The following is a 72,089-nucleotide window of genomic DNA, read 5'->3' on the forward strand; positions in this document are numbered from 1 at the left end:
CACGATGCAACAAGTGATAACTCCTGTGAGGGAATGTGGCTCAGAGACAGAGACATGTGGTCAACACCTGTGCACCGCTGTCCATCGTCCAGCCCTGGTCCACTACCTCCCTGCATGGTCAAAACCTTGCGCAGTCCAATCCCAGCAAGGACAATGCTTATTCATGAAAACTGAGAAAAGTTCACAGCTGATGTGACAAAAAACAAAACAAGTAACAAACAAAAATAAAACCAAAAAAGTTGTACCTTTCTCCTTCCACCAAATACAATGTACACATTAGTTAGGTTCACACGCTGTTCCTAAACTTTAAGGTTAGGTCGAAAACTAAACTCTTGATGATTAGCTTGTAGTTTAGCACCTTGTGGACGCATTCAAAAGTTAACAATATTAAAGTTTAGTCGATGATTAGAACCACAAGGCATCTTCAGGTTTACGCTCTCTCCATAAGCCACAGGAGTCCCCATTCGTAGTTTCGCTCTGTGTGGACACAATACTCGCATCTCGTTTGCTGTGCTATTTTGTATGGGCACAAGGTTGTTTAGCAAAGACTCTGCACTACCGTTGTAATCATCGAGTGGGGCTCGCTCGTAAATTGTAACTTAAAGTTTAGGTGTGTGAACCTGCATACTGAATTCACGAGTGGAGCTAATCATTGACATAAAGCTTTTGACCTAAACTTCAAGTTTGTCAACTGCATGTGAACGTAACTATTATTACTTCATGTAACAGCTCATCAAAATAATGATAAACCTGCTGATGGTTTGGTATAGCTATTGATGCACTTTAATGCACTACACCAATTCTTAGGTTTACTCATGATTCTTTACAGGATTCCTTCTTTCTTGTCTTAGCCTGTCTTGGTCCTACACAAACATTTCAGGGAAGTACAGCTCACCTGGAAATTCACCCCACTCAATGCTAGTTGGCGCACTCCTTTCAAATCCCACAATGCCAAGTGGCAGCGTTTTAAGTTTTGACTGAGAGTTGACCATCATGGTAGTGTGTAGGATCTTTGGTTGTAGCAAAATCAAACCATCCTCAACGGGTAATAGTGCTTCCCGATTATTGAACATGCATGCTCTAGTGTAGCAGTAAGCTACCATTCATATGTTGTTAATCAGTAATTAGTAAGTATATCAGCATTATGTGACATTCATGACCATTTGAATCATGTAGGTTGTTTACCTCATACGACCTACATAAATACATTACATGTGGAATTAGTCAAGTTTTTCAGGGTTTCAAATTATTAATTCAAGAAACAATTTTATTAGTTTCACATGAGTAATGTCTGCCACACAATGCGACAGTTTTGTTATGGTTTTCATAAGATAAAGATTACCTACTGGTATTCAAACATACACATATAGCCATGAATTCTCTCATCATTTGTGCAATTCTATTTTGATACATGTGTTGTTGTGGGTTTTTTTTTTTTAGTGTGTGTGGAGCAGTTCTATTTACCATGATCAGTCCTTGCCTTGTTTCATCTTATTGTATATAAATCTATGGCAATGTTCACTGCATGCATTAGAATAGGTTGAACAAATTAGCACTGAACAAGCTTGAAAGCTGTCTAAAGACAACCAACCTGTGCAGCATATACCACTTTTTTAATCATTCATTTGAATATTTCATGGTTATAGTGAGCATTTTTTTTTTCTTTTTTCCCCTCATTATTCAAACCTTGTGTTCAGTTTGCCATACAGTGCATGAATTCAAAATTTTGCTTTCATTACCCCCTGGCATGAAGCAATAATCATGCAATGTCTTTGTGTAGATTGTCCATGGAACATTGCTGTGACACACAATGGGGTTTCACGGGTGTGGTTGGTATAACAGAGAAGTCAAAGAACAGACTAGGGCTTGGGAATATACGATTGTATGAAAGGAATATTCTACACAAAAGAGATTACCGCATAGTTTGCATTATGAAAAACCTGAACTTTGATCCTCGAATGTAAATGTTCTGAGACATGAAATTTTTCAAGATCGCAGAAGAGAGTGAGAATTTTGGATATAATGCATTTAACTCTTATGTTTGAAAGGCAGTTGAAGATGACCTGAAAAATAGCTGCACACATCACAATGCAGGCTTTGTGTGAATGCTCTTTCTTTGCAATTCATGTTAAATACATGTCTATAACCAGCACAAATTTGCTACCAGAAGACCAGTAGCCCACATCTGATGCGGGGCCAGTTGCAAATCCATGCAAACAGTCCATGGCACATATAATAATTAACAAACACTGTATTCGAGATTTTTACACTAGGTTGTAGGTATGTGTGGGCCTATATCATTTTCCTAGCCCTAATACCAGCTTCTACCAACAACATTCTAGGTGTTGGGAATAGTTTTCCATCTTTCCTTTTCCCTTTTTCATCAATCTTTCCCATCATCTCATACCCCTTTCAGGTAATCGCGGTTCAATTATCCGCATCCAAATAATGCGGATGAAATAATCAAAATCGCGTTCATATATCCCATGGAGTGCGCACTACTTTTACGAGCGCCCGTTCATATAACGGTGCGAAAGACGGGAGTATTTGTCATGGTTACTGCGCACGCTTCTATAATGACGTAATGTTTCCGGTGATATATACTCACGCGTATGCACAGCTCTCGCTCAAGCTCAGCAATCAGCGGTTGTGCGGGAAATCGAGTGACCTTTGACCAAACTGTGGAATGTTAGTGCGCATAAGTCGTAAAACGCGTTCATGTATTCGCGATCAACTCCTCATGCTGCAATAATGCGCATAATAGCAGCATCAAAATAATGCGCACTTTTTTACTCCTCTCCCGTTCATGTAATCAAATTTTACGACTTATTGCTCCTATTATCCGCATCCACGATTACCTGAAAGGGGTATCAGTCTTTTCTCCCTGCACTGAGGTAGTTTTCTGCTCAATCTGTCCAGGGAGGTGGTCCCACCTCCCTGATCTGTCCATCCTTTTCTTTCTCCTTCCTCCACGCATCTGTGATCCTGTTCCCTTTTCAATCGTTTTGTCCTTCTTCTTTCTTTTTTCCAGGGCTTGTGTGACCTTGACCTGGGAGGCTTTTGAGATCTGGCCTGGTCAGTTCCCTCCGCCCAACTCCCTCCCTCTCTCCATGTTGAGCGTCCACCCCCATTCTCTCTATTTCTTTTGGGTAACAGATATCCACAAAACATGGCAGGTGCTGGCAAAAAGCCTTTACCTTGTAGTACTGCTGCCAGGGTGCAGGTGGTTGATTGACTCATTTTCATTGATATGATCATGACCACTGTATTCTACACCTCTGGGCCTGGGGTGTGTGTAAGCATACTTTGAGTACTTCAAGTTCATGATGACCTCGGCATGATGGACTACTAATATGGAATTTGTATCAAAACTGCAGACCCACCAGTGTTTCATCATACACCCTGTATCCTCCATTTTTTTTTTTTTTATTATCCATGTCATCTATGTATATCATTATCAAAGTATAACAATTTCAGTAAATTCATATTTCAATCTTTTGTCTTCATTAGTGATAAATGTGCAAGTTTGAAATTTAATGGAATATTAAATTTGGGAGAATGTGTTTACAATTTTTCTCCCAAGATGAGGACCACTAACATCAACAATGATTGCAACGGTAAGATATATAGAAATAGAGGGTTTAGGTGTAATTTCACACCATATTCAAGTTTTCTTTACCAACAATGACGTAAAAATCAGATTCAAACAGAATGGTACAATTTCAATTCAAATTGCGCAAAACCTATGGAAGTTTGTATTACAGAATTTTACACTTAAAATGTTTTCTGTGGTACAGATCTTGATCATCACAACACAAAGAAAGTAGAAGAGGCAATGTATGACATCATCATTGCACAACTCTCCCACTGGCTTGTGCACAAAACATTATTAAAATTCATCATTTAGAACAGCACTTTTACAACTTCAACCCCTTCTCCCTTATGAGTCATTGTCAATACATAGATATTGCAGGACTAAAATAATTTGATGTAAAACGACACAATTTATGCTCTTTTTATTTTATGTCAAAATGGGAAATAAGGTCAATAGCACACTTGTGATGTGATGACATTATCAAATCCTGCAGTTGCATACAAGTGTATACATGTAGTGGTTGTGACAGTGTAGCTTACATCACTGATTCATGAAAACAAGTGCAATTTTAAAATATGAGATCAGGGGCGGATCTAGCTTTTTATAAAGGGGGGCGAGGGTGTGGGAGGGGGGTGTGGGAGGGAGAATTTTTGAAAATCTGTGTGTGAAAATGGCATTTTCTTGCATCTAAAACACCACTGTTTTTGGTATAGAGGTCATTGCCATAAATAGAAAAAAATAATTACAAGTTTAAAAAAAAGATACGATAAAAAAAATGGTCCCCGGATTTTTTTTTTTTTTTTTTTTTTTTTTGGGGGGGGGGTTGCAACTCCCCCCCCCCCCCCACCCCCTCTAGATCCGCTTCTGGAGATTTCAGATCTGATTTTGATGAAACTTCTACCATTCTTTTTGTCTGACTTTTTTCATTTAAGCCAACTCTAATACCGTACATATGTTGTAGGAATGAGAATAGAAATTCTACAATTCTGATCAATTACACTTGTACTAACTTGAAATAGGGTAAGTGGTATTTATAAATCAACATGCACACCAAATAGAAGAGCACTGTAACCTTTAAAAGTTTTTATCATCGTTCAAGGCTTGTACACCATATGGACAACGGAAAGGTACTGCCATTTAGATAAGTAACATTTACACTGAACAAGCTGGAAGCCTTCAAGGCAACAAATATTGACAGGTAAATGTGAGACAAGGTGCTATGAGTACAAAACAGCTACTCATCTACAATGTAAAGTGGAATACAGTCATAACCTAAAACTTGGTAAGCTACCAGTTTGGTATTGATATGGCACACTGTAACCCAGGGTACTGTCACACCCCACATTAGGCCCGTTCACAAACAACGAAAATCGAAATTTCAATCGCCATCCAAATTTCGATTTTTTTTTTTCGACCGTTCATACACAGGGAAAAATCGCACTTCGCAGCAAGGAAAGAACGATCAGTGGCCAAACTGCGCATGCGCGAATCTTGCATGACCGAAGACTGACCCCGCAGTCCCAATAGAGTTTCGCACGCGCTGCGAACAATACTGATTTCCGAATCTCGATCGCGCTCACACACACGACGCTTGGCAAAATAATCGCGATTATTCTGAAAAATCGCACTAATAGTGCGAGTTGGATCGCGATAAGGATCGCGGTAATTAGTGAGATTTTTCTGTCCACACTGGAAAAAATTTCGAAATTTTGATCGCGATAAGAAAATCGATTTTTAAATCGCACTTTTTCCCTTGTGTGTGAACGGGCCTAGTGTGACACTGTGTAGCACTACCTTGTTTTCTTATTGTCTTAATGATTTACACACTGCTTTCATACATGTAGCTGCCAAATTTTAGCAATCACTTGTACTGCGTGAGATTTATACCTCATTTCAAACAAAGTAGCATACTATGTCAGGATACCTTTGACTGACTTATTTTGGTGGAATGTGCTTACGTGAAGCATAAAAAAAACACACACACAAAAAAAAACACAACACCCCCCCCCCCCCCAGCAAATAATCTTCACATGATATACACATACATCACCTTCAGTTATTTCACAGCCATGCAAGTTACAATGTGCATACAAAGAACGAGTTTCCTTATTGTAGCATGAATAGTTCAAGATTCTCTAGGACAAATGCCTCACAAAAAGTTACTGAACTCGCTGCTCTGTTTTCATTTCCATCCATTGTCATCTTGCAATGCCTAAAATAGAACTTTGCTGTTATGTCACACCAACTCTGAGATTGTTGGGTTTCTCACTTTACAGGGTTTTTTGCTTTTTCTTTTTCTTTTTTTTTTTACCAAAAGCTGTCTGAGGTCATAGTGAGCTGAAACCAATGTGAAAGGAGTGACCTTAAAGGGACTGTACAGTACTTGTTGAGGTAAGGGATTCATGTTTTGAACATTTCTAAGTGAGATAATGAGAAACCTCTTATGAACTTTGAAAGAGCATGTAATTCTAAAAAGGATTCAACATTTATTTCATGAAAATTGGTTTTGAAATGGCTGAGATATCCCAAAAAGTGATAATAATAAAAGGCGACAGGCCACAACTTTATTAGGATCTCTTTGTTTCACCTTGTTTTTGGATATCTCAGCCATTTCAAAACCAATTTTCATCAAAAAAAAACTTTTGATACCCTTTAGAATTGCATGCTCTTTGACATCGCATAGAGTGGTTTCTGAATATCTCGCAAAACGTTAAAAGCTAAATCCTCACCTCGACCAGAACTAATAATAGGAAACAAGTCTCCGAGGCTTTCGTGGTGATGTAAATTGACTTGATGTCAGTGGTAGGCCTACCTGGTATTATTAACAACCATTTCCAATCTCCATCCAGATAGTTACCACACAGGAAAGTTTGCATACACCTGAAGACGGCAAGATTTCACATTAATACACAACCTTCAAACTATCAGGACAGTTATCATCTGGTTATGGGGACTAGATATCTATTTTGTTATCTAAAACCAGAAACATTTGCAGCATGAAACTTTCATGAAATGCTACTGGCATTCAATGCACTGTGTATACAAACACTTATGTGTGGATTTCATTTTCATAAATCTTGACAGATTCCCGAGAGTGACATGCATGTGAAAATTTCTAGTGTTACAGTATGTCTTTAAAATCTTTCATGTAGGCCCTATTAGAATGTAGTGACTTAGGCTATACACTATAAACACTTTTACATTGTAGTGCTTAATACTGACATTTCTAAGCACATTAATACAGAAAAAATATCAAATTAAAATACAGCATTATGTTACAGTTATAGTTTATATAATTCATCTTCTTTTCCTTTTCTTTTTACTGGTCACCATTTATGGTAGTTTGTTGATTAATTTTAAGGGAAACAAACAAAATGTAACAAACGTGACAAATATCATATCATAAAGGTAGCAGTTTAACTAATTAAATGCCAGGGCACTCAGACAAGCTTTACATCAAGATTCAGTAATCCACTAAAGTTTGTCCTCGTAGACTTAACAAGCCCATTCAGGTGTAGCAATGTGCCTCAATCCAACACAACAGGAAGGTCACTGTGACACAATAAGAATTAGGGAGACTACATGTAGGTAATCTCGTCATTGACAAGTACTTTCCCAGACATCCGTGTCAATCAGCAAAGAGAGAACCAAACCAAAGACAACTTTTTTTTTGGGGGGGGGGGGGTGGGGGTGAGTCTGTAGTTCATCTCACAGATCTTTAATACATGTACCCACAAACTTTTTCTTTCGAGCATGTTGACAAATGCTAGATGACATTCATTAAAAATGCAAGTGTATCACTTTATTTGACTATGATGGGATTTTTTTTTTTTGAGAAGACAGATATTTGATGATTTTCATGATAATAATTATAATAATAATAATGTTAATAATACTGAAAAAATGATTGATAATGATAACAATATATTATTAATCAGAGGATGATCCAGGAATTCCATAATGGGGAGGTACCTTCGCAAAATTATTCTATTTTTTTTATCATTTTTTTCTTTTTATTCATCAATATTCCGATGATAATAATAATAATAATAATAATAATAATAATAATAATGATAATAGCAACTTATAAAGCACATTTTCCATAAATGTATGTTTCAATCTACTCATTCCGACATTATCATTGAATTCTGGGCATCTTTTAACAAAAACTGTAGTAGATCTGTAAGATTATAATATGTGCTTGCAATATAAACACACGTAATCTATAGACCAGGGCAGGGATTAGGGAGGTGTGAGGAGAATCTCAAACACCTCAATGGTTAGGCATCACGACACTGACCCTAACTAGAGTGTAGTGCTCTTTCGTTTGATGTGACATGGTGGCTATTTATACCATGATAATTGCATATTTTAATTCCCGACTTTGTGACTTGATATCACAAGTCTACATAATAAAATTGGAGTGAATGCAGTTAAAAACATGAGGTAAATGACTCACACATACAGGAAAGATTAGACGGTATACGTCTGTCAAGTAGGCCGGAGTGCAGGGGTACGTGGTCCGCGCCCATTCACACGCTCATTAGCTCCGCAGCACTGCCCCGCTCATCCCAGCGACTTCACCGGGGAGCATGAAGACGTAGCGAAACGTGATGCACTGCCTGGAACTGGTAGGCCTGTGTACCTGATGAGCAAATGCAAGTTACCGAGAAATGAGCTTGAAACCACGGGTCTAGACGTCATGAATGTGAGAAATGACAAGGAATGAACAAGACCGCAAAACCAAATATGACCTCATCTGACCTTTCCAGCCTCTTGACATCTTTAACGTTAGGTTTCCGCTCACAACAGTCAGTGGGTGTAGTGGTATCGGTGCACCGTTTCTTCTCTGATGACCAGTGTTGAGTCATACACGTTTACTGTGTGAAACATGTTTACCGTAGTAAATTTACCCCGCATACCTGTACGATCCGGGTGCACACACCGTGCCAATATATCGCGCACACTCTGTGCATGCTTCTTTGAATGTTGGCGGATTTTAATTTTCCCCTTTCAACAACGATCTACGCAGACTCCTAGGATTCAAGAACATCGTTGTAATTGCAGGTGGGTGAAAAACCCAAACAAGACGCACACCCCTTATTATGCGAAACTCCTCGCTGAGCCATCTGCGTGATGCTGGAGTGGGCGAGGCGTTGCTATAGTAACGATTTCCGCATCACTTGTACACGACTGTTTCGCGATTGCATCTACCGTGCGGGTTTTTTTTTTTTTTTTCATCCTGCTTTCATCAGAGATTCTTGGAATCTCCTATTGTCTCCATTAGTAGGCATACTATGAGACAAACAATACCCGAAAATGCAAGTACACTTTAACTGTTCCACCATCGCCTTGCATAATCTGATAGCAATGTGGACGAGAAAGACTAAAGAATACGAATAGTATTTGGGGGAAAAAAAACAAAAACAGAGTAATCCTTGGAACTCAACTCTCGTGAAAGTTCCCACACAAAGGACGCAGCCGGAACCAACGACGGACGAGTATGGATTACTATACTCTGCACAGTTCAGCTTCGTGACATGAAAAGGGAAAATGCACAAAGTCTTTGTAAGAGTTGTCAGTCGGTGATGAAAAGACGTCTGAGGGAAAGCACCCCCGCTCCCACTTATTGTTAAGAAGTTTCCAGGAGTCATTCAGTGTTTATCTGGTATTGTTGGGGGGGTTCAGTTCAATTACTCCCCCCCCCCTGTTCTTTCTTTTTCTGTCTATTGTAACCACGATCTCATTCCAATGGCTCACCTCACAAACGGAAGTGATGGAATTACTTCAAACATCACCGAGATACTATTCTGCCGTAACTACTGGAGGGGGTTCCGCACATGACTCATATAACATGTGATCATATATATTTTTTAATATGTAGACAAAGATAAAATGTAAACGAAATATTTTTCTCTTAAGAAATCACCTACGGATGTTGCAAACTGCGTATGTTGTTTTTAAGAATCAATACTGAAGATAAGATCTCTATCTGTGGTTGCAAGTATTTTATGGTTTAAATACGAAACAATGATTTTGAAACTATTTCACATATCATTCACATCTCTCCCTGAATTTCTGTATAATGTTCACATTGTATGGTTGTCAGATTTCATGAGTGTGTTTTTGGCAAGCGAAGGGCAAATCCACAATAGTGACATTTGGACGTTATTGTGTTGATATTGCTAAAGTCCACTGTAGATTCACACTGCAGTGGTATAATTCGTGATAAACTTTGCACGATAGACAAAATCTGTCTGGATTCTAATTTATATCCCATAAGTTCAAGGTAAACACGTTTGGGCTTATGCAGATAATATGTCCTAATAATGTAACGGCGCAAGCTTCGCCTATGCGTCTTAACTCATTTCATACTGGACCCTGATGGCCTGTGCACTATTTCTATGGGGATTTCAGAATTCAGTATGGAATGGGTTAAGTAGTTTGTGGTTTCAATTTGCAGTCTTTGACACGTGAAGTGAAGTGAAGTGACTCAGCGCGGATCATCAACGGGAGATGCTTTAACCTGTCACACACGAAATGATACTATCGGCTGCCGAGCGCTCCGAGAGTCTTAAAGGTCAGATAAGGTCATTTTATGCAGTCCCAAGAGGAATAGTGTCACCTTTGTAAAGTCATACCTTGTGTACAACCACAGATCGCATGGGAATAACAACATAATACATGAAATATGAATGGAGAGAATTTGTAATTTCATTAAGATGTGCACTTCCGCTGATAAAATGAATGGACACGCATATTTTCTTTTGTCTTTTTTTTTTTTTTTTTTTGCAGAAATGTCAACATTATCATTTACGGAAGTAATACATGTGCATTTGTGATCCGACGTAAAATCAAAATGTGAAGCCATATTCTGATGACAGCAACATCGGCGGATGGAGGATGTAGCAAACTTTATTGCATTGACAGAAGCCAGTTCTATCCGTGAGCTTGCCCTATAGGCTGGAAACGTGTTTTATTAATCAAACGCTCGCCTTTTGAAATTATACCGTGTCGTTAATCATTAGCATGACAATGAGCGACTGAGAAAATAATCATTTCGTGGCTTGTAAGAAAATGCCCTCTGGCGAATCGGAAGCGGACGGAGAATAGATTTACGAGAAGATGAAGTTTAGTCACCCTATCCTGCCCCTTGTCACTGTCTCTGGAAAGAAAATGATGCTTTAGAAGACACCAAGCTGAGAAAAAGCGACCTCAAGAGAGAAGGAATATTAATTCTACGTCAAGCCCTTGACCTCAGTTTGGTGGGCAACCGGTAAATCGAATTTTAACACGTAGAGTCTATATAGAAGATCCTGCCTTATATTTATAGCTCGAAGTCGTATAAAATTTGCTCGAAGCGTATAATATCATCTCAGATAATAGACAATTATTTGTAAGAGCCCACATCTCATCCGTATTATACATTATAGCACTCGAGTCCGGGCTATCCAGACTATATGCTTAAATTAACTCGGGGAGTGAAATCGAGCAAATAAAAGTAAATGTTTCCTTCAAATCCTAAGCACAATTATTAAGAATATAATGGAATTTCTGCACATTGCTATGAATCGGTAACAAAGTCATATATGCAAATTAGATCAGAGATGATGTAATTTATCTCCGAAGTTTCATTGTGGCCCGTAGGCGTTATATTATGCTCATTATCATAAATAGTATAAACTACAACTTTTTAAACAAGTTTTTTTTTTCTTAAGATTAATTCAAGGAATCAAAATGGCTTTGCATTTTCAATATGTCAAGAGTTTTTTGATTAGGAAATGGGGTATAGTGTTTGCTAAATCGACTACACACATGACTTTTAAAACATTATCACTGTGCACAAATCAAAGGGGTAAGTTTTTTTTTAAGGTGATGGCACCGTCGCTATACATGAACACAAGTCTGCATGCTGATCTGCGACCATCTCCTATATCGCCATATTTTAACCATGGACCATACCATGTTTTAACATAGATTTGACATTTAGTCCCACGCGCGTCACTCGAATATCAGTCCGTGGTCGAGAAAAAAAAAAAATTAAAAAAAGAAAATGAGGAGGCGGCGTGTGAGATCATTTAAGGTAAAAGACTCTCAGTTCAGTTCAGTTGGATTTTATTTCTGCATTTCTTTCAAGGAAATCATATATGAAAATGACAACACGTGTATCGGACAACAGAGTAGAAAAAACAGTATTACATTCATAGTATGATAATCTCAATCTTTAAAGTTTAAACATAACGACAATGAGATCAAAGGCAAGAGCGATGAGGCAAGGGCGATGCATTAGCCTACAGAACAGGAAATTGTTACAAGACTTGGTACATACAATGAATGCGAAGAGACGCTATGAACAATGGGTGACGAGGGGGGAGTGCACTAATGGGATTTTAAGACTTCACATAGCAAGAAGGAGGGAGGGAAACAAAAACGCAACTGAGATGAATAAGGATTAGAATACATTGGCTGACACTGTAACCATGAAGGCCTATGGAACAGGTTCCCTTTCATGAAAGTGAAAGAAAGGCAATCTATCTTGAAGGATTTGGACTCGAGGGAAGAAAAGTGGTCATTCACTGCATTGTGATTAGGTGAGAAGGGGGCGTGTAACACACGTTAAGTATTGTTTAGAATGACAGGGGATATAGATAATGGAGGATTTGTCAATAGGCCTATAGGTTGGAGTGTGATCACTGTATGTGGTAAGGTAGGAAGTGTCAGGGGCCCGCAGTCTCTTTCATTTTAACACTAAGTGCTTGATAATTGAATATGAGAGCGACACGAAAGCGTAAATTTTCACGTCATTGACTCCTCCATTGTTTTTGCTTCGTTTTTTCTTTCTTTGTTTATTTGTTTGTTTGCTTGTTTTGTTTCACAAAGGACAGCATTATTCCATCAACACCCCAACAGCCAAGAATTTCGGGGAAGGGGATATGAGGAATAGAAATCAAGCACAAAGCTTTAAAGTGTGAATTTGCAGAACATACTGATATGAGGGGGACTCGTAACAAAAAAAAGAAAAAAAGAATAGAATTGGTGTATGAATTACGTTAGATGTCCGAAAATGGTCGAAATGACCGAACTCTAAAATGCGCATGTTTCCAATTACCACGACTGCCCTTCGACAGGACCATTTCACATCAATAGAGTAAGCAACAACAAATAAATACGGATGTGAAGCAAGCAAACAAGCAATGCTTGTGTTCTCATTATTTCCTCCGCGAAGTAACACACTAACTTGACATTGTAAACGAAATTCGTCTTTTCATATATTATTGCAAATTATACCCATTCATATCTACATTTAGGTCGATGTGTACATTTTCTTCGGCGTGTGCTTTTACCTACCAAACAAAATGAATAATAATTATCATGATGACTTATGTTGAATATTTTGTAACTTTGAATCCCCCTGCCCAGCAAGGCAATAGACCACTTTGTAATTCTACTTTGCGCATGAGCAGAAAATGTCATTAATACCCATGTTCAGGCATTTTCGTTTGTTATTTCACTGAGATAAACATTTATTATGTGATGTCATGATTACTCATGTGATCTTTCATCAGTGCATGTTTGCAGCATATCAACCTGACAGCAAACCTAGTATTTGCCAATATAAAAAAGAAAAGGTTATTATTGCATTCAATACAAAACAATGAAATGGAAGCCTGTTAATGTCAACTGACGGACTATAATTCTGATCACCTGGTCTAAATGCAAGTTCATTCTTTGTTTGAGCACGAATTCCATTGTTACGTCGGGCAAGCTTATGCATTATGCCGCTTTGACAACGAATGAAGTGCCTAACCAACTGAGAAAAAAGAAAAGTCATTTGTAACAATGTATACATGAGATATCCCACGAACTGGCTTGTATAAGCCAGTTCTACAAGTTCCACTTTGCGCATGAGCAGAAAAAGGTCCTTTCACTGATAATCATTAAAGTATCTGTGATATAATGGTTATTCAAGTACCCTTATAAACGGCGCTCGCTGGCACATCCACATGAAAGCAAATTTATATGGTAATATAAGATTTTAATACATTCAGTGCAAAAAAAAAAATGAAATGGTTGCAGCTTTCTCAAGTGAAGGATCGCATTCAGTTTCGGTTGAGATGGGGCTGCAGGTTTTCAACGTTTTTTGATGATGATTTTTCAGATAATAAGAAACCTCTTACAAAATATGAAAGAACATGATAATCATAAGAGAAATTCAAAGTTTACTTGATGAAAATTGGTTTTGAAATGACTGAGATATCCAAAACAAAGCAATCCTAATAAGATTTGGGACCCGCCTTTTATTAGGATCGCTTTGTTTTACTTTGTTTTTGGATCAGCCATTTCAAAACCGATTTTCATCAAACTAATGAATTTTGAATTCCTCCTAGAATGTCATGCTCTTTAACATGTAGTTTCTGAGCATCTTGTAAAAAGTTAAAGGCTGGATCCTCATCTCAACCAATACTATAAAGTACCATCCCTTTAATTGATGAACCATTCTGGTCACTTTGTCTACTCAAGTTCATCCTTTGTTTGAACATGACTTAAATAAATGGCATGAATATTACGTCGGGCAAGCTAATGCATGTTGTCGCTTTGAAAACAAGTAAATTACCTGACTGACCAAGTGAGGAAAAAGAGAAAGGTCATGTACGCATGTGCACATGAACTCACACCGAACCGGCTATATTGTGCGAAATCTTTACAAAAAATTTGATTATGTTAATATTAGGCGGCGGTGGCAGCATCATATCATTTATATCATCTTTATACAGTTATGTCATTGTAACCGATATGACTGATGCGAGAAACATGAGGAAACTATAAAATATAATGGCTTTCTTTATCTATCTTTCCCCCCCCCCCCCGAGCTAAATGATTGCGAATGACATGTATGTTATTGATAGTTGCTTAATTTTACTACTCTGTGAAGGTCAACTTGAATATATAGTTTGTATAAAGTTGAGCTTATTTAAGCCTGACATGAAAAGTTCGATGTATGATGGCATGTATGTTATTGATAGTTGCTTGAATTTACTACGTTATGAAGGCCAACTTGAATATGGAGTTTATTTAAGCCCGTCCCCTCCCCCTCCCCCAGATGTTTTGCAGTCTTGTGACAAGATAAGTTCAATGTATGATGGAGAAGCTGCTACTACTGATAAATTGCCAATCCTGCCACAGTCCCAGATGTTCTTCGGCAATCATTTTGCATAAACATAAGCATGTTATTCCCTTCCCTGTCGCGATTGCATGTTGAGATACATGTATATGTAAGTTTTATAAGCAAACAAATGCGTGAGAAACGAAGGACTTCTTATTTCACGGATGTATATGATATACAAAACCCATCCCATTGAATGCTCAATCTCTGTCATGAAAACATAGTAGGCAAGGCACTAAATAGCAAGCTCGTTGTCAGTAACTATATATTCGAGGAATTAACACTTATTTTAGGGGGCTTGTGGCAATCATATCATTCGTTCATCACTTTCCAAGGCGTCTCTCTATCTTGTTATCAATGGTTATGCATGTTATGGGATAAGTTTGTGTGTATTGTGAGATACTGGCTTCGATGAATTCATGCTTTGATTTCACAGTTGCTAATAAATTACCACTGAGTGACAGATTTGCAGCGAAATACGCCTTTGACCGAGGTCACTGGTCAATTGTTTGGTTAAATCCAGATAATCACTAACCTGGAAAAATCGGGATGGGAATAATTTGAATTTAACCTTGTGCTGAAATAACAGGTCTTTGACCAAAGGGGATATTGTACGGTCTGCGTGACGACCGATCAACCTTGCAACAGTGATAAACTCCTGACGTCGATTACAATGCAAATGAAACCACTTTATCTTGTGTACATTATATGCACTACTAGCCATCAACATTTACCTGTACAGATAGGTCTGTAAGGAACAACTTGCAAGTTGATGGAGTGTTTTGACTGTGAACTGTTTGTTCCTTCCTGTGTTAGCACAACCTTACATTGATGAAACGATACGTTTGATGTCTTCCTTTCTTTTGATTTCATTAATATTTGTTGTTATTTTTCATTTATTGTTGGTCGCTTGCTTTCATTCTTGGCATGTAAGTCTAGCTCTCCGGTTCCAAATTTGTGTTCATTCATTTTGTTTAACCGTCTTGATTGATTTCTATTTCCAAACAAGTTTTGACTTTCCGTTCACTCCTATGATAACGACAGCGAAGGTAAAATGCTATCGAAATTAGTACGCGACCATCAGCAGCAATACATGATTGACAGGTGTTTCAGTTGTCACATGGCAATGACAACAATGATTATTATAATGGTGATGACAGCAGTAATGATAATCTTACCGACGTAAGTCGTCGTCATCATCATCATTATCACAGAATGTGATATGGGCCTATGAATGTTCATCGTCATCATTCACATCACATCACGTGACAGCGAAGGGCCTTCTAATTCCACACCTCCTCTTCCTCATAACAATGTCACGGAACAAAACTTAGTCTGGCTTCCAGACCGTCTGCTCGTACTAATTTCCTTCCCAGAATATTAACGCCCTCTAACGACAGAACAAGTAGGAGGTTTCGCTGAATGGTCCTGTGGCAAAGGCAACGACTTCCCAGAGGGCGCATTTTGTAAATTGAGAACAGTTACAAAGGGTCTGAAAACCAAACTAAACAAAATCTTATTTTGGCTTGCCGACATTGAGCAAGAGGACGCCATCTACAGCCAAATTTCTTGATGCAACAGCGCGAGCTGTAAACTGAACTTTACTCAAACACTGCAGCTGTTTAGGACTTACGTCCCCATTCAGGTGAAACATTTCTAAACTGTGGAACAATGTTCTTTTGAAGTTCTCGAGCTAGTCATAATTTTCACATAAGGCTATTTCCTTCGATACACATCTGTTCTACCACAAAATATGTTTACAGTTTCTGCCATTTTATGCACCTAGGGAAGAAAACAAGTTTCATGAAAGTTGCAATAATGCTAAAACTATTCCGCCACTTTAACACAGTCTAACAAAACAAACCAAAATAAAGCCCTAAAACAACAACAGCATGTTGTGATTGTGTATACTAAAGCCTTGGAGTTGTTGTTGTTTTGGAGAAATCAAAATTTGCATTACCTCCTTCATCATTAGCACTTATGCATAATATTATTTCTCTTTGTAGGATATCAACAGCAATTGAGGATGTTGTTATTTGATATAAACTCATAGAGTATTTTGACATGCAAAGAATGAGTGTATAAAGGAGAAAAATATTATTTTCTTTTATACCAAATATTGACAAGGTTTTGGCTGTTTATATGATATCACAAATAAACAGAGTTTAGGGTTTAGAATGCAAAGTCCCCTCCTATACCCTCCTCCATCAACACAGCATTTTCTAGGGTTTATAATATTTCGGCCTACATCTTTTTACAAGGCTACTGAGACAATGAGAGAAATACATGTTATAGCTCACCCTTGTGTGTGAAATAACCTCCCCCACCAAAAAAAAAAAAAAGAAAAAAAAAAAGAAAAAACAGTGGTATCAAATACCTCCCTCATTAATTGCACATGATTTGGAACAATAATGATTTGTAATTATTCATGTTACCATAATTATGATTATGAACAAAAATACAGTACACTCCCATAATAATAAACATGGTTATAAAGAAATTTTTATTACAGTGAAGTTAAAATTCCGGTCCTAAAATTATCATAGTATCTATTATACTTTATTGTCTGGCTATAAGGAAATCTCGATATAACAAAAGAAAACCACAATGTGAGTCGCCTCTGTGTGTGTGTGTGTGTGTGTGTGTGCGTGTGTTTATGTATATATATATATATATATATATATATATATTATTTATAGATAGATTAGATAGATCGGCCTTGAGATGGCAAAACAATGTATCTACATGCAACATCATTTCCAGTAAATTGAGTTTAAAGTTTCTCAAACCTACAACTCTTTTCCTTTTTTTGTTTGTTAAACACTTCACATCTTACCCTAGAAGGACCAACAGTATCAGTAATACAGTGAATGTTAATTGATTTCACTAGACCCTTTATTTTTAGAATAATTTGCATTTAATCAAAACATACGTTGTTTTGCGTTTCAACATAACCACGCTATTGCCATTGCTACAGCAAAACAACATAAGTTTCAATCACTGGCACACGTATAATGTCCAACAACGTCAATATGTGTGTGCTTCAGCAGCCGCGAACAGCCTATTACTGCATAAACATGTAGATGGTGTATGTATTGCACGTAGATACGTTGTTTTGCCAAGTCCATGCCCGACACGTGTTGAGCAGGAGCAAGCGTATCGCCGCTTACGCTGTTTTGCCAACAAAATTTGAACAATTCCCACTGGGAGGGGGCGTCATATCTCAGTAACGGAATGGGTTCTGATTTCAAGATTTGGTTAAGAGTTAGATTATACTAAAATAAGCTAAAATATGTGACTAGGTCAATTTTCATGAATTTTTGACATACGTTGTTTTGCCATCTCACGGTTGAGATAGATAGATAGATATAGATATATACATTATATACTACTAAACTTGAATAAAAGATGAGAATGGTCAACACCAAAATCAATGAAGAAGACAACACATCATTGGAAAAATTGTGGTAATGACACACACTTTGCTCTTTAATCTTACTTTTCATATCCATATGTACATAATAATGTATACATCTGTGAATATGTAGCAATATATACATAAAGATATCAACTTTTAGAGTGACGAGCTTTGCAGACAACAACTTTACTGGAAGAAACTGACCATACACACTGATAACTGATTATTACTTATCAACAAAATGCTACAAACATGACACACCTTTTAAACATTCTTATTTTGTTTTTGTTTTTGTTTTGTTTTTCTGCTTTAGGACCCTGGATCAGGCTTGGCTTTAACCCTCTCTGTGCCAGGAACTTTGGGCTGTGTGTGCAAAGCTATGGGGTTTATTGGGCCAATCAGCACTCAGAGCACACAAAGGGTTAAAATGGCAAGAATGTGATTTCAAAAAACAAAAACAAACAAAAAAACAAACAAAATATAGACTTTAAAAAAAAAATCAATTGGGATATTTAAGAAGAGGTATTTCAGAAGAGGGATTTCTGTTTCCCAATAGATATATTTTGCAGTATTCTATGTTTGACATATTTTGTGAATTAACCGGTACGCATGAAATAAACATCTCATGAATATAATATTACCCCATGAGAAAGAAATGCCATGGAATGAAATGCAAACAAGCAAATTTACTTGAATTTCTTTTGAATAAGGATGATACTTATTTTTCATTCTCTCGCAGTGGTTGTTGAAGCAAATCCCAATCACTTGCAGATTAGTTTTTCAAGTTTTGATGCACAAAATATTCTGCCGACAAAATATATGGCATAAAGTTGATAAACAGAAAATGGTATATTTACGACCCAGTATGTAATATTCTTTACTTTAATACACATACTTTGATTAGCAAGCTGCAATACTCCTAAGGGCAAAAATTCCCTGAACTGCTGAAAAAAAGTCTGTACCTAAAAATACTATCCTTGACTTCCATCCCAACTTCACACTAAGTCTGCTGTGTGGATGAAATTACACAGAGCATACACGTTCAGTTTTCAAACATTGTTACTTATGTAGGTCATAATTGTGGGGCTTCCACAATTAGAACAAAAGCTGATTTGATGTGTAATGCAAGGAGTCAAGTGCATTGCTACGTCATTGCACAAGTCAACTATTGTCAGGCATACTGAAGCCCCTCCCCCCCCCCCCCCATGGCTAAAATAGACATTAACATAAAAAAAGAAGTTCAATGCCCTGTTCTTTCCAGCTTACCTTCATCACAATGGGAAGGCTTTGTGGTTGGTAGAGTGTATAAAAACATACCACCACCTTTTGCAGATAAACCCAGCAATGTGGGGACAAGCATCCAATAAAACCAACCAACAAACAAGAATAACTCACATGCAATTCTGTCCATATTGTGTGCAAGTAAGAGCATTGGAATCAAACTAGAATATGTGAAAGACAAAGAGTACTTTGCTGTTTTAGTTGTTTCTTCAATCTGTACCTCCAAAAAGGTCACTGCAAATTTCAATGGATATCAAAGCACTCCTGACTATACTGCTGCCTGGTTATTTCAAAAAAACACTTAACATACGCTATGCCTTTACATTCCACTTGCTTCTTTTCATTTTTTTTTTTTTTTTTTTGGGGGGGGGGAGGGGGTGAGTAGGGAAGGGGTGGAGTCTATACCAATATCTTGTTAAGCAGTAGTAATTAACAGCGTTTGACTCCAACAGTGAACACAACTACACAGAACAGTAAAGCAATCATTCATTATGACAACTGTATAGCACCAATAATTCACATTCAAGAAAGTACCAAGTTAACCTGTTGAGGACGAGTCCCAAGTATACTCGGGCAGGTGTCTATGAGAAATGCGTGTTGTAACAAAATCAGTCTGTCCTCAATGGGTTAATATCTACATGTATTTAACCCGCAGGACAGGCTGATTTTGCTACAACACGCATTTCCCATAGACACTTGCCCGAGTATACTCGGGACTCGTCCTCAACGGGTTAAAAGTGGAAAAAGTAAATATCTGCAGAAAGAAAAGAAAAGAAAAAAAAACACATACAACTGATTTCTGGCTATTTCAGGGTCAAAATGAACTTGGTCACTATAGGGCCTATATGTCCAAACGGGTTAAAAGTGGAAAAAGTAAATATCTGCAGAAAGAAAAGAAAAAAAAAAACAAACCCACATACAACTGATTTCTGGCTATTTCAGGGTCAAAATGAACTTGGTCACTATAGGGCCTATATGTCCAATTAATCGCATGATGGTAGTATACCATAAACGTGGATATTTTCCCGTGTGACTTTGTGGTGACAGGAGTGCCTGCATTTGTGGCCTAAATTCAGTAAATTTGTGTTATAGTGCCTAGAAAAATGGCTTTCAAAGGATTATAGTTTCTTTTATCACTATCTGTTTTCTTTCTGTATGAGATCTGCGTGTATCGCAGTATTATTTGCCTTTTCTCCAATGTAACGTGCACTTGTTCCACCGTAATTTGCAGATATTTGATTCCACTGACCCCATTCAGGTGCATCTTTTGTGTATAACAAAAAAGTTTGAGAGCCCATCAGCACATGCTTTATTCATACCTTGCGCCCTAGCGATATTTCCATTGTTCGATGGCACATGTAGTTGACCGTGGAAAGGGGGTACATGTACCGCTTGACTGCTTTCGCACAGATGGATTACCAACCTGTCAGTTCTCTGTTGACCCGCAAAAAGAATTTTATTTGGGGGCACTGAAGGCGCTCAAGGAATTGTGCGAGGAACGAGTTAAGACTTGATTATCACCACTACCATCTCCATGCAAATAATTGTCTTTTTCTACTTTCCCACCAAAATTAGATTACCTCTGGACATCAAAAGCTGAATGATTACAAATAACCAAAGTACATGTACAATGACCTTTGACATGGAATTTGACAATTACCGGTGACCTTTTGTGCAAATGATTGTCTATTCACTTCAATTCATATGTGTCTATGGGAAATGCTTGTCATACTGTATAAACTGTTATTTTCACGAGGGTTTAATTTTCGCGAATTTCGCGAAACACAGTTGGATTGCGAATTCAGTAACACGCGAATATGTCACCATGCACTTGGGTAACAGAGCATTACATTAGTGTCAGCGTCAATTCATGAAAAAAAATCTTGTAAAAATGTCTATGACCTCATTCGCGAAAATATCTATACGAAAATAACAGTGTGCACAGTAGCAAAATCAGTTCGTCCTCAACAGGTTAGGAGAAAGCGCAGTGCACATTCTACAGGTAAGGAGAACATCCATATCTGCCACAGTGTAATCTAGTTGGATATCATTCCTTTCATTAAACTTTGATTACAAACATCCAACAACTTTTGCTAGAGTTAAAATGAGGTCCAAATAAAGTTTCATGTTCGTGGTCCTGTGGGCCGCATTGTGAAGGGTTCCAAGCGTTGCGTGTCGGGAAGCACGCTGTTCAGCCGGTCCATCAGCGGCACCAGTTGGTCCACATTCATTTGGATGCGCTTCAGTGTCGCCGACATTTCATTGATCTTCTGGATCTGCTCGGCGTGCTTGGCAAACCTCTTCTGCCGCTCCGCCATGGACTGCATGATGCTGTGAATGATGGCATCAACCTGGCAACCATGGTGATGGAGAATATCTCTGATTAGATTTGGAGTTGAATGTTTGGATACTCTCAGTCCAAGTCATTCAAATTCAAATTCATTTCATCCTGAAATGGTCCATGTCTTGGTGACAATATTGCTGACAAACAAAGAACTCTGATGGGATGGCTAAGAGCATTACATATCACAGGATTTCATCATCAGAAAATGTTGTACATGGCTGTAATTTAATACTGGACATCTGCATCTTTTTGCAGCTACTGATTTGCATGATACCTACATCATAACTCACGTGACAGAAATTTGGGGTATTATGCAGCCTACAAAGTTTGATGCCCCATTTGCAGGCACAAGTGAAGAACAACTAATGAAATTGTCATGTCTACATTGAACAGATATACCTATTCACTGGAATTATTTTCACACACATTGTATATATAACTATAAGCATATATATATACTGTATATACAAAATACATCTTACGTTTCAAATTTCAAAGAATGGCTTGCATACAAGTGTATGAGAAAAGTAATGAAAATGACACAATCCATTACAGTGAAAATTTCATTATAGTAAGAATCATGGTCAATTTGTAAATGGCCCATTCTAAATGCAGTTGTTTGGTGTAAACATGCAGGGTAAAATCTTGCTGATTGAATGTCAATGAACTTGTGATCATCACACACGTATATCGCCACAAATAGTCACCTCTTTCACTCGTCCTGTGAGGGCATTCTGGTCGAAGGTCACAGCCTCCGCGCACTGCCGCAAATGTTGCTGGTAGCGAAGACACAGCAGCAGTAATTGCCTTGAATGAAGATAATATGAATCATGGGAGAGTTTCAACTTCAGACTCCTGACAAGGACTGTTCTTGTTGTTGCTGTGTTCTAACATGAACATTACTTGTGTGGACCCTACTGCAAAGACATACATTAGCACCAACTGAGATGATGGCAACAAACACAACAACAGCCATTTCATTAAAAGTTATGGTGAATAAAATCTTTTGTCCATCTAAGAGTTTGTACAATTGTGTAACTGATTGTGACAACAAGAATGCAAATTAATTTAGATAGAAACTACTTGCATTACACATGCCAGCAGGTTTGTATCTAGAAAACTGTTGAAATCCTTCACAAGTCAAAGAAGAAAAGAAGGAAATTCATGAAAATAGTAGCCATTCATGCACCTGTGATCCATCTTTTCCATCTGATTTGGGTCCTCAACTTGCGGCACATGGTGTGTCCCCTTGAGGATCGGAAGAAACGTGGGAATGTCTCGCATCTTCTGAATCTCAAAGGAAAGCGACTGGTCCGTGCCCTGTGCACCCGATGAGACGGTCACTATCTTGTGGTCGGCTGACCCAACCTTAGGCCGTTGGGGTGATGAATTCAAGGACCGTGACTGAGTTGGCCGGCCCTGCTGTTGTTTAGCAAGCGCTTGGGCTCTTGTCTCTGTGTTGTCATCATATGAGTTGGTAGTGAAGAGAGTTAGGGGTTTAAAAACAAGAAAAATACAAGTTTAAAGAAAAGAAAACAATTGACATTGTTCATCAAGGATTCATGATAGGTGACATTTAATCAAAAGGAGAAACTGTGCATGTACGAGTATTCACACTCACAAAATTAACGTTCACATTTTGTTTGTTTGTTTGTTTGTTTTTTGGTTTGAAAGGTGTCTTTGCATTACATCTGCACTTACACATTGTACACTGCACTGTGGTACAGATGTCATGTCTATGTTAAAATTAAGGAGCTGTACAACGTATGTGGAATGAATACAACAACATTTATTCGTTAGCGGGTTTGTTCAGACTGTAGGCCTACATGTAGGCCTATGTTCATGTACTGTACTGTACCGACTGCTTCTGTGCAGCGCAGCTCGCTTCAATCCAAGTAAAATTACAGTCCCATTATAACGAACACAGTAATAATGGAATTTTGGTTACAATGAAGTAAAAATTCAGGCCACAGCATTTTCTGTTCTATATTTTTTATTGTTTTTTTCATTCGGTTATAACAAAATTTTGATATACCGGTAACGAAAGAAAACTGCCGGTTCCGAGGACTCAATAATGGGAGTCCACTGTATTCTGAAATGTGTAATATTAGTGTAAAACAGGAAATATTCAAATTTTTTTCTGGTGCAAATTTGGAGACTCAGATTCAAGTATGTTCATGATATTACTACTACTAGATTGTCTATTACTCTGTTACCATTCTGCCCGATGGTGCATGCAGTGCAAAATCACATGAGCAGAAAGCACCGATTTTATTCATGCAGGCAGGATGGATGCTGTTCTGATGGTCACATCTATAATAAGGGAAAAGCATGGGCCATATCTATCAAGGTACGGTACCACAAGGATGAAATGACAATAAAATCATACCAAGTCCATACCAAGTTCAGACCGACCAGACGTTATGCAAAGGCCTGTCGTATACAAAATCTGTCTGTCTGGACGAGTATTTTATCAATTATTATTTTTTTTCTTTATTGGCTCTCCTCCATACTATAGGAGGGGACCCATGAAGCCAGACACAGTCCTCTGCAGAACATATCCCTGATGACCAGATACAGACCAATCTTTCGGTCAAGGCGCAGGCCTGAGCTGAGTGCCTGTCGTAGAGAAAAAAAAAATCAATTTGTCTGGAGGAGTTCTTTCTTCATCATCCTTTTTCTTTTTACTTTTAGAGCTCTCCTCTGTATGGGGGGGGGGGGGGGGGAGGAGTAGGGGATTCCACGAAGCCAGACGTAGTCTCCACGGAACATATCCCCGATGACAAACCAGTCAAGATAAATTAAAAGACACACAGACAGATCTTTCGCTTTCGGTCTCAAAGCATGTCGCAACTAGAGTATCTAGGCCTATACTGTAAACCCCGGGGCACTCCTTGTACACAGTTAGACTCTCTATTGACCGATTCTGTGACGCGCTATGTGTATTTTTGGCATGGGCGCAGCCGTAGTGGGTGTATCAGCCGACCCCCCCTCCGCACTCCCCCACCCCTCTCCCTACATTAGCACGCGCGCAGAATGAAAAACTGCTTTAGCCAATAGGCGTCTCGTACTGAGTGCGCGAATGCTTGCTTAGTGCGCGAACCTTTGTTACAAGTGCGTGTAAACATGTTGCCCCGGGGTGGGGGAGAGCAGGGGGGGTCGGCTGATACACCCACTATGGCTGCGCCCTGTGCCGTAAAATGTCTGCTGCCCTCAACGAACCCGAATCGGTCGATACCGCTTCGCGTTCAATTCGGGCTGTGTTTCACAGTATTTACTAAATACTACAGTTAAACTCGCATAAGTTGATCTTCTCGGGACTGAGCAAAACACATCGACTTAGGCGATTTTCGACTTGTGCGTAAGTCGAAAAAAAAATCGACTTACAGTTTCACCACAGGTACATACATACATGTATATATAATGTACATGTATGTTGTCTACTCTGGAGCAGAGCTGGAGCGGTGTGCCGCAGCACGGGTCGCCCAGCAGGGCCGCGGCTAACTTTGCATGGACAGTGCATTAGTATTGGCACAGGTCCGATTACTTTACACCCTTGTTAAACCTTGGGGAAGTGAATATGAACGATATTTGAGCAGTGATTGATTCCAGTTTACCATACCGTGGCTTGAAATGCGTGTAGAGGTGCAATTCTGATTTACCCGTGCCCGTAACTTTCCCCCTACCAACGGTACTTTCCGCTTTGAAAACTCAGCAGCTTCATCCATTATACCACTCCACTGCACAGCGCTGCAAATGCCAAGCTACATATTTTTACACTGCAAGCTCAATACCGTACATGTAAATGAATGCATGTGTACTGTACGAACGCTGTACGTACGTAGCGCGACAGCTGACAGGTGGAGGGCTGTACCAGCGGACCTCCAAATACGAAGAGAGTTAAACGATCCCATGCGATCGCTTTGAATTTTGATTTTAGATCATTTTTTTTTTGTCACCTCAAACTCATCTGACAAACAAAATAATGATGAGTAATAAATAATGAATAATAAATGGCAGTGATTTATTAGACAATAAAATCTTATTCGACTTTAGGCACAGTGAATTCAATGGTTTTTCCATGAAAGTGTTCTTGGAATTTCATCGACTTAGGCGAGTATTCGACTTACAAAATTCGACTTGTGAGTGAATTAATACACGTACGTCAATGGGGAAAAATCAGGACTTTTTAAAATCATCGACTTAGGCCCTACCTACGCGATTATTCGACATATGCGACGTCGACTTAGGCGAGTTTAACTGTACTAGGACTAGGAGTCAGCAGTCAGGACTAATGTTAAATTTACTGTAGGATTAACTATACACAGCCCAGTCGCTGTACATGGTACGTCGCGACAGGGCTGTACGCGCGCGACCACCAACCACTAGGAGAGCGACGTAATCGTATCACGATAGCTTTGAATTTTGATACTTAACATCATTTTTGTCACCTCAAACTCATCGAGTATACTCTTCAATATTTACTCTACATCTGATGCTATCAGTATTCAAATGTACGCAATGAAACTTACTGAAATTGATCATCATATCCAGCATGTCCACACGGTACACAATCTTTCACGCCAGGCCTAACTATACACTTGAACACAGCCCAGTCGCTGTACATGGTACGTCGCGACGTACCTATGTACAGCGCCTGGGCTGTGTATAGTTAGGCCTGGCGTGAAAGATTGTGTACCGTGTGGACATGCTGGATATGATGATAAATTTCGGTAAGTTTCATTGCGCACATTTGAATACTGATAGCATCAGATGTAGAGTAAATATTGAAGAGTATACTCGATGAGTTTGAGGTGACAAAAATGATGTTAAGTATCAAAATTCAAAGCTATCGTGATACGATTACGTCGCTCTCCTAGTGGTTGGTGGTCGTTACTGTAGGATCTACAGCGACACAGAGCCAGCAGAGGGCTGTGTAGAATTAGAATCTATACTACATGCACATATCTAGACAGAAAGATCCGTCTGTCCGGAGGATTCTTTTATATTTTGCCATTGACGCTGTCCGCGGAACATTCCCCGACGGACAGATATGATTTACAGACCGATCTTTCGGTCAAGCACATATCATGCAACCTCTGGAAGTGGTGTGGGCGCCGTGGTGTGGCTAGGCTATTTGGTGATCATTTCTTTTCCTGTCAAACTAACTGATAAGGTGCATTTACCCTTTGTCGTGTTACCAGCAGCTCTGTCCACAGAATAGAAGGTGTACGGTATGGTGCCTCCCTCGCCTGCCGAGGCTGCCCCGGTAGTATTTGAGCTCGACTCGATTGGTGCGTTGTACCTGGATCCATGTAAAGTCTGGTCACTTTGCGCTCCTCCCATTTTAATTTAACGCGATAAGCATGCGAGAAAACCAATGTCTAGGAAATACCACTACCAGGGATTACATCAATACGTAGTATAGTCATTCACTGCTATCAAGTCGTTCGAGCAAATGCTTAAGTATTTGCTCTGTTATTGAAGAAAGTCTAATGTTAGGAGTCAGAATCAGTTTCCGCCTTGCCACAACAGCGGGAGCAGGAGGCTACGAAGCAGGAGAGGTAGTGGTGGTCTAGTCTTATATTCAGTTGTTCTAAGATGTTCTGTGATATATTGCCTGAAAATCACCTTGAACGTCAGGCTTATACTAGCAAAGTTTATCTACTTTGATATGTAGCTGTCTTTACGGACTTTATTGACATAAAAATACACACGTTGATTTACCTAGACCAGGAAGGAGAGAGAAGTCTCTCTCTCTCTCACCTCACTGAGTGACTTAGATAAAGACTATCTTGAAAGACGAATTTTGTCAACAAAAGTGAGCATGTGCAGCATCAGTGCAGTAGTGAAGCACATAGAGAGGGAGACACAACTAATACAGAGATGTGTAAGTAAATTTTCGAGACACTCTTGCGCTAATTGAACAATGAACATCACTCCGTACTCTTTGTGACCCTTTTAAGAACCATTAAATTAATTGGTGATGTCGATGTAAGCTTTAACTTGCTGTTACTGTTAGTGTTATTCTCTTGAATAGTGCTCAGAGTCTGAGAGCTGCAACGTCATAACATAGCCCATATAGGTATAGGGTGACCATAATTAAGACAGTTAAGTCCCACATACTACTTTCAGTGTAAGTGTGAAAATATAAACACAAATGGATAAAAAGGGGTGAAGAAGGTTCACACTTATCTTATGAATATATTTTTTGTTGTATAAATTCATTCCATTTGTCTTGAAAAAGCCACATATAATTTCTTTGTAATTGGCATAGGTGATGTGATATAATTGATGCTGTAGGTACTATCTAGGTTTATGAAGAACGAACGGTCAAAGCTATCAACGGCAAAGTGAACGGGTAGGCCTGTTTATATAGGCCTACATGTACACACAGAGGCGCTTTTTGGTGTTCGCATTCCATTCTCCTTAGACCTTGTTGTTCTGGTAATCTCATACACACAGTGCTTTCTCAGTTGATTGAAGCAGTCATCCTGTTGAGCTCTTTATTTGTAATTTTCCTCTCTTCATTCAATTTCACTCGTTTTTAAGTTGTTGGCACATCATTTTACAAAGAATGAATAAATTACTCTATTTGAACAGACCTTGCCATTGCATTCATCTTTCTATTCACTATCGAAGTCCCTTACTTCTTTTTAGATTATTTTCAGTTCCAATGCAACCATTTCTTCAAGGATTTCTTCCATTTGCATATCAAAGTTTTTTTTTTTCTTTTTTTATGGATGGTAATAGGGTTGGGCTGTTAGAGTCTAGAGTGCTGAAAATTGTGACCCGCTACAACAAAATGATCCTAAAGTCGGGCGAGGTCGATTATTTGAAAATTGCATGACACAATTCCCTAATCTTTCTGCTTTAAATTGATATATAACACGCTTTATAGAAATAATCGGCTGCGGAGATATCGATGTTTAAAAGAGAGCATGTCAAGACGTCTGGGAAATCACTGTTTCGAGAAAAGCGCCCTAAAAGTTCTCCTTGCGACGCAATCACAATCAAGAGACACGCAAGTCAGTATTCACCTCCGGACAATAGAAGTTAGCCCTAGCAACCCCCGAAATGCTCATTCAAACACAGTGTCGGCGGTCTCCTCACCGACCAATCAGTGACAAGGATGTCAGGAGAAGCGGCTAGGCATAGCGCACCCCGCCCGCACGCACCAGTCGACTGGGCAGTGTGCAAGCTTCACGCTTCGGTTAGCGGCAAGCGGCAAACTGACCAATGAGATCACTCTGGTCGTTGTTAGGGGCGGAGCCTATGTGTGGCGCTCAATCCAAATGTTCGAACCAGTTTCTGCTTCGGTGAAACGCCAAAAAAAAAACATGGCCCAGAAAAACGCTATTTTTTGGTCTTTCCTTTCATCATTTTGCTTCAAAATTTTGACAGATGATAGAAGACATGTTAGACTCTGATAATATGTCAAATTCAGAAAATCGTAAGTTTTGACCAATTTTGATGCTCTAACTTCAAACTCGATTTTCACGGCTTCGACCGTGCGTGACTTTAGGACCATTTTGTTGTAGCGGGTCACAATTGGTCTAAGGTTTGTCAAGGTCGCGCTCTATTGTTTGTGGGGTCCTTTCATGGAGAAAGATGTTCGCTACCCCTTTGCTGTATCACGTAACTGAATGACCAAGCACCCAAAAATATGCAGAATATGAGGAGGTGGGCGGAGAAAGCCCCCTCAAAAAAAAAAAAAAAATGCTTATTCGCAACATGAGGAAGGTTCATCAATACAGATGAACTTGTTTTTTTCTGTTACACACACACACACACACACACACACACACACACACAAACAAACAAACAAATGAACCAATAAACAAACGAATGGAGTGCCTGAAAAATCTGTTGTATCTGACTCGGCAGCAACCTGCAGTAGCCATATTTACCCACAGACGTGACTTATTAAGGGTAACCTTTGGCACAAATCAAAGTGTGGTTCGTATAAGAGTGTTTTTCTCTGTGCATCCAATCTGAAGTGCACACTTTCTGCAAGTTCCTGGTCTTTCAATGATTGCTAATGAATGAATGAAGTGGCTAATAATCTACCATACATCTTTGTATACTAGGTTGCAATCAAAGTGCATGCCTACCCACAAAAGGGGATTCCACCTATTTCAAACAATGTATCAACTCCGGAGGACCAGCAGCTTGACACAAGCAATCAATTCTTTGGAATTTATTGCTCCCTTGCCCTGTTATTTCTCAATGCTATACTCGGAACAAGTAAAGGAGTCTTAAGGGGCACTGCATTGCAGAGCCATTTGATATGACAAAAATGATTAAGCCATTAAAATCTGTTCCCCAACATTGTAATACAATAGGTACAGGTATATACATGTTTCTTGTTAGAAGTCATACTGTAAAAATGGAAATTTTCGCGATGTTGGAATTTTCGTGCATTTCGCGCAACCAGAATCTAGTGAAATAAAAGCACGCAAATTTTTTTTTGCTTGCCATGTACATGTATGTTCCAGTAGTTAATGTCTTGATTCCACGGAATTAAAAACACACGAGAGTCTTCTTACCCGGCCAAGCGCAAAATATTAGTCATGCGAAAATATCCACTTTTACAGTAAATGCTTACTAAACTTGAGTAATGCTCTTCACAAAGGGCCAACTTGCATAGAACTATCAACTATTTTTGAAACTATATGATATCATGTTTGTTACTCCACAGAATATTTGTTTCTTGAGAAAGAGACAAAGCAATAATTATGGCAGACAAAAGGCAGAGAGCAAGAATTCAAGGTTCATGGGCTGGACCTTCTCCAGCTCTGAAAAAGGTACAAGTAACAATAACATGATGCATCACACATTACCCCGGGGTACTGTGGTACCTCGGGGTATCACATTGTGTAGCGCCACCTCATGTCCACCCGAGGACAGGCGCAGAGAAATGCATGCACTGTGTGTGCATGTACATAGTCATTCCCATGCCACTACATGTTATACCATGCATGCGTGGCACACTGTGCTAGCAATAGCGTGTACTTCAGTGCAGTGCACAGTGCAGTGCAGTGCAGTGGCTAGCGCGTGCTAGCTCCTGCACCAAAATAATTTCCACTTTTTGGCAACCCAGGGTACAACCTTTTTAAAAAAATAAATAGTTCAACAAAATGGCCGATTTTTATTTGGTACCCCGGGATACCATTTATGTCATCACATGGGAAAAGCTAATGTGAATTGGAAAAGGATTTGATATTGGATAATTTCAGCAAAGCTACCTTCAACTCCAAGTCTTGATGTAGGAGAAGCGTACAAACTATGTTGCAAAACTGAACACATCTTTCACAGTTATGTGAAAGATAATACCATTTAATATGTGCAATGCATTTTTTGTAATAATCAATGCTAGACAAAGAAAATAATGTTTAAAGGGTGTGTACAGTTCTGGTTGAGGTGAGGATTTAACTTTTAACGTTTTGTGAGATATTCAGAAACCACTCTATGAGATGTCAAAGAGCATGCAATTTTAAGGGGTATCAAAAGTTTATTTGATGAAAATCGGTTTTGAAATGGCTGAGATATCCAAAAACAAGGTGAAACAAAGAGATCGTAATAAAAGGCGTGGCCTGTTGCCTTTCATTATTATCACTTTTTTTTGGATATCTCAGCCATTTGAAAACCAATTTTCATCAAACAAATGTTGAATCCTTCTTAAAATTACATGCTCTTTCATATTTCATAAGAGGTAAACCTGAATCCCCACCTCAACCAGTACTGTACAGTCCCTTTAAGCAAAATTATGACTGTTAACTTCTGAATGTTTAGCTGGTGAGGAAGAATTCACTAAAGGTGTAATTGTTATTCTATGATTGATACTCATCCTGTGTATTTTAATCTTCCATATGAGCAAGAAATATGCAATAAAAACAATTCAACAACAACTTCTCTGAATATTTGACACAAGTACCTCTTTTGGCATTGTAGAGTTACACTTTGTTCTAGTATTATATATCACAGCTTTAAAAAATTTCCCTACAGTATAACTTCAGAGAGCTGTAATATTGCTAATTAGAAAGTTGATGAGCTTTACATTCTATGTAATGTTGCTTAAAGAAAGCATAGCATTGATAACAGTATGAGGCGTCAATAAACCTCATGTTGCAAAAAACTTACATATACAATGTATGTCTGCAATTCATGTTAGTGATGAATATTGTTGCAAACCTGTAACATACAGTGTGTAACAGAGTTTAGGCTCCTACCAACCTTTAACAATTTGTGGGCAAGCTTTCATTCATTCCAGTGGGATTTCTCAAGGAAAGTGATAGTCACTCTCTTTTCTCCTTGCGGTCTGCTTGGCTTGCAATCACTGGACTGAAGGTCCGAGGCAAAGCATGACCTGAGTCCCACAAGCTAGCCCACAATGGTTAAAGGTTTGTAGAAGCCTAACTTCTGCTGTATGATCACCCCAAACTGTGTATTTTTTTCCTGTATTACTATCACAATATCATTGAATTGGCACTTCTGTTTGTAATGATCTTTCTGACTGTGTGTGATTTTAGATCCATGTATACACATACTATGCACACACAAAAAGGCTATGACTTATGAATGTATCTATACAGGGTCCAGTTCCCACTAGTAAGGAGGGCAAGGTTCAGACACGTCCAAGGCCAGGCCCTAATCCCAGTGCTGTGTCATCGACAAATCAGGTCCCCAAGACAGCTGGATTTTCTGGGCAGTCAGATTGCCTGCAAGGAACATTAACCTTTACAGATACTGGCATTGTGAGGAGAATTCCGGAACCCAAGCAGATTGAGTAAGTTTTGTGGTCCCCTGTAAGAAAGCAGTAAACTTGGTTGTTCTCTGTTGCAAACATTCCTACATTTCACAAACGTCATCATGTACACTAGCTAGTGTATGTTTTAAAATGGCCAATATCTTCCTCTGTACTGTTAAAGCAGAACAAGAAATTTACCAAGTAGTTACTTTTAGCAAGTGGATGTGTTAGTTTACATTAACCATGATTTTTTTTTTTTAAAGCATGTGTTAGCATTTGATGTTAGGCTGGCGTGGAATGAAACTGACAGATAAGGATTTTGTTGATGTTTTTGGTTATCCTAGCATTTTATCTTATAAAACGTGAACGAGTCAATGTCTATCCAAGACCAACGTCAGCAGAAGAGTTACTACAATTTGATCTTCAAAAATTTGTGTTATGTGTTTTTTTTTCTTGAATGATTTATAAAGCTTATAGACATCTGTTGTTGACATCTCAAGATTAGGAGTATATTAAAAAAGATTATGAAAATATGTCATTTCAAACAGCCAATTAAAAAAAAAAATAATCCATTTAGGCCATTACATGTTATGAATGTAGAGCATATTCATTAGCATTCAGTAATCCCTTCAAACTTGACCTACGTAGCTGTGAAGTATAGCAAGACCACTCAGGTGTAGCAATAGTGTCTCAGTCCAACAGGAAGGCATTGGTGACACAAGAGGGATTGGGGGGCTAGGTAATCTCTATTCATTGATGATTAGTTTAAAGACCTCAGTCAGCAAAGAAAGCACTCTAGCATACCTGCCATTCAGTAAACAAAGCACTGTGAGAAGTCCTGAAAAAAAAAAAAACTATTCAATTAAGAGCCCATAAAGAGTCTATACAATTACATTATAATTAGCTATTGAAAGTCTAGACAATTAGATGTGGTGTGTGGAGCCTCCTCCAAGGAGGTTATATTTTTTGCTGGCATTTGTTTGTTTGTCTGTGTGCAAAGTAACTCAAAAAGTTACAAATGGCTTTGGATGAAACTTACAGGAAAGGTTGATAATGACACTATTAATGATTAAATTTTGACAGTTATCCAAAAAATTTTACGAATTTCATTGAGGATTTTTGATATCTTAACAGGTAGGGTCAGTGAACTTGGGGAGCTCAAGCTGGAAATGAGCTGCTTGGCTAAGGTCTGCACTCTCAGAGTGCTTCTCTTGTTTCATATTTGTTAATTTTCTTGTGATTTATGCTTGTGGCCTTGTGTACTTTCACCAAGTGTCATTATGAAAAATTTCACCAAGTGTCATTATGAAAAGTGTATAGTCAAAATACCTCTGAGGTTCTTCATTATATTCAAAAGTGAAAATGTCAGTGTCATATGTAATGACTGGAGAAGATTATGTACAAGTTATAGTTCTTATTCCTGGTACCTCACTTCAGTGCCAAGTACCAAGCAATACTGCAAGCTTTGTGATGTGAAATCATATTCTTTGTATTTTTCCTGATGATAAGATGAGCTAACCTCAATTTCTGCTTGTGTATTCTTTGAAGGAGAGATGGATCATACGTCATTAGCACAGAACCAAATGGAGAGGCAAGGTGAGTTTGTGTCACTCATGAAAATAAAATCTTGAAAGTATCTGCAGCTGCAAAAAAACCTGGACCATCAATAATTCCACCAGCCCAGTTTGACTGAAGTCATAAAAAATTACAGTATCATCAAAACAGATAAAGTTGTAGCAGTTGAAAGAATAAGTGTTGTCCATTATTTTTGCTTACAATACATTTTGAACTCCATTTTTCCCTTTAAGACTACTTATATAGATTTAGCAATATCAACAACAGTGACCAAAATTACTTGCTCAACAGAACTTTTAAGCAAATTGTAACCAGTGTGAAGTGAGTTGATGTATCATTTACATGTGTGAAACAAAGTTACACACAGAGAAAATGAGATATAAATACCCAAATATTATGCTCAAGTTTATCCAGATTTTTGGAACAATTAGAATATTTTGATGGATCTCACCTTTGAGCAATTTTAGAATAATATATACAAAGTGACTCATAATGTCAACCCAGCAGTAAGAAAACAGTGAATACTGATGGAGTATTCAGTGACTTTCACTCTGTATCGCACAAATGAGCACACACATGTGTATCTAGAACTGTATATTTCTGAATATCATCATGACTTGTATGTCCATGACAGGATAACGCTCACCAGAAACTTTCTGTTGCCGGAAGAGGCAGACTATGTGTTTGCAGTGCTCAGAGATGAGATCCCATGGACCCAGAAGCGAAACACCATTCAGGGTGAGCTGAGAGTAAAACAGGATATTTTATGAATTCATAAACGTACAGATGGAGATGATGATGAGTGGAAGAAGACAATGATGATAATGACACCATGCTGATGGGACAGACAATCATTGTCTCATGACAAAAGATGAGTGATATTTGCAGATCTACAGCCATTTTCAACATCAGCACCAGGTGTCACACAGTAGCTGATTTTTATGTTATACATGTACATCTCACCTTATAACACCCATTTGGTAATCTGTAGTTCATCAAGCTATCATACTGACACTAGTATGATAATAACTCTTCCTTCTTCGTTTAATCTTACCATAAGATAAACAATCCTCCAGATCATGGAAATAGAATAGTCCCTTGAGTTCATTGTGAGACAGAAGTTCATTGTGATACAGTGGGTAGTCAAAGTAGCTTGTAAGCCCTTTTCATTGTTACATATTCACAACCTACTGTAAAACGAGGAATTTTCGCGTGCATTTTAATTTCGCGAATTTCGCGAGCGCCAAAATTCACGAAATTAAAATGCAAACGAAAGCTTTTGTCTACACTACATACATTGAATGCCAGAAGCAATTCGCGAAAATTTCATGCCACGAAAAAGGCTGTCGGCTCCAATTCGCGAAAATTTCATGCCGCGAATATATCATGTTTTACAGTATTGCATGCCAAGAACAACTGTCAGCACAAATGAAAGTGCATTAGGCATAGAGTGCCTCTTTTATGGCATTGTATACTCACACCAAAGTAGGTGCAGGAAAGCTTAGCTGCTCTTCCTTCTCTTTCATTCATAGAGAATGAGAGTGTTTATGTAGAGTTTAATAGACATAGCTAAGGCCAGATGTATGTATTAATTAATATACATTTTTTTTTCCACAGGAAAACAACTCTTTGTAGGTGAGAGTCGAGTCTAATTACATGTATGTTATGTAAATTAGGTATGAGAAATTACCCATTGGACAGTGTTCTAGTTGTCATATTCTTTGTTTATCTTTACCTACAGGTCAAGAATTTGATGAACCAAGGTTGACATGTTGGTATGGAGAACACCCATATGCATACAGTAGAGTTCGATGGGAAGCCAATACTGAGGTGAGCTTATTTTTAGTGGTTCTCACATGACATATGTGACCGTGCATCACATAAGCAACAAAAGCACACCCCTTGATTTTACGTGAGGACTCAAAACGGGTAAAACAGGTCAACCAAGTCAAATTTGAGTGTTTCATATTTCCTGAAAGAGCTACTCTTTTTCTATATTATTCTTGAGTTTGGAATCATAAAATGAATGGGAAAGTAGGTTTTCAGCAGTTTTTCTACAAGCCTTTTTTGTAGTGTCATCACGTATGTCTTAGAGACCCCTTTTCATTTCTTGAAAATCCTATTCACACTCTTCACTTTCAACTCTAATAACTTTTGAAAGGATAATGCTACTGCTTGAGACTTAATATCAATCATGGACAGAATGTGTTGATAGAGCGTGCTTAATTTTAACTGAATGTGATAATCCCTTCATTGTTGTTGCTTCGGTGGTTTACATCCTGTTTTTTGTCCTTTTCATCGCACAGGTTGCATAGCTTGGTATTAAGATTAAGTGCTTGAATAGACCCTGTACTTCAGAGCCTCTTTTCTCAGTTCACACTTTTCCAGAGTGTGTGCTTTCTTTCCAATATCTAGATAGGTTGGAAGAGTCCATTTGAGTTGAGTTATGCATCATTTTAAAGCTTAAAGTCTGCTCATTCAGAATCTGCCCTTAACTAAAAATAAATGTCTATTGACTTTTTGTTGGTTTTGTGGTGCATCGTCACATATAGAATTGTCACAAGACATATGATTGTCACAAGTTATAAAGTGAAAATTGAGCAAAGAAAATGAGATACCATTAGAATTCGAACCCGAGACCTCTAGATTGCTGGCCCGATGCACTACCGACTGAGCTATAGAAAGCCCTAGTTCAGTGTTCATCCCAGAAACCTTGTGTGTGGTCAGAAGTTATCGTGGTGTGTGTGTGTGTGACACAAAATCACACACACATTAACCTGACATATACCCGAAGGATGTAACTCGGCTTGGAGAAATATGCAAGGGATCACCGAAGCTTGCATTTATCCCCAAGTTGATGTACATCCTTTGGGTTTATGTCAGGTTAATGTGTGTGTGTTTGTATTACACACATACACACACTATAATAGCTTTTGACCACATGAGCATTGAGAATTAAGAGTTAATGAGACGAACACTGTACTAGGGCTTTCTGTAACTCAGTCGGTAGAGCACCGGGCTAGCAATCTGGAGATCTCGGGTTAGAATCCTGAGGGAATCTCATTTTCTTTGCTCAATTTTTCACTGATAAATTACATTCATATCTGATCAATTTCCCTTTGTTTGCATTTATTAGTTATGAAGTGCTCGGACTGAAGTATCCGATCGGTGTTGGGATCTTATGACTCATGGGTTACTCTCTGTTCATGGAATGATGGCTCATTTAGAGAGCTGTCCCATGTTTCATGGAACAGCCTTAAAAGAATTCACCTCCCTTGGTGTCTAATTCTTGCTTAAAACACACGTAATGAAAATTTGTGTGATTTTGTGAATGTGTTTAGTTGTTTGACTTCAGTTCTTTGACAGGCCCATATCTAAACAATATTACTCTGTTACTTAGTAATTGTTCAGTACATTATCATCATCATCATAATCATATTATGATTAGCAGCATTATTATCATATCATAATTATCATCATCATCATTAGTAGTAGCTGATTCCATCATCCTCATTGTCGTCATTGCCACCATGTCTTGTGTTTTCTTTCACTAGTGGCATGAGACACTCCTATATGTCAAAAGCCGTATTGAAGAGACAACAGGGTTCACCTTCAACTCCTGCCTCCTGAACTTCTACCGCAGTGGGAAGGACCACGTGTCGTGGCACAGCGATGACGAGCCTGCCTTGGGGTCGAAGCCTACCATAGCATCCGTGTCACTCGGAGACTCCAGGATCTTTGAAATGAGGAAGAAGCCACCTCCGGTATGCTTCAGATTGCTCAGAGGATATTGTGGCTGAATTTCAGAAATAGCATGTCTTCTATTGCAACTGATTGAAAGACTCTCCTTTAATTATATAAGCAGTGATTATTCAGCGTTTTAGTTGTAGTCATGATTTAAAAAAAAAAAAAAAAAATCATGGGCATACATACTCGGGTTGGATTCAAATTCATTATTAATTTTGAATACATATGCAGTACCCACTGCATGGTAACAGGATTCAAACCAGAACTGGCTGTCGAGCATAAGCTCTGTAGCCTAGTGAATATGACACCTGTCCAGTAATCAGGAGCTTGTTGGTTCGAATGCGACTCTATTTCATATGCCCGTGACTTTTTAAGCATGGCTAAAATACTGAATAATCGCTGCTCATTTGTGTTGATGAAGGGCAATTTGTCAGTCATTTTTGATAGAAACAACTTGATGCAAGAATTAATTACTTAACAGAAGTGTGACTTCTGTTTTCTTTAACATTATGGTTCCTTGAGTGCTAATTGGCCCAGAAAACCCCATGTCATTTTGACACACTGTCTACAGTCTCAAGCACAGAAAGGGTTAAAGGCTTTCAGTATTTTGAGATTGGTTTGTGTATTTGCAGATGAATAAGACCTTGATGTCAAGGGATTCACCAGCCGCAATCTCTGGCTCTAAGATATGTCTGACAATAATATAAGCATCTTGGCTCTAACTGTCACTATCAAAGGGGGCATGTGTAGGATTAAATATTGTGTATGATGTGATAATTTCAGAGATTTCTCAAACCTAATGAGAGGAGAGGAATAAGACGGCAAAACTTACAATATTAGTCGATCCTTGCCGTCCAAATTAGAGACATTATGACAAAAAGGGCTTATTTTTATAAGCTAATTCACGGTTAGCACTAGTCTCAAATGACCTCTCCAACCACAGACTTTGTAAAACATGGAATAGTCTTCAAGAAGAGCTGTTGAAAACGGCCATGCAGGAAATGGTAATTTACATAGTAGTGCTGTATGAATAGCTTTTGTTAATGTTGTCGTGAAGCCCTATCTAGGTTTTGAATACCTCGGTTGCAAATCCATTTCAAGAGAAGGTCCCAAATGACCTTTATCTGCACATGCTCAGATTAGAAATGTAATCTGGCTTATTGCCATTGGTTGTTTTCATAGAACTAAAAATCCATGTCATGTCTTGTGCATTTGAAAGTAATAAATTGAGCCATCACAATAATATGTCTCACACTCGGTATGCTACATTGTTTTTTGGCTGTTCCACAGGAAGAGAATGGTGATTATACCTACATGGAGAAACTAAGGATACCATTGACTCATGGCAGTTTGTTGATGATGGAGGGCGCTTCACAAGATGACTGGCAGGTTGGTCAAGCAGTGCAATGATATGCAAGTAGTGAATGATCACGAGTGCAATGGTGCAAGATACCACACAAGATGATAGATGAGGTGCTCTATTCAACGAGGCAAAGCTGAGTTGAATAGAGCATCCCATCTTCCACTGAATAGGAAATCTTGTTCCATTGCACAAATATTTCAAAACCATGTACTATAAGTTTTGTACCTCATACATCAATGAATGTGGTCAATGCTGATTCCTGAATTTCGTACAGAAAACCATTATGATGATAGTTTTGCTATATGTTTTACCATAATCTTAAAAAGAAACTGTACTCCGTACAATTTTGTTCAACATTTGTCGAAAAGTCAGTACCAACCAGTTAACAGATGGATTGAGATGTACACAAATAGAGGCAAATGTGAGGGAATTTATGCATTACTTCAAGTGACAATATGTCATTTAACCAGGATGGTCGGGGGATCCTAAAAATGGTTGGCACTCTTAGGTTTATTGTGTCGAATGGTCACTACTGCGATGGAGCAAGATTCCGGACGAGATGAAATATGAGGCGCTCTATTCAACAAGGCATAGCCAAGTTGAATAGAGCATCTCATCTTTCAATGAATATGAATCTTGTTCCCTTGCACGAGTAAAGACCATGCATTTTATATTTCATGCAATAATTTGTTTGTTAACAGAATTTTGTTCAAAATTTTTCAAAAAACAGTACCACAGAGGTAAACAGGTGGAATGAGATGTACACAAATAGAGGCAAATATGAGGGAATTTATGCATTATTTCGGGTGCCAATAAGTCATCTGACTTGGGTGGTTGTGGAAGGATGGGGGATCCTGTAAATGGTGGTATTGGTCATTTTGTTGTCCGGTCATTCCCAGAAAACCTTTCATTTTTCTCAACTGTTTATATGTGGGTATTTTCTTGGGCGAAAAATGTGTTCAATTTATACCTAAGCACTGTGTTCTGTTTACTTTATAGCAAAACAAAATCAGTCACCTACCTCTGGAATATTCTAGGATGTTTTGTTTTGTAGTCTTTTGTGCACAAATTAGATGAGAGTTTTCATGGCATTGAATTACAATCACACTCTTTTATCAGACATGCCCATGTCAGTTCTATCAGGATGCCTTCAAACTGATATAAGTGTTATCAAAATAATGTGTGTCTCAATTCCTCATGTACCAGGTAAATTAGCCCAATTTTTCATTGAATTGTGGCCTTTTATTATATGACTTGGACTCATAACTATTTCTTCTGTTGGGCTGGGTTTTTTTTTTTGTCCCCGCCGAACGAGTTCGAGCAGGGGACTATGAAACGGGCTCCGTACGTGTGTGTGTCCGTGTGTCCGTCCGTCCGTCCGTGCGTCCGTCCGTGCGTCCGTCCGTGCGTCCGTCCGTGCGTCCGTGTGTGCGTCCGTGTGTGATCAAAATGTTCAATTTGCTACTTCTCTGTCATTTATGAGCCAATTTTGATTCTGTTTGCTTTATATGATAGCACTACATAGGAGCTTTAAAACTTCTACACAGAATTTCAGTTGTGACCTTTGACCTTGACCTTTGACCTATATTGTACATTTTGCTACAAAATGCTACTCCTTCGCCATTTCTAACCCGATTTCGATTCCCTTTGCTTTATGTGATGGCACTAGGTGAGGGCTTCAAAACTTCTACACAGAATTTTGACCTTTGACTTCTTTGACCTTTGACCTTGATTTTTGACCTATATTGTACATTTTGCTACAAAATGCTACTCCTTCGCCATTTTTAACCCGATTTCGATTCCGTTTGCTTTATATGATGGCACTAGTTGAGGGCTTCAAAACTTCTACACAGAATTTTGACCTTTGACTTCTTTGACCTTTGACCTTGATTTTTGACCTATATTGTGCATTTTGCTACAAAATGCTACTCCTTCGCCATTTCTAACCCGATTTCAATTCCGTTTGCTTTATGTGATAGCACTAGGTGAGGGCTTCAAAACTTCTACACAGAATTTTGACCTTTGTCTTCTTTGACCTTTGACCTTGATTTTTGACCTATATTGTACACTGGCTACAAAATGCCACTCCTTCGCCATTTCTAACCCAATTTCGATTCCATTTGCTTTATGTAATGGCACTAGGTGAGGGCTTCAAAATTTCTACACAGAATTTTGACCTTTGACTTCTTTGACCTTTGACCTTGATTTTTTACCTATATTGCACATTTTGTTACAAAATGCTACTTCCGGCGGGGACATATATTACGCACCGCGTAATTTCTACTTTTCCTTGTTTTGTTTTTTTTTTTTTTGCGTATGTTTAGCATAAGTTGTCCGCGGAAACTGTGTGTGATGTGGTTTTATGCCTTGCTACAGAAATGCATATTATAGGTCACAGGATTTTTGTTTAGTCATTTATGTGGCTGACTGAGATGCTGTAAGTCAACCTCATTCAAGTGAAGCTTTGACAGTAGCATCTCTGAATACATGATGCTTGTATAGATGTGTCGTCTTTAGATTAGGTTAGCCAAAGATTTATCAAGTAGTGCTATCATTTAGACTTGATATGTCACAGAGACAATCGGCCTGTCCACAGACAGTAAAGTACATAATAGAATAGACCTTGCATCACAAAACCATCAAAACCCAACTTTCCATAAGGCAGGGCTGCACGCTAGCCCATATTTTCTACTGGTCCATCCTGTCTGTAGGACCAGTAGGTACCAAGTTTTCCTGTTTTTACTGGTCCATTCATGAAAAAGTTACTTGTCCGACAGTGATTTCACTAGTCCTGGGGGGCATTTCATGAAGGAACTTGTCAGATAGTCAATTATATCCAACAAGTTTTGAGAAATTCTTTAGTCTGATTGGCTGATTTCTCTGAACTTGTCGAATATAATTGACTTGTCGGACATTTTATCCGACAAGTTCCTTCATGAAATGCCCCCCTGGACTGTCTGAATAGTGCCAATGTACAGCTTTGCATACATGTAAGTAAGCAAAATACATGGATCTGTCCTTTTCCCTTTTTTTTTATTTTTCTGAAAGAGCAAATTCAAAAGTTTGGGAAAATTTACAATGAATGGGAACTTGTCCTATTAGAATAAGTTTGTCTAGTACACATTTTTTTCTTATCTGATGTAGGTTTTCTTGGATGTACAGATGTGGAGTATGTGAGCCCCTTTGCATACCCTTCACATTTACAAGGATGATGCTAATTGCCCTGAAAGCTTTTATTGTCCAAGAATAGAATGTACAAAGTGGTTGTGCAAAATTTTAGCTTAATCTGATAATCCCTTCATAGTGGGTTGCTATGGAGTTTTACATCCTGTTCTTTGTCCCATTCATTGCACAGAATACCATTGGATTAGTTTACACTTGAATAGACCTTAAACTTCAAAGCCTCTTTTCTTCATATACACTTTTTGTTAGGATGTGCTTCCTTTCCATATTTACATGGGTTAACAAAGTCCAGTTGCAGTGAGTTATAGCTCATTTAAAAGCTTAGAGTCTGCTCTTTCAGAATCTGCCTTCAACTAAAAATTTATGTCTGGTAACCTTTTGGTGATTTTGTGATGTAAGTTCATAAAATTGTATTTGACACTCTGTCAAAAACCAATGAAAATTCACCAGACATGGATTTTAAAGTTAAGGGAAGATTCTGAAAGAGCAGACTCTAAGCTTCAAAATGATGTGTAACTTTTTACAAATGGACTTTCCTAGCCCATCTAATAATAGATTGTAATTACTCTGCAGAAGAGTTTACTGAGAAAAGAGGCTCTGTTCAACTGATTAATCTTGCACCACACTGTGTTCTGTGCAGTAATTTAATAGGACAAGAAAGAGGAAGTAAAGCCACATAACAACCACAATGAAGGGACATCAGATTACCCTGAAAGTGTGTACACTCTATGACATACATTCTATTCATGACTAATTCCAACTTTCAATGCAGTAGCAAGATTCTTTCAAAAGTTACAAGAGTTGAAAGTGAAGAGTGTTTAACAGGTTTTTAAGAAGTGTAAAGGAGCCTGTACGACTTACCTTATCATGATATTCTTCTCAAAAAGTGTTCTAGAAAAATTGCAAAAAAAATGCAATTTCTCACTAGTTTTACAATCCCAAACTTGAGAATAATGCAGAAGAAGAATTTTGCTCTTTCAAAATAAACAAAAAACCCATCAATTTAAGATTGACTAGGTTGACATACTGTGTCCTCACTTAAAATCAGGATGTGTGACTATTTGTTGGTTTGAGATGCACAGTCACATACAGAAAATAATTACTGGATGTCCTTGTCATCTCATTGCTCTTACTTTCAATGATGTATCTCAAAACAGCACCAGGTTCCACGGGAGTACCACGACAGAGAAGCAAGGATCAACCTCACCTTTCGGACAATCCATCCATCATAGCTGCTTCATGGGGGATGGATAGGAACTGAGCAAATAAACCATTTGTTACAATATCCCCGAACATGAGTGTCATATATCTTGGGGTGTGATTATCAACTCATTCTGGTGCAGAATTAAGGTTTCCAAACAGCTCTGAGAGAGTGTAGGCAGTATAATAAATGCAAAGCTGTTTTGATACAAGGGTTAGAATATCGAAAAAGTGTGATCGCAAATGCATTTGAGCCAGAAATATATTTCTGCCGAATTGATAAATGAAAATTTATTTTGAAATGCATTTATAGCTCGAACCTGCCCACGCCAACCACTGCCAACTACATATCATTATTCCTCGGATCAAACTGCGCAGTGGAGCTGCGCAGTGACAAGGCCTCCCAGTCGACACACAACAAAGTTGATAAATGTAACAATACGTGAAATACAATCCGAAAGACATTTGCAAAAGCATTTTGATTATGGGTATTGAAACGTGTTTTGAACATGGGGGAAGTTGATAAATGAAGCCTCGGAGTTTGTCTTTTCTCAGATCTCCATATGATTACATCACACATGTGCAGTAGAATTTCCTTTTTTTTTTTTTTTTTTTTTACTAACGCTGCCAAGAACCTGACATTGTGTGTTGGGCGTGGTATGTACTGAAATACTTATTTTTACCAATCTCACTTATACTGTGTGATGGAACTATCGATGCAACAAACTGTAGGCACACAAATACATATTATCACCCTTTATCCTACAAATAAACTTGTGGTTTTAATGTGGGTTCACCAGGGGTTCAAGTTTTTATCACTGCCACTGTGCACTAATATATTATGACAAATCCATTTTTTTTTTTTGGGGGGGGGGGCTTGTAAACATAATGATATTGTTATTGAGCACTAATGAGCAAATAGAAACTTTCAGGAACATTGTCCCTTTTCTTTAATTTTGCCTTGATTGTTTTCACATTTGACAACTTCAGTGTTGAAAGATCTGGTCATTCAGTGTGGTCCTCTAGTCCTTGATGTTAGCATTCTTTAATCCAACTGCAGTACAGCCATTTGTTGACGGCCTTAATTCGTTGATTATAAACAGCAAGATTTGTATTTGCCATCAAGGAGGTCATTTGCGATAAGTTTATTTGTGGTGCCACATACCGGTACACCAATCACAGTATTATTCTCACCAAGGTATCTTGTTTTCAAACATTCAGGAACACTAGTACAATTGCTTGACAATTTACACACATATTACACAATGTTAGTGCATGCAATACCTTATGCACAATGTGCATTATTACTAATTCTAAGCTAGAAGGGTGCTTAACTCTTTCTGTACCAGGGACTTTGTACAGTGTGTACAATGTCATGGGGATTTCTGTACCAATGGGCAATGAAAGAAAAAGAAAGGGTTGATTCCAGAGACTGCTATATGGTTCAAGCATCTGACCATACAGTCTTGATACAATCCTATTTTTCTGCTACCGTTATTGTGAATATTATATTTTACTGTACTTGTAATGTTAATTTTTGTTAGGCTAAAACACATTATTCTAGGTAATATACCACAGGAGTACACATTGAGGAAGCTTCCAAGTTTTGTTGTTGTTGTTTTTTTCATTCAGAGGGGTGTACAGCAGTAAAGAATGTGGAAGGAATCATCCCTTTTATTGCACAGAGAGGGAGAGAGAGAGAGAGAGAGGCAGACAGACAGACAAACTAATCTTTAGACAGAGTGACAGAATGAAAATGCAAGAGAGAAGATAAGGAAAAAAGGATGGTGAAATTTGCATTTGATGCCCTCTGATAAAAATGGGATAGATGTACACTGATTGTGAAATCGAATATGGTTGTATATCCGCTACAGTGAGCTCGTGGCTCTTTGGTCTGTCGAATTACATGTATATCATGTTCCCCAAAAAAGCCAAACTGTCTCTGTTAATGCTCATGGAAAGGCATTAATTCTAAATTGAACAAAATGAAATGAAAAAGAAGGGAAGATGAAATTACTCTTATGTTCTCATCGGCTCTGCAAGGAGTACTACCGACCTTTCCAACATACATATCAGGTTGCTGGCTGTGAGTTAAGGGGGCAGTGTTTAATGCTCTTAATTTTCACATTGCTTTAAGCTGCAGGCCTCATTCTTGCAGAGGTCAAATTTTAAAGGAGCTGTATGATGCAAATGTACTTTGGCTTGTGTTGATTCATGATACCCCCAAAATCACTTTGTATAACTAAATGAATATCTAAATATGTGCTGTATATTTTATGATAATTTTTCTACTGTTCTTGTGCAGATTACTTGGATGTTATACCCCCCCAAAAAAAAGACCTTTCAAACCAGGATTCTGCCAGTGACATCATCTGTCAATCATTGCTAAAGTACTAATATGATGAACAAAAAGACAATGGAATGCACTTTTCCCTATCCTGAGCATAACTTACATGTTTTTATGTTACTTATATGACTTAGAAAAGACACTGCAGGGAAGTATGCAAGTTTTCGTGAAGTCTAGTATATTTTTTTCGGACTTAATTGGTTATTTCAAATACATGGATTTGTTCTAAAGGTAGGGTGTGCTAAATGAGAATTGGTTGTATCATTATGAACATCACTTGGTAGTGGGGCAACAATGGGTAAACTCACGGACCTGCTCTGTAACATTTCCTGTGTCCTTGGTGTGAGCAATATGATTCCCTCCGGCTCTCTGCTGGCTCTTTGCTGTGTGAGGCAAATGTTTCTATTTTTATCCCATTCAGTGATGACCTTAGTTTGAACTCGTTACCAGCCCAGAATTGGTTTTTCCCCATGTGTGTAATTTGGCATGTGTTTTTTTAAAGCAGTAGAGACATTGTACTTATGGCAAAACAATGAAACAAAACCAACCTGTGTCCTTGCTTAGCTACCAGTTTGTTACATTTTTGAATTGTATTCTTTTTTCCATCATATAATCAACTATGAGTTTTTGTTCTCTTAGATGCATATAATTTGGCTTTTGTTAAGATATACTGGGCAAAAAACAAGGGAAAAATCTCTGAATCTTGGAAGAATATTATTTCAAAGTTTGTTTCATTCCTTAATGAAGGTTAGGGTAATATTCTTTGTATTGTACAGTGAAATGAAATGTATTCATGGCAGAATGAAAAGGAAATGAGGACATCATTTGATGTATTGTGATTTTTTCCCCCAACACTCACTTAGGACGAGTTCCAGCAGTATGTATCATATCAAAGAAAATTGTCTACATAGAGCTTGCAGGAAAATCATTTGTTTCTAGTGCTCAACTGGTGATCAGTGATTGTGAGAGTCCTACCTGTAGATTCAAAAAAAGAAAAAGAAAAAAAAGCAAGAATCTGTCATTCCCTTCAGATAGTATTAGATAAATGAACTGCAACATTACCCACAGAATTTCACTTCATGTACAAGACCTTTTCAGGTATGTTTATGTAATGTGGACAAGGATTGTAAGTAAAGGGTACATACATGTATTACAGTGATGTACCTGTAGGTGCATGCTGATGTTTGAAACCAGCAATACATAATTACTCTTGATACTGCCTTTGAATTCTTAATATCTCCCTGGAAAACGACCTCAAAGACGGCAAATCACAAAGCTAATGAAAAATGCATAGGAAAATACCTGTTTGAATGTGCAATGTAATGACTTTGTGGTTGTTTCTGAGGCTTGTTAGCCATAATGCACATAGGGATTTGTTGTCGAATGGAGAAACCTAGCTTCAAAAATTATTTTCTTGTCATGCATTAACTTGGCACCCCTTAATTTCACTGCATATCTTATAGTGGAGGAAGATTATTAGTAAATGCTGAAATTCATTTGATCCACACAAAATCAAAATGAATTTACAAAAAATAAATCAATTCTATCTGAAAACAAGAAATTCAGATGCATCACCAATTTAAGAATGACCTGTATATTCAGCAATTAAGAGTTTCTGTTGTTGTTTTTTTTTATTTCTGCGGATGAATCAAACAATTGTATTCAAACAACAAAGAAGGAATATGAAAGAAAATGTTTTTTCTCTGCCATATTAGACATTGACAAAAGTAGTAGAAGTTGCGATATACAAATACAGCACCCCACCACAATGTGTGGATTCTGGAAATTGTGAGTTAATCAGGTAACCAGTACTCTTTCAGTGTGTAATAGATCATGTCACAGGCGGTCTGATTCATGATAACCAGACTTGTGTATAAGGAAAAAGATACAATGGATTATTATAGAACTTACTTTTAGATGTAGGAGTATACTCCCAGTACAAGTAAGACCCTGGTTTTGTTTCTTGATTATGGTAAAGGAGAATTCCTACATGTAATACACAGGTGCGTTGCAAATGCATCGTACCTTTTTAATGATGTGCAATGTCTTCCATTATTCATATCTGTAGATGTTGTAATGAATTTAAATCATTGTACATATAAATTGTGTAAATGTAAATTATTGTTTATTAAATGATGATCATGCATTACACTTATGATAGACAATGAAGCTTGAGTTAATTTAATGTAGATGTGTGTGTGTGTGTGTGTGTGTGTGTGTATGATGTTCCTGCCTTGATTCACTCTTCCCCCTCTTTTTTTTTTTCTCTCACATGCCTGCACTAATTTTGCTCACAAATGTTCCACAGATATGTGTTATGCCAGACATGACGTATTTCTTGCATTGTTCACAACACACTGGTGAGCAACTGGAAGAATCCATACAAACATAGGCATTATATGCAAATAAGGAAATGCCAAGACTCTACCTGCTTATAAAACTTATACTGTGTGTGTAATTACCGACCAACTGAATTGAATTAAACTCAGTACAAGAATGCGGGGGCCTACACTGTGTTCTTTAGCATTTGCAGTTATAGCAGTAACTGGTGTGATCCATTTCTCTGTTTATATGCTTTCAGTACAAGACATGAAAGACAGTCAAATAAAGTAATGTAACAGCTATGGGATGTCTGTTAGATTAAGCGAAATCTATACTATAGTGGAGATTTTTGTAGAATCCAGCGAAAAACTTCCAAGGCAGTGTAAAATAATTTCACTCGATTTTTGGAATTTCATCATTATTTTTGCTGGATTGTGATGGATTTTTCTCTCTCTTTTTGTGCTACTCGATTCATTAAGATAAACTGGAATATACAGAGTTTCTCTGTATGCATATATCAAGGCCCACAGTCATAAATCAAGATTATTTTCCATTGTCATTGAGAATTGCTGAAATTCAGTGAAACTTGGCCAAAAGATGTCAACAGACCTTTACTGTCTCAAAAGGTTCATAGAATTGTATGATGTATATCTATATATACCTATATACATGTATATCTTTATATATATACGTACAGTTTTATTATATATATATATATATATATATATATATATATATATATATATATATATATATATATATATATATATATATATGTGTGTGTGTGTGTGTTTATATATCAAAATAATATGAAAGTTCTGCGTAGGTGTGTAATAAATAGATATCAAGAGTAAAAACAGTCATATAAACACCGCAGGAGCTAAAAAATTGGACTGGCGTTTCGGTCAAAGACCTTTATCAAAGTAAGTCTGAATATAAACAATTTGATGCAAGGAAGTACATATAAGAAGACGCATAAGTTGCCAAGATACAAATAATAATAACAAAAGGCTGGCTGGACGCATGGTATAAGTGCTAGGGAGTGACGCCACAAGCGCTTATACCATGCGTCCAGCCAGCCTTTTGTTATTATTTGTATCTTCAGTTGGCAACTTATGCGTATTCTTATAGTTTCTTGCATCAAATTGTTTATGTTCTGACTTACTTTGATAAAGGTCTTTGACCGACACGTCAGTCCAATTTCTTGGCTCCTGCGGTGTTTATATGACTGTTTTTACTCACGATATATAGATAAATAAGCAGGTCTAAAAAGGTCCATAGAATTGTATGATATATAGGATTATATATACATATACATATATGTTTATATATTTCAAAAATGTGTGTGTGTGTGTGTGTGTGTGTATGTGTATACTGTCAAATATACTTTAGTGACCAGCTGTGTGTTAAGACCACCTGCCTCTCAGCGGCGATATGGAAATCCCCCACTTAGAATTGAACGTGTATTTATTACAACCCAGAGCGTAAAAACCTGTCAAACGCAATTCATATGAATAAATTCCTACAGTCTGGTTCCATATTCCCTGCCGGTGTAGCCGTAGGAACATGGAACCAGGCTGTAGATACAGTATTTCCCGTATTTGGTGAGAACAAGCAGAGGATGACGATTTTCTTTTTTAGCGTATAAGCTAGATCTGGATGAATTTGGTAGTGTAATTCTGTATATAGTGTTAACCTTTCAAACATAATTAAATGCACAGTTCCAAGCTATGGCAACGATGTGGGTCTGCTGGTGTTGTGAATACACATTCACAACCATATTATGAAGAGACCATATCAGTAACTGGAATGTGTTCAAATGCTATGCATACTTTGTTCACAAAAGTTGTCCTACACGAACAATCACAAAGCTTGCCAAAGGCTTGCCCTACCTAGCAAAAACAAAGTTAATCTCTGCCTGTGGATCTAGGTGAATGAAATGCCTCGTCACTAGGCCGCAGGAAAAGAAACATCCATGAATTGTAATTATATTACACGAACGGTCTACACCCACTGAATGAATAAGGCACAGTGTAAAAATAATAACAGAGCAATGACCTCATTCACGAAATACGGGAAATATTCCGAAGTTAATTGACCAATCAGATTACAGATTCATGATCACTAACGGATTATATTGATATATCTAGATATATCTATCTCTCCTGCCAACCCATTAATCATCATCATTTGTTCATTACAGTGAATCCCAGATAGAACTGGCGAGATTTTAGGAATGTATTTTCCGTGCCCTCCAGCCCTTCACCTTTCATTCGTCTATTATACTGATGTATTTCATCCGCTCCTTCCTCTTTGTCTCCAGTTCCCTTTCCTATACCACCGTCTCCATCACTCGTCTTTACTCACGTTTGTTCTGTTCACTTTTCCGCACTTGTCTGTGTACAATAACAGCTTGATATGAACCCTCTTCTCTTAAGCAACTATCTCTCTTCAAACCGTTTATTCTTTCTCGATCATGCTGTCTTTCTCACGTCTTTCTGTCTTTCTGTCTGTCTTTCTGTCTTTCTTGATTTGTTTCTGTTTGTTTTTCTTTATGCCCCTTTCCCCTCTGCCTTGCATACCGTATGAATCCACACATTATTTTATCATCACCTTACGTTTTATACCATTGTCATAACTAATTTGTATAAGCATCGTCTCGTATGGTAACAGATCCAGCTGTACTTGCATTTTTTTATGATTATGAAGCAGTCATCTTCAGAACTGTAGTTTTCAGGGTTTTCCACCAAATTACTGTATTGCGATGTGGATGACTTATATGTTGTTTGAATTGTAACACTTGTGCCAGCAGTTAAATGACACACTCATCCTGCTTTTACCCGCCTCTAGAAGCTGGGCAGACTCGAAGCGAAGCATGAGTGTTTGTAGACCTGCGTGTTGTATGGTGAAGACAAGATAGAATGTATCTTACAGTATTCATCATGAAGTTGTATACTTCACTTGTTTAATGTGGTTATCGCCCATTAGGTATGTATCGCAGCCTGCTGTCTTCCTTCTTCGCTGCATTTGTCTTATTACGCCTTTTCTCTGCCGCTAAAGTGTCCCACTCTTTTCTCATGTCTCGCTCTTCCTCTTTTCTCAAATTCAACAACATATTATATAGATGAATTAATTCATTCTGCAACCCCTTCTCTGCGATATGCAGGTGTTCTCCATGCTCTCGTATACTCTCTCGGTCCAGGCTTCTTTTCTTGTACACGCCTTTTTGCTACTATATTTCCTATAGCGCATTATATTCCTCCGAAGGAGCGAAGAAAACAAAACGAGAAACAAAAAAACAAAACATAAACTGCCACTCATTGGTTTTGCTCGGAAACATCTTTGCTTTAATCAGAAGTCATTGAGAGAACTGGGGAGCTTCCAAACCCACTGATGTCAATAGAGTTTGGTCTATTCAATAGAGCACCCAAATATACATTTGATATATTACACCTATCTGTCTAGAAACGGCTTTCCTCCTAGAAATATTTTAACCTCTTCAACTTCGTATATACACATATTAATATATAACTTTATATATTAATATATATACATGCACATATAAAATAAGTAAGCGTGTACTCGTACATTTCGTGTCCTTGTCACAAAAAACAACAATCGAAATAAATTCATCATCTGCTGCTTTCAATACTTGATTAATGTACATGTTTACAGATTTCAGAATACAGGCAGGATGTCTACCTACGCTAATTATCTTTCGATTGCCACGGCTAAAAGAAGCACAATGAATATGACGCGCCCTACTTATGATTAATTACTTCTGACTATTCGCGTGTCTGTCCTACGGAGTGGTCTGGACGTACAGCGCGTCTGCGGCTTGGGGATGCTACTGGCTGACCTTCGTCAAGTGGTAGCTAGACGTCGCATAATCTACGCTTTGATTGATGCACAGCACAAAATGAAAGAAAACGTCATCTCTAATAACTGTAATCACAACGTCTTCCTTTCCCGGTGCCGAAACAGTCTCTGGGAGAGCGAAGAATTTGACATCTCTGTACTAATCTTGTTTTGTCTTCGTTATTTTGAAGAGCCGTGGAGGCTAATGTAATGGAAATGAGACGCCACAAGTTGTGTCATATTGCACTCTTATACTCGTAATGTACATGAAGTTTATCTTTCTTTCTTTTTTTTTTTTGTTACTCTCGAGCGCAGCAGTTTCTGTTTATTTTGCATGGAATGCTTCAGATAACAAAGACATGCCAAAATGTCACGATTCTGCATGTATGAAAGTACAGGAATCATATATTAAGTAGATTATACGGATTGCACAAAGTTCAGGAGGGGGGGGGGGGGCGTGGGTTCGACCGGCTGTTTGAACAGAATATTCGAGACCTGGCGGGTTGAATAAAGGTAGCAGACATGATGCATGAAACTTAAACACCCTGCTTTTGTGACTGCTAAATTGCACGTATTATTCGTCATGTGAAGCTAGATAATCACACTTAGCTGAGTGTTTCCTTTCGTCATGGTCAACAATCCCCCGGGTCACGTGATGATTCTCCGCCCACCTTCACCATCAGCTGATGGACTTCCCCCGAGTAACCATGGCAACGTGTCGTCTTATTTCTTCCGCTTGTTGTTTTTCACGCCCAAACTATGTCAATTAGACCTGGTTTCATTACTTGGAAGGAAAGTATTCCGTTTCCACCTTTTAAATCATAAGGCATTGCATGCTGTTGTAATATACTGCGGGAAACAGCAGCTCGTGTTATTGCTTTCATAAGCAAATATTCGACCTATTCAAGATAGACTTGTTATTACGTGACATTGTGGTAGTTTCTGCACCTCTTAATCATACAGTGTTTATGCCCTGAAGAGAGAATACACCGAAACTGCACGCAGGACTGAATGATATTAAAATAACGTCTTTCTTAGATACAAAATTGGGCACTGCATTTATTTTACCAGCATAAGAATACATTCTTCTTCAAAAACTAATTGCCTCAAAGAAAAACAGCGATGATTAGAGGGATGTTCGTCGAAGATCTCTGCCCTAATGATACATGTCTAATTCTTGTTTGTGTGTCAATATCCAGAGAACATAGAGGGATCGATCAGAAAATTTGGATAATTACCACTGTTTGACAGCTACCACAGAAATCAACAAATAAACAATCATTCTCTTCAGCGTGAAATGATAGGGGAACCACTATCAGCGTAACATCTAAAACAGGAACAACAATAACAACGACAACAACAACAATATTGCATACCTTGTAATCTCAAATTTTACACGTAGAAAAATGGCAGTTTATACAAACATTACAACACAACAATAGACGCGACAGATATGATAACGAAAAGAAATGAGAGCGTATGGTCCCCCTAATCCTGGTTCAACTATATTTAATATCTGAATCATGAATATCTCTTTCATCATTCTATGCTTATCGTGGAAGGTCTTAATTTGCGAATTCTTTTCTGGCATTTATGAAATTTTGATTTCTGAATAGGTAGATGTCCGGAACCTGTTTGTTAAGATATCGTTTTCTTTGGAGATTAAGACCACGTGAGACCATCCCGCCCTTCCTTGGATCATTCCACGAGTTCGACACCCACGAGTCATGCGGTCCACGAGCTAGACACCAAGCAAAGCAGGCCCGCTGGCTAGACACTAAGTAAAATAGGCTCATGAGCTAGACACTACAATAAGCAAAGAAGGCCCACGAGCTCGACATTAGGCAAAAAAAAAAAAAAAAAGCCACGAGCTCGACATTATGTACATTAAGCCACGTGGTGCTCGTGGACATTTTTGCCTGGTGTCGAACTGCGCCTTCTTTGTCTAGTGTCGAGGTCACGGGCCTCATTTGCCTAGTGTCTAGCTCATGGGCCTATTTTAGTTGATGCCAAGTTCGTGGGCCTTGCTCTCTTAGTGTCTAACTAATGGGCAGTATGACTCGTGGGCTGTATGACTCGTAGGTGTCGACCTCGTGACGAGCACCCCTTTCTTTGTAGGTACTCACTGTATTGACATGACAATACTATAGTGCTTGGAATCTTTCCTGGAACGGACTTAAATTTCCTTCCGGCACTCAGCACCTCAATGCAATGAGGCAGTTGATTAGATACCATACTAAACCACTTTGAATGACCCTGGATATACCTGTATTATAGAGAAGGGGAATTTGACTGGTCCCTGTCTATAGGCAAAAACATTTGTCACGCGGTGTTCTTTATTTTCTTTCTTTAAAAAAAAAAAGAAAATCGCTTCATTTAAATGATAAATTCTTAGCGATGGGTAAATGGGGATTGAGCTGTATCGTGACAGCAGCAAGAATTTTGAGAAAGAGAATATGATTATGCAAGGTAAGATAAGAATAGCAGGTGGTGTAGATTTGCAAGTGGTAAGAGGTGTTATAGGCCATCTCCTTGCTGTGCCACCTCCGAGACAGTTACATTCATTATGCAAATCAGGACGTTGAGGAAACACTCTTTTCATTCTCTGGTCGGAATATACCAAAACATACCGGTACTTCTGCTCATATCACATGGTTGGTGTCTGTCGGTATATAAAATGATGCAGACGACAGAGTGGGTTGGTGAGAATTGGATGCACAAGTTTAACTTTGGAACTGATTAAACCCACGAGCGCAGCAAGTGGATTTTAGACGTTTCCAAAGTTAAACGAGAGCATCTATTTCTCGCAGATCCACAAAATAGGCCTGTGCATCATTCGTTTTATAACATGGGCCCGAAAACTCATGAAATTTAACCTTTTTTCCATCATGCGTCCGGTACACCTACAACACTATTGAAGGCTTGAGCCATATGCGTTCGGATTTTAACCGGACGCATGGCTCAGTGAGTAAAATCAAGGCATGATGATTGTCCAATTAGATTGCAGAAATTCTAAAGCCCATTTCATAATATAAATAATGAATACGGAGATGAATATAAATAGCACAAATAGACATATAGATGTAGAGCTTCATTTAAGTCTTCATGTCGTCTTCAGATTTATACACATAAATAGATAAATAATATTAGATAGAGATAAAATACAATCTTATCAAGTCATTCATACAATTTAACATACGCAAAGAGAGTAACGGGAACAATGCGGCAATAAGTTAAGCGTGAACACAATTCTATAAGTTACGGCGTACAACATTCATAAATAATGTCACATGCAATTTCACAATTTCAGTAAGAGTTTTAGTTTTCAAGGTTCTCTGATTTGTCAGTTTTTTACACCCGACGTTAGCATTAACTACTCCTCTTCTCAATTAATTACTATCATCAACTTAAGTACATGCAGGTGGCATAACAATGTCTCAGCGACAATGTTCCATCGAAGAATCGTATCATTACGCCTGTCGACTTTAAATGACAATTCCATATCGAAATACCGGGGCTCTGTCATTATTTTTGCTTATTAGTGACAGTGTTGAATAAACGTAAAAGGCAGTAAACTTGATCGACAACACCAAGCGGTCATCTGATGGATTCATGATTTCCTACGTGCGCATGCACAGTGACATCTGACAGGCTCGACGAACGTAAAAGTTCCTTGTAGAGTTTTCTCTTTCTTCGACTATCAATATTATTTATGTTCACAGAATTTGAAAGGAAGTGATACTGAGGTAAATAACAACAACAACAAACAAACGAGCACGTACACACAACATAATGCACATTCTTAACCTAATCTTTGGCCTGTGTTTGTATGTGTGTGTGTTGGGGGGGGGGTCACAAAGCAATGGTAGAGAAATATAGGAAAATTTTGGCTTGAGAATCGCGATCAATCCAAAAGGGGGCAAATATGTGAATAGTTTGTAAGCACCTTAATGTCAGCCTCAAGAAATTAGAGCATTCGCCTGTGAAATTTTCACGTGTGGACAACTCTAAATTTGGGGCCAGCGTGCGATTACAGTGTGTACTCGTACACTTTCTTCACATGCTCAATGTCTGTCTATATTGTAGAATCTGTTTGACCTGAGATGAAAGTGAGAGAAATATCGATCTATGTGTTTGGGGACAGGCAGCTGGGGTCTAATGCCAGACTTCACAGGATTTGGGCTGTTCTGGATTGCCGCATGCAATACGCCGTGTCGTGAATCTACAGAATTAGAATAGACTCTTCTCTCTAGGGCAAAGAGCTTTCAGCGGACACTGCATTGTATTCTGCCCTGTAACCCACCGATGAAAACGTTTTCCTCTCGCCTCGGAGAAGATGACTTGGCGTGGATTTTCGTTTTGTGAATGACTTTGGGAGAGAAATGAATAAATCATGTTGCCTGTAACATTACGAGCCATGCAGTGTGAAAAAAAAAACAACAACAACAGGGAAATCGGGGGAAAATCACGTTTCACGGGGACTGTGTGGTGGTTGTCATCAATACGTAAGATTATACTACACTTACAATGGAGCCTGAATATTGTTCAACTCTACTTTGCTACCTTTAAGATTAAAGAGCTCGCGAAGTCTTACAAGCTAACGAATATCTGACGCATGACGCAGCTGAGAATCAAACGAATCATCTATTTATACTGAATAACGATACAATACAACAGGCAAAGAAGCAAAAAGATTTAGAGCAAGCTATAATACTCACTACCAACTCAAAAATCGGAAAATCAAGCAGATGTCGAAATATTCTTGGTGGGAAACAAGTGAAGATGGTAGCATGTGTCTGAGGAGCATTGTTTCTGCATTGATGCACTCCGTGTGGGTTTATGTGCATCGTAACCGTCCTGCTCTTACAGTTGTATAGATGGCACACACGTAACAAAATAACCCTATACGATAAAGCGTGTGTTATAGTGATTCAGTCAATATTAGAATTTCTGCCGCTTGTGAAGAGTTTTCTCGACAGCGCTCTCTCCCGTCGATATGTGACCGTCGATGTCGACGGATGCTTCGAGGGCGGGGTCGCAAGCGGAGGGGGGTAAAGGTCAAAGGTGAGCCTCACATCAAGGCTGCGAGCCCTCCGCGTGGAAGGCTCTCGTGTTGAACGTGCAGTACTCCCCGAGCTCCTCCCACACGCAGCCCGTCAGCTCGATGCAGCACTCCTCGGTCTTCGTCGTCGTTCGTCTTCTTCGCGAGTCCTTGCGATGACGGTAGTGTAAAAATGCCTTGGCCAACTTGGATGGGAGGAAAAGGTCTCTGTCTACAGTGGCAAAAAAATAGAGGCATCAAAGAAAGAAGAAGAGAAAAGCAAGATAGGATCAGTATTACGAATATTTTTGAAAAGTTTTCTATGTGTCAGCAATGTTGATGTGGCTATCCGTCAAGGAGATGTAACGCAACACTCAACAAACACGACCAGGATGCATTCATAAACATCTCAGCCGTGGGAGAAAAAAGCTGTCCGCATTTGGTATAATTTTTTCTTCCAGTCAGATGTGAAGATGACAGGTGCTTTATCTATCAGTTGACGCCTGCTACCATTAAAACCACTACTGATTTACAAATGCAGCTATATACTTCTACTATCTTTATCACCATCACCACCACCACCACTACTCCTATCTACCACCACTATATTATGCAAGTATCACTACTACTACTACTTCTACTACTACTACTTCTACTTCTACTACTAGTGCTACTACTACTACTACTACTACTACTACTACTACTACTACTACTACTACTACTACTACTACTATTACTGCTACTACTACTATTACTACTACTACTGCTATTACTACTATTACTACTATAATTCTGCCACTGCTACTTGGACTACGACCACGTCTTCAACTTTGCTGTCACGCGACATTGCATGCTGTTGTATCTATGTTGTATGTGACAAAGTATCATGACAAGGAAACTCGTTTACCTGCGCGTGCCTTTTTGTTCTTGTATGACCTTGGTATAGACATTATGTTGTCATCACTCATTGTAGCAATTTAACATGGAAGATATTTTTGTTGACAAATTCTGGTCTAATCACGTTTTCCACGAAGATGACACATAAAATGAGCTAGAACGTGCCAGGTGGACCTTGGCAAAAATAATAGCATATGTTTGATCTCGTCGCAGAAAACGTGACGCAAATGTCGACAAAAGTGAAAGTAAATATGGAACATGAGGAAAATAGAACATCCAGGATATAACTGGATAGATCAAAGGCTCTGGCACAGATCATTTTTCTTTCCATTGTCAGGGCTGTAAACACATCTTCTTTCTCTGGAAATGTCGCAGAAAAATAATGCGATAGGAAAGCAAAATGCATTGCGGAGTCAGTAGCATTTGCCCGAAGGATGAGAGGCACTAAATACCCTTTTATACGTTATTGACATGGTGATGTTGATACGGCAAACATATGCCATCAATCTCCCTGTGTCAACTATACTCTATGCTGAGTGTGACGTGGAAGACATCAAGATTCAAAATGATCCACCGTAGGTGGTGCACTTCCGCGAAAAGCTTTTTCTCCCTCGCCCCACCCCCGCAAGTGTTACATTAAGATCGTGATATCTCTTTTGGATACTGAGTGTAACTTCAGTAATGACCAGCAAACCTGTGCTGCCATCACATTGAAACCACATAAGTGTTATTGTAAGAGAGAAAGAGAGAGGGAGAATAAAAAAAGACAGAAAGAAAGAGAAGGCGGGGGGTAGAGAAAGAGGAGACTGACATACCAACTACGAGACCAATAGATACAATGAAACTGCGTAGACAGATGCATGCGGTAGGGCGAATGTCGCTTTCATCATCTTAACGTCACACGAACAGTTCAAAATGCTCGTCTCAAACACTGACTACAAAGTCCGTCGCGTATACATTATTCATTTTCTTTTCCATTAAAAATGACCAAGTACAATATGTTTAATTTTTTTTTTAAAACTGATTAAAAGTACTGACGTTCTCGACCTTGACTTTGAGGAAGGTGTAAAAACATGACGTCTCCGATTTCACGAACAGTCATAGAAAGAAATAAAGAAATAATCATATAACTCTGGATTCTTATCTGTAATTCCTTTGAAGAAACTCTCTTTGTAAGAACTTACTAACTTTAGTAGAAAAAAAAATAACCTCGATCTAGATGAGGTCACACGAAAGTTACTTGTTACGCTTCTCTCCCCCCCCCCCCATCTCTCTTTAAGACGAGCTGATATGACGTCATATGGAAGTGGCAGTTACAAGAACTATTGATTTCTTCTTTTTGTTCGCCTGTCAAAGTCTGGTGGCCAGTTAGAGTCAAAACGACATAAAAGTAAACCCGAGAATCGTCATAAATATCTGACATAAATACAGGAATATAATGAAAGAGGGAAATATTTAGAAACCACAGCAGGTTCACGATCAATGATTTAAAAGAAAACAAAATCATGTAAACACGCGTATTTGCACGAAAACATCTTTTCAACATTGTCGTCTTACCTGAAACACTTCTCTTGACTACTGTTTTTCTGGGATCGTGAACACACGCCCTCTCTCCCAGCTGTTTCAACGTTTCCCCGTCACAAGTTGATATTACGTCTGTTAGCCAGTTTTCCCGCCAGTCCTCTGGTGTTCTGGAAAGAGCAAGCGAGATATGACGAAAGCGATTAACAGACAACCACGTGTATGTGATAGTGCATCGTAATATTAACTCACGTGTATCGCAATGATCACGATCTATAGCATGCGGATCTACAGTATACACAAGTGATTCCGAAAAGTTAAAGTTATCTCGGCTTCTTCATGTTTTAGTTTTTGCTTCGAGGATGACACATGTACGGTTATTATAGTGACCCCAAATGAAAAGAAGAAGAAGAAAGAACCTAGAGACGCTCAGTTCATCGATGAAATAAGGCCAAAAAAGCATAAACATAAAGGAAAAATACATAAATGCGCAAAAACACACACATTGACATTATACTCATACTATATCATATACATGCAAGCACACCCACGGGGCATGAGAACGCTGAAACTAAAAATGGTTTAATGCCTTAGTAATGTCTTATTATCTGGAATAGGAACATAGAGCAATAGCTATCATAGTCACAAACATGATCAATTTGAATGGTAGACGAAATGTTTCTTCACAGCGCTGTCTCTTTAGCTCCTCGATATATCGTATGCAACTTGTGTTTTATTGTGTTAAGCCCGTGGGGAGTTTTCCACAAAATGTGGATGTTGCCACTTTTGCCAATTGGTCTATCGTTTGAGGACTCTTCTGACCACGCCCATCTGCGCCTTAAATCTTCCCGCCTTGACTTGACGAAGCCAGATGCCTTCCCGTAGATGCGTTTTGCGAAGGAGTAGCTCCTATTTTGCATGCCAAAGAATATAGTGAAACTGGGTGAAGTACAAGCCAAAGACCTAATTAAACCACACTGTACCAGTTTTTCCATGAACTAGATTCCACTTATCTAATTTTTGTAGGTGGTGTTGCACTTTCCTTGTTTTCTCTTTTCTTAATTAACCCTCCCCTCATCCAGCTCCTCATGATTAACCGTACTATTCCTCGTCATCCCCTCATCCTCTTCTTTTTCTTCCTCTTCCTCTTCCTCCTCTTCCTCTTTATATTCTTGTTCTTGGTGTTCTCTTCTTCTTCGTTGCCTCCTCCTTGTTCTTATTTTTCATCTTCTTTATCTTCTTCTATATTTCGTTTACTAACTTTTCCCTCTTTTATTCCCTCCTCCTCCTTCTTCTCTTCCTCCTCTACCCCTTCTCTTTCGTGGTCAAACGGCTGCGGAGATCCCAATCAGTATCACGTGCGTAACTACTCTTGACTTTTGCCGCAAACCCTCCCTTTTTCATTTCCTGACGCTCACCATAGAGTACAACAATTGACTGCAGGATGCATTCTGTGTCCATTCACTGAAGTACTCGTGTGCCAGGCGCGATGTTTGCTGACCAAAGCAGCTAAAATGTGACCTGTTCTCTGCCCCCCATTGCCTGAGAGGAAGTCACCGTCAATCATAGTGCCGACGAGTCGTGAGAACATGAATCGCGCGCTATTTGACCGATCCGTACGCACCGGAAGCACCACTGACGTATTAATCATCGTTAATTTCTATTTCTCCGGATGACTCGATTTGGTGTCTTTGTAAACTATATATCACAAAGCGTCTCCATTACAGATAGATGTCAAACAGACAACCTCTTCTATACTTTTGCTTTTATTCCTTCTCTGGTCTTTTCTCTTGGCAAATTAAACGACTTGACTGCAAGAAGCACCACACAAAAGATTTGAATAATTCTGAACATTGCTCTTCATGTTATCAATATGTTCTACCTTTATAGGGTTTTGATCTTAAACTCAAGAGTGCACCATATGTTGTTGTTTTGAACGAGTGCAAACCTGTCCATCACACTCGCGAAATATAGATATACACTACAGTACAATCTAACGAGATGGAACGACAGCACCAATAGAATGAGATTAGAGAAAAACAACAAAAACACTAGTTTGCAAATTCGTCAATGGTCATATAAAAGCATGCAATGAATGGAATCAATGAAAAGCTTCTGCTGTAGACAGTTTTTTCCTACTTGATCCGTGAATCAAATTCTAATCAGCACCCTTTCTTTCTTTCTTTTTTTTATTGCAAGAATACCATTCTCTTGAAAAGTACAGAAATTTAAAATTTTCAAAGAGCGATGCATATTAAAAAGGAAAGTGCACAGCCGTGTGAAATGTTATCTCGCACATTTTTCCCCAGTTACACAAGTCTATATCCAATATCCAATTATACGATTTTTGCTTACCAGCAGGCAGACAATCAGTTATTCAACTTGAGTGTGTTATCATCATTGAACAATTTCAAAGAGAAAGATAATGCAAAAAGATATTGCAAAAAAAAAGAAATAATGGAGATCCTGCGCACCTATATTCAAATGCTCCTTCACTGTGTAGGGATTTGACTCTGGACACACCCAGATCTTCTTCTCAGCGCGTCATAGACAATCAGCCATACAAACAATAATCACAACAACAGGACAATTAAGCACGGACAATAAATCCTAGAATGTTTTCTAAAATCGGCTCTGTAGTTGTCATCGACCTAACGTGATGTGATTCATGGCTATCACTGCGGATGAGCCTTGTATTATGCTCACGACAGAAAGAGGCAGCTGCATTTCTCCTTTTTTTTTTTCGTTTTGATGTGCTCGTCATAAAGCTTGTTGTACAACAACAATTCAATGGGGGGAAAAAAGCTCTACAGCGCTTCCGCTTCCAAGCAGCAGCGTACAGACTCGAGAAAATAAAGAAGAGAACGGGAAGAGAGAAATATATATAACTTCTTCGTAATTCATAGATTTCAATACCTTATGGCCCCGCAAAGGGCATGCCAGTGACATGGTGTCATTATACACACCATTCGGCGACATTACTTCATCACTTCCGAGAGATCAAAGACAAATCGCACAACATCGCTTTCATGACCAAGACCACTCTAACCGAATCGAGACTTTAGCGTCATATCTATGCAAACTCCATTTACGCTAGGAAAAAAAAAAGGATTTCATGATTACTGCTCGTATAAAGAATATCTTCTTGTTTTCTTTCCGCATGCTTAACTCGCCCCTCGAGTGATGTAAATGCTCCTAGAAAAAAGAAGCAGCTATCATCTTCATTGAATCATTTATAACCGTATTTAGCTCGTCATTCCTGAAAGCTTATTCAATAAACGCCATAATGACGAAGGATAATTACGCCTGCGCAACAACTTCTCGCGGCAAAGATGATAATTATGTATCGAAATTTGGTATGTCAAGGGGCGGAAGGACAGAATTAGAAACGCGGGAAACTAATTGACATTTTTTATTGTACTCGATCTTCATTAACCATCGATTACAGGGTAACTGGATTTCGTTACTACTCCGCACATGTTTTCCCATACCCTAGCTCCCCTGTGACACTGCAGCAACGGGGAAAATGTCAAGGTTACTTTTCTGTGTTCAATGCGTAACGCTGGGAAGCGCCGCTAGAATAATTTGTTCATTGTAATCCAGAGCCTTGCTGCGATTATTATCATACGCCGCTGATCTTTCGGCCAGTCTCTATTCGAGGAAGTTATTTTCCTCTGGTTGCTATGCCCACGGTATGACTCGCTGAAAATAAACTGAGGATGATGTTTTATCCCCTTTTTATGAAGGATAATGAGAGTGCATATATTAAACAAAAAGTCGGCTGTATGTGGAGTGTTCATCACAATGTAGATGCTCATGTTTAATCATTCAGGCTTTCTGATTGGCCGAAGATGAAACATTCTAATCAATTCGGAATGTCTTGTAGAAGACGCGTGGAGGAGACAGGGAAACACAGAAATCCAATGAGTGTAACAAGACTGAGTCACTGAGCTGGTTCATCTTTCAATCATTTCGAATTGCCATACATTTCTTATTCTATTGAAAAAAGGTAAAGAATTTTACGTAGGGATTCAAAGATGTATTCAGATATAATGTTCCGGTATCGATTAAGTCACTTCAATATGTAAATGGTTAACAAACCAAAATAAAACCCAAAATGCACCATAACTCAACTTTACACACCTAAATGGTACTTTCGGTGGCTCTTTGACCTCTTAACCTCCGAGAAGATTGGATGATAACTCATGATATTAGCACAAATGCGATAAACTCTTGAATCCTCTCTTTGCTTACTTCCGCAAGTGTGATTCGTGTAGTATACGTTGATATACTTCACTGGCGCCAGTCTAAATGAATGCGATAGACCTTTCACCTACTCTACTGCAGGGAGTGGAATATGTAGATTCTCGATCGTGATAAGTCAAAGCATGGAATAACAAGACATGGATAAGAATCGACATGTATGACCACAAGACGTTAATTAGAAAAATTGAAGTGATCAGTGATATAGGAATACACGCCCGAGTGGGCGTACACCGACCAACCTCCACGGTTTTCAATAACCAGCGTTCGATCCTCTCATGTCGCATTAACGCCAGGCCAAATGTCAGGAGGCGGCATTCGCTTCCCTGACATAGTTGCTCCACAGACGGTTACTTTTGTTAATAATCGAGAAATTGTCCTTCGTTGAGGTAGTATTCATGGGACCACATTCACACACCTTCAGAGTTCACTATACCTCTTCTTTTGTGTGTTTGTGTGTGTATTCACAAAAGACCAATAAAACCGTGAATCCTATTATCTATGCTTTAATTTTAGTTCTTATTTTCACCTTTTCTTCGTCCTGACTCTTGGAATGTGATATCTGAAGTTGCAATTTTGATTTGTTTCTTCTTTTCAATTATGCCGATTATACCATATCGCATCAATACTCATGACAAAGTTTTACAGTCGAGCAATAAACAAGACGATAATGGGAAGGAAAATGGAGAAGGAATCGTGACAGGCGCTGTATGATCTCGGGTTAATGAAACATTTCATCCTCAGCTACCTTCTTGGCGGGTTCGTTTGACATGACTGACGCCGAAAGTAAACACAAATCACAAGCTGCCGCAGTACAGTTTGTATAGGAGTGAGTTATTGTATGGAGTGAGTTATGAAAAGCTTCCAATTTGCTTGTGAAAAGAAAAATAATTTGATATCATTAAAGATCAATAACATTCACACCATCCGTGTGAATTAACAGTGCAAAAATGTATTGATCGCTCCTCTGGAATGACGTCATAACAAACGCTCTATCTTCTAAATGGTTAGCAGTATCTGTATGGTTCTAATTCATGTCGGAATTAAGACCCTTACAGACTCCGATAAATCTCGACAGAAAAATTTGCCGTTCAAATAATATCAAGGGGGACGCATAAAAGCCTTATTTGTTTGCATGTTTATTTGTTTGTTTGTGCGTGCGTGTATGTGTGTGTGTGTGTGTGTGTGTTTGTGTGTGTGTTTAGGGAGGAGGGGAAGGTTGTCTGTTAGTTCTCCATGTATTGATCTGTACGCACGAGAAGTATAGGCTGTTGACACAACCAGGGAGGTGGAAACACCTCCATGACACAACCGTTTAAAGCACGTCTCCGGCACTGCGACACAAAAGTTACAACCTAGTCTTTTAGTTCCAAATCAACAATAACAACTACTACTACAACTACAACAACCACAACAACAATCACAACAACAAACCTAATAATATAAAACCGAGAATACATGAAGAACGAATACACTAAGACTGTTTAGTTTTAGGACACACAAGGTTGAAGCAGGTGGCATCAATTAAACAGCGAAACACGTCATTTCTGTTGTATGTTACAACCTCGGGACAAGTTCGAGTTTTATAATAATAATGATGATAATAAGGATGATAATGATAATAATGATAATGATAATAATAATGTCTCAGTTATCCAGGGTAGCCTCTTCAGTCTTGTCACTGCTCTACCAGAGAGCCCTATACCATTATTATTACCCTAGCGTTGCAAGGTACCCATTCATACACCTGGGTCGAGAGGGACATTGCGGGTAAAAACAAGGATGTAAGTACTGGATGGGAATCGAACTCGGCTCCTCAGATTGGGAGTCGAGAGTCGTATCCACAATGCCACAGGAGGAGGCTATTAAAAACAAACAAACACTAAGTCATTTGGCGTATCTTGTATGATTTGTGGAATACACAATGTTTTCGGCAGATGATCATGACCTCTCCTCCTCTGTAGGCCTATATATTCTGTCACATTACCCTCCCGGCTAGCGTGTGTTGAAATACAGGCACATTGCAAGATTCAGACCACCCAGTGCCTCACAGACCTGACCCCTAAGTCGATGTACAAATTTCAATACACCATAAGTATATGCGCTGACGATTTCAAAGGACACTGATACCCTCTTGTTGGCAGCTGATGGGGTTTCCAATTGTTGCATTCCTGTTTTTCTTGTCACTTTCGCAGTTTTACAGCATAAAGCGTTGGCTACTTATGCTTCATCCGTCAAGATCGATCAACAGCCGACACCTTGCCCTATTGAGTCCGAACAAAGCGCGCGTGACCAAACGTGTCAGGCTTGACGGAAGTGGATACTGCCCTGATTTTAGATACAAGCTGCACAAGTTAACTAAATCGATGCACATTCATTTCTTTCTTTCTGTTTTTTTTTTTTCAACATGGGGAAGACAGAGAAACAAACAGACAGAAAGATCAAATGTATGTGGAGTTTTGTTTGGATCGAGACTGTTGTGTTAATTGTCCGACAGTTAATATGAATCATGTAGTCATGTGTATGTTTGTGAGTTGGGAAGTTGATAATAACGAGTGTCATATACCTGCAGTGACAGTGACAGATGAGCAAATATAAGCTGACTAACACGGCGCACGTGCACACACATCACACACAGACACACCCACACTTCCACATCTAAATAAAAAATATCTTTCCGATGTTCGTTAGTTTCGAGTTGGTCTCTTGTTTCCAAAAACATAGAAAAATATCAAACAGATAATTGATAATAACGTGAATAACAAGCCAATCAAACACGAAAATAGTGACCCGGCAAGTGACAAAGATTAAAGCAGCAAGAAAGTCGAACAGACAGCAGTTAATTATACTTTAGAGGTCGAGGAACTTTGATCGTCATTTTTCTTCTTTTCCTCCCTCCCTCCCTCCCTCCCTCACCTTTTCCTGGTGCAGATTCACACCTTTTCTCATCAACCTTTGTCAGTACTATGATACTGTCTGGCTTTTCGATAGGGGCAACCACACAACGCTTGCGTCATGGTCTTAAAGTAGCTCGATTCCAGTCGGTCAGCCGAATTCTATTTCTTTATATTACGACGGTACTAGCCACCACACCTTACCGTATCATCCCACCGACAAGCACCTAAGATTGCTGTCTTCCCTGACCCAACCCAGATTCCCCTGATGAGAGGTATAGGTGATAATATATACATGTGTTTATATCATCACGTGAAGGTGCGATGAGCGCTTGATAGCTGGTACTGATGTAGAAAGAAAAAAAAATGTGGTGATATTCATAATATGAGCACTATAGAAAGTGTGGGTGAGAGAAACTGGCTCTGTCACGGCAAACACTGCAATACTATATGCGTCGGTGGCAATGATCGGGCACGTCCAATTTTGTGACAACCACTTGACTTACATTTAAACGCTTTTGTGTGTGTGTGTGTGTGTGTGTGTGTGTGTGTGTGTGTGTGTGTGTGTTCACTCTCCTGTTCATCTTTAATCAATCTGTCATGCTGCGAAATGTTGCGAAATATAGCGAAGAGGACTGGGAGAACATCATTCTCTTGTTCGAGAGTGATGAGAGAGACGAGATGTGCAAATCTGCGTGGGAAGGCCAGTCGGTATCAGAGAACATTTTTTTTTTTTTTTTTTTTTTTTTTTTTAACGAGAAACTTGCAGACAGTCTTAGGCCCCGCAATTACGAAGTTGATGACAATGACAGCTGAAATCCGAGAAAACGAGTATATGATTTCAACTTATTTATTCAAGTATTTCGCTCATACTTAACGTTCTCATTTTATCTGTATGACTCGAAGAGCAAACAACATTCTAGAACCATTTTTTCACTCAGAGGCAAAACCGTAATAACCACACCCCATAATTGAGCAAATGAATTGAAGGAAGAAGACAAGCACGCGAAGTAACCGCCACCCCTCGTCCCCCCCCCAAAAAAAAAAGACATGCATGAGGAAAGAGAAAGAACATCGACCAACAGAAGACATAAATGATAACTTGATCAGTTGAGTAAGCAATAAACCTTCTTATTCTTATCTTTTCTCTAAAAAAAGCCGCTCAGACATAAACTTTCAACAAATAGTTACGTATTAGATGAATATTGGTTAAACAAGAATGTCAATGACATCTGCTGAGTGAAGTGGGAGAGTACATGTGCCTAGGCGTCAGGTTTTATACATTCAAAACACTCATTTTGCTACCGACATCCCACCTCTCCATATTATGTGCCCCCTTGATTACATACCATCTCTAGGAAGTAGTTAACATCTAAGGTAGATTAACGAATACATTATGTATGCATATGTATGTATCAGCAAAACGGGCAATTTTCTCTGCGTGTTTGACATCATTTGATTCTGTTGAATGGACCTATTACACGGAAACAGAGGCCTTTTATACATAGATTGACCTTTACTTGGATGTACTAACTGTTAAGTGGTTCCAGACGACACCGATTTCTCTCTTCTTCTTTTTTTTCAGTCAATCACAATGATTTTAGCGACTGCCGGTAGAACGACACCGTCCAAACTTCTCTAATTCGAAAACGTGACTGGTCGCTACCGAAAAAAAAAGGAACCAAGTGCGTTTAAAGGTGAAACCCGCTTTGCGTCCTCAAAGTTGCAGGGTTATTGACATAACATTCATATTTTCGACTCTCATGTGGGTTTCCTCGGCTAATGGTTCGAAATGAATGGTTAAACTGCATCAGGTATAGTCGACATTACTGAATGCTCTTCTGGGATAAAAAGCAGATAACACTTAAAAGCGAGGTGAACGTCTGCGGGAACTAAGCGTTATCTTAACGGCACTAAGTGTATGTGTTAGTGCGTTAACTACAATTTATTCCCAAGGAGCCGTTCAGGGTTACTTCGATTACGACGCACTCTATGCTCTCTGTCATAGACAGCATTCCATTGCATCACTGAAAGAAATCAAATCAAAGTGGTAAATCTTTTTTTTTTCCGTGATAGGGGAAGGAGTAACCTCGGTATCTGCTCAGTCTCCTGACACCAGAGTACAACAGTGACGAGGAGGGTCTCGTCCCCGAAATAGCTTTCTACCTGTGGATTTTGGCACGGTTCAAGGCAACGGCTGCCTAATGTATTATATCGCAGTGAATTATATATGATGACGTTCATCAAGGGAACGAATGTATAGGCACGGATGACTGCGAAGAGCGATTCAGCGTAACGCTCAGGAGTCCACAAAAATCTGGTTCACATGGAAAGTTCGATGCGGGGAAGTTAGGACGGTGTTTTTTTTTTTTTTCCAAGAAGTATATAACGTGCACCGAGAAAAATGCACATGTCAACGACTAGTCTGTTCATGCCGTTATACAAATCTAAAGTAGAATGGTAATCTAATTCATGTCAATACGAGCTTGAATAAAACAAACCAAAACATACCATAGAATTGCTATTTATTTACTTCAAAATTTTCATTCAAATCGGAGGTAAGACAGAGGGTCATGGAATTTCAAAATTCCGACATGTTTTCAAGGCATGTAGTGCACCCACACACAATATGCTCATCTGGTTCGATCAAACGCGTACATAGATGTATATTATACAAAGCATCTATGAATTACTTCTAGGATCCCCTTAGAAGTGAAAATTGCTTAGTTGAGGCAACCCTGCAATAAGCGGAGGCGAGTAGTATCAGGCAGTTGCTCATCTATCTTATAAAATCCTCTGGAATTTAAGGGAAGATATTATTACATGAGCACCAATGAGCACGTCGACTGAAGACTTGTGAATGGTTATGACGTCATTGTTTTACGTATTCTGCATGTGGATGGCAACTTGTCACTTTTTATTGAAAACATATGAAACGTTAAAATGTCTATTTCCCTTATTCAATACGGCAAACTTTAATAAAAAATGTCGTTTCCTGAGTTTGATTTTCCTATGTTCATTTCGAGACGAAGTGAATGTGTAGCAACTTTTCAATTCAACCCTGAAAGCTGCAGAATGTATGAGCTTTCTCAATAACCTTGCCTATACCGCCTATCATTTTTTTTTCAAGTGTATAGGGTGTAAATTTTCTTAATAGGACAATCCTTGACTTTAATCCAATGTAGTATTGACCCAAAATGTTTTGAAAGGGCATGTTAATTCGATGTCCGAAATAAATCATTGCTTCAGATGAAGGTTTATCTGCGCTTATTTGTTTTAATTACAACTTTTTTGAAAGCTGACCTTATGGATAAAAAAAAAAGATGTCCGTAAGCATTGTATGGTATACCTCATGCATAACTGTGTATACGACGAATGTGATTTTACTTTTTTAGAGCATTACTTGCAACTATCAACATGTCATATATGTGTTTATGCATCCTTCATGTCACACAGCATCTACATCTACCTGAATGAACATATCGAAAAATTCTCTGATGAAGTGAGTGTGTCAGTGCGTATGTCTACGCACATTACACCACACATGCACACACATAATAATTTCGGTTAAAAAATGAAAAAAAGAAAAGGGAACTCATGAGGTGCCTGTGACATAAAGGAATATCTAGAATATATCATATCAACGAAAACTAAAGGAAACTGACATACTTTAAAATATTTAGAGCAAATAAAGTACTGGATTAACAAATTAAGATAAAAGTTCAGACAAACAAGCGTATGTTTTTCCGAAGCAAGATTTCATTGCACAGATACTTGAATCGCCCTTGAAGTACAATTTTCTCCCCCCTACACACACACACAAGGTGAAGTGTGAACCTTGACATTGTCCAGTGTGCACGTGATCTACTCCTGAAGGGACCGAGGCCTTGGTCACCTGAATACCAATTCTATTCGTCGCACACCCTGTACAGCGGAAGAGCGATGGGACAATAATCATGGTGACGCCAACAATCAGGGGTGCCTATACACTCGGGATCCCTCTGGGCTGTTCACCCCGGCCTGGTCAGACTTCCAGGTAGGACGCATGAGTGGCATCCAGGTTATACCAGAAAAACAGTACCACATTCCAGTTGGAAGCGCAATAAAGATTTCACACATTCCCTTCCCCCTCACCCCCCCCCCCAAAAAAAAAAAAAAAGAGAGAAGCATAATGAATTCTTACGATAATGGTAAAGGACGGCTCCATTTAGGAGAAAATATGAGAAAACACATTTTTGGCACATTGTTGTTGTTGTTGTTGTTGTTGTTGTTTTTATTGTTATTGTTATTATTATTAGCATTATTATTATTATCAAAATTATCGTTATTACTATCATTACCCTTTTTTTTTTTTTTTTTTTTTTGCTAGATTCTTGCTATCAAAGAGCGTCAACATGATTGGCTTAAAGCCTGATCTCTTTACTGGCTCAACTAACTAAAAAAAGCAGATATTATTGCTCAAGCACAAACGCACAGACAGTCAGACAGATACACACACACACACACATACACACACACACACACACACACACACACACACACACACACACACACACGAGCACACAGTGAGAGCTAATGAGAAATCGCAGTATTCTCGAGGGTGCTTAGCCATTAGCCTTAGAATCTTGGCTTTCGCTACCACGCACATACGTGCACACTAATACTCAGCCTGAATGTGAAGTCTCTGGAGACAATAACAAAGAACATTCATCAAGGGCAAACCAAATCACCAAAGGGCAACGACGGTGATGCTTTTAAGTTAAGGCCTCTCACAAGCCCCTTACATCACTCAGAATTCCTGTTTATGTCATTTGTCCCTTTCCGTGACCTGCTTTCTCTCCTAGAAATTGAAATTAGCCTTTATCACTGATTCGTCACTATACATCCTATTTATACACGCAACGCAGGTTCTTCAGTCGAATTTCTATTTTTACCAGCACCGCGATCTTTTTCTTGTACATCTCATTAATGAACAACAATTAAAGAAGAGGTCATCTGCACCTCCGGTCATGCTTCTCTTCTAGGAATCAAAGAAAGATCGAAACATTTAATAAGGGGCCACTTGACAAGCCTACGAGGTAACATTCAAATGGCCAAATGACCAAGTCGACTTATAAACAGAGGGCAGAAAATAATGATAATGTCAACTACAGCAAACATCCGGCAAATGTAATTGTTCTTTGAAGGGAATACGTAACTACTCCTTGTCTGTAATAAAGGGTGACGGTATCCCTCTGTCATGTTCGAAATCTATCATTATTCTGTTGTAATTGCTTTTACGTTTCTGCAGACCGCTATCATCTCTGCGTGTCGTCTGCACTCGACT

General features: G+C 38.7%; 2 protein-coding genes across 2 annotated transcripts; one reads left to right on the forward strand and one right to left on the reverse strand.

Moving 5' to 3' along the window:
- Nucleotides 1-21,365: 21,365 nt before the first annotated feature.
- Nucleotides 21,366-27,286, reverse strand: LOC140229180 (BLOC-1-related complex subunit 5-like). The gene is made up of 4 exons (XM_072309446.1): nt 26,989-27,286; nt 22,992-23,256; nt 22,510-22,609; nt 21,366-21,809 (listed from the first exon to the last, which is right to left on the reverse strand). The coding sequence occupies exons 1-4, from the start codon at nt 27,146-27,148 to the stop codon at nt 21,582-21,584; spliced, it is 753 nt and encodes a 250-aa protein (XP_072165547.1). The 5' UTR covers nt 27,149-27,286; the 3' UTR covers nt 21,366-21,581.
- A 3,254-nt stretch (nt 27,287-30,540) lies between these two features.
- Nucleotides 30,541-43,763, forward strand: LOC140229181 (alpha-ketoglutarate-dependent dioxygenase alkB homolog 3-like). The gene is made up of 8 exons (XM_072309447.1): nt 30,541-30,615; nt 32,398-32,591; nt 34,101-34,148; nt 34,762-34,865; nt 35,869-35,957; nt 37,682-37,891; nt 39,165-39,263; nt 43,578-43,763. Exons 1-8 carry the CDS (start codon nt 30,541-30,543, stop codon nt 43,650-43,652), a joined length of 894 nt encoding a protein of 297 aa, XP_072165548.1. The 3' UTR covers nt 43,653-43,763.
- Nucleotides 43,764-72,089: the final 28,326 nt, after the last annotated feature.

Source organism: Diadema setosum, chromosome 5 (genome assembly GCF_964275005.1).
Source record: "Diadema setosum chromosome 5, eeDiaSeto1, whole genome shotgun sequence".
NCBI lineage: Eukaryota > Metazoa > Echinodermata > Echinoidea > Diadematoida > Diadematidae > Diadema > Diadema setosum.

Excerpts from the sequence above, each read along its gene's own strand:
- LOC140229180 (XM_072309446.1), bottom strand. The coding sequence starts at position 27,148 with ATGGGAGGAGCGCAAAGTGACCAGACTTTACATGGATCCAGGTACAAC. Across the intron at positions 23,257-26,988 it reads TGCTGGTAACACGACAAAGG|AGACAAGAGCCCAAGCGCTT; the intron begins GTAAATGCACCT and ends ATGACAACACAG. Across the intron at positions 21,810-22,509 it reads TCACAGGACGAGTGAAAGAG|GTTGATGCCATCATTCACAG; the intron begins GTGACTATTTGT and ends CATGGTTGCCAG.
- LOC140229181 (XM_072309447.1), top strand. The coding sequence starts at position 30,541 with ATGGCAGACAAAAGGCAGAGAGCAAGAATTCAAGGTTCATGGGCTGGA. Across the intron at positions 30,616-32,397 it reads CAGCTCTGAAAAAGGTACAA|GGTCCAGTTCCCACTAGTAA; the intron begins GTAACAATAACA and ends GTATCTATACAG. Across the intron at positions 37,892-39,164 it reads TGAGGAAGAAGCCACCTCCG|GAAGAGAATGGTGATTATAC; the intron begins GTATGCTTCAGA and ends GCTGTTCCACAG.